The sequence below is a fragment of the Podarcis liolepis genome (genome assembly GCF_965112155.1).
Source record: "Podarcis liolepis genome assembly, chromosome: 3".
NCBI classification, from domain to species: domain Eukaryota; kingdom Metazoa; phylum Chordata; class Lepidosauria; order Squamata; family Lacertidae; genus Podarcis; species Podarcis liolepis.
Genome location: NC_139557.1, coordinates 41,927,720 through 41,992,585, shown reverse-complemented (window position 1 = coordinate 41,992,585; position 64,866 = coordinate 41,927,720). Strand labels below are relative to the sequence as shown.

Below are 64,866 nucleotides of genomic sequence, written 5' to 3'. Positions count from 1 at the left end.
ATCTTGGGAGTCCAGCAGGAAATCAAAATTCTCACATTAAACTCTTAAGCTTCTCTCTTTACTTTATTGTTATTTTTCTTCTAAAAATGAAAAAGATCAGTCTGGACGTTTAAGGCTGCAGGCCTTAAACTTGAACTCAATGGGAATTACTTCTCTCTCTGTGTGAGAGAGAGTACAAAATGATGTGCCGAAAGCCAAGTAGGTTACTGCTGTGGTGGAGTGGGTAGTTTGTGGAACCTGTTGCAACAAGACATTCACCATGTAATATCCAAAAGTGAGGTATTTCGCATGGCAGCTCTAAACAGGTTTGTCTGCAAACAGTTCCCATTTACTTCACTGGGGGCTTCCTTTCAAGCAAGTGTACAAATTGTTGAAGTCAGTAAGATCAACTGCATGTGTACATAGGTTGTGCAGTCTTTAAGTAAAGGTGCAGGGGCATTTGATGATATCAAACAAATAAGAATCATGTCATTAATATAAATACCTAGACAGCATCTTAGTTTGCAAGTGCAAAAGTTCTCTGGTGGCCACACTTGTGCATACCCCAAAACCACCTGATAAACCTCATAGCTTATTATACCCACAAATGTTCTGCTCTGTCTTTGTCCTGCATTTGTTATGCTATAGCAGCTCCTCCCTTGTGAGAAAAGCAATGACAAACCTAGACAGCATCTTAAAAAGCAGAGACATCACCTGGCCGACAAAGGTCTGTATAGTTAAAGCTATGGTTTTCCTGGTAGTGATGTATGGAAGTGAGAGCTGGACCATAAAGAAGGCTGATTGCCGAAGAATTGATGCTTTTGAATTATGGTGCTGGAGGAGACTCTTGAGAGTCCCATGGACTGCAAGAAGATCAAACCTCTCCATTCTGAAGGAAAGCAGCCCTGAGTGCTCACTGGAAGGACAGAACCTGAAGCTGAGGCTCCAATACTTTGGCCACCTCATGAGAAGAGAAGACTCCCTGGAAAAGACCGTGATGTTGGGAAAGGTTGAGCGCACAAGGAGAAAGCGACGACAGCGGGCGAGATGGTTGGACAGTGTTCTCGAAGCTACTAATGTGAGTTTGACCAAATTGCGGGAGGCAGTGGAAGACAGGAGTGCCTGGCGTGCTCTGGTCCATGGGGTCACGAAGAGTCGGACACGACTAAACGTCAACAAAAATCAACTAACTATAAATAAAGGTAAAGGGACCCCTGACCGTAGGTCCAGTCGCGGACGACTCTGGGGTTGCAGCGCTCATCTTGCTTTATTGGCCGAGGGAGCTGGTGTACAGTTTCCAGGTTATGTGGCCAGCATGACTAAGCCGCTTGTGGCGAACCAGAGCAGCACATGGAAACGCCGTTTACCTTCCCACCAGAGTGGTACCTATTTATCTACTTGCACTTTGACATGCTTTCGAACTGCTAGGTTGGCAGGAGCTGAGACTGAGCAATGGGAGCTCACCCCATTGCGGGGATTCGAACCACTGACTTTCGGATCGGCAAGCCCTAGGCTCAGTGGTTTAGTCCACAGTGCCACCCGCGTCCCATAAATAGCAACTCACTAATTTTTATACCATAATATTTATTTATCTCATGTAATTATACAGTGCTTGATTGTAAAAAATACACACCCAAGAACCCTCAAAGTGGTTTACAAAGAGAGAAAATTGTCAGTAAAACCAACTCTTTAAAAAACATTAAAAAATAAAATCAGCAGTAAACTATGAACAAATTGAAACATACATTAGTATTTTACAGGCTGGGTAGGCTTTTCTAAACAAAAAAGTTTTTGGCGGGTGCCAAGAAGATGGCAATAGTTCCAGAGTGCCGGTGCTGCCACACTAAAAGACTAATTTTTTACAAATATGGAATGGTGGTTATAATAGTGCTAGTTCTGCAGATCAAAGTGGTCATGTGGCCATATATGGGGTAAGGCAATCTCAGAGGTAAACAGGTCTCAAGTTGTTAAGGGCTTTACACCCATGAAACTTGGCCCAGTGCAGTTTTCTGAGCACAAGCATTATAGGCTGACAAGGAGATTCCAACTAAACCCGGATAACTTTTGGACAGTAAGAGCTGTTTGACAGTGGAACAGACTCCCATGAGTGGCAACGGACTGTACTTCATTGGAGGTTTTTAAGCAGAAGAAAGATAGCCATCTGTCATGGATGATTTAGTTGAGATTTCTGCATTGCAGGGGCTGGACTAGATGGCTGTCTGTGGTCCTTCCTGCTCTATGATTCTGTGATCTCACTGTTTTCAGCAATTGTGCTACAACTTTCTGGACTAACTACAGCTTCTGAATGAAGCGCAAGGGAAGCCCCACATAGAGCACATTGCAGTAATCCAGTCTTGAAGTAGACAACGCATGAACTGCTGTGGCCCAACTTCCCCAGCTGAGGAATGGTTGTATCAATTGCAGTTGGTAGAAGGCAAGTCTAGCCACAGAGGCTACCTGAGCCTCCAGTAACAGAGCTGGAACCAAAAGTGCCCCCAGACTGTGATCCTACTCTTTCAGGGGGAGTGCAACCTCGTCCAGGGTGGGCATGACCAATTTCTTGGACATAGGAAATATTCACTGACAGTGCCTCTGTCTTGCTAGGATTCTAGTTCAGCTTGGTTTTTCTCATTCATCTCACAACTGCATCCATGCACTGCCCCAGGGACTGTATAGCCTCTCCTAATTCAGATGTTAATACACATACCAGTCCAATACATTTTAATACAGTAAATAAAACACTAACCTATCTTAAAGGGACTTTTGCTAGTTAACTGGGTTTATAACGCACAGCCTAAAACCAGTAATGTAAATACTTCCTTAAGGTTCTTAAGAAGCTCTGGTAAACCATATCTTTAATAGATGTGTCTCCAAAGGAAACAGAAGAATAATTCTGTCAGTATAAAAAGTTCAATTAACTGAATCATCCAGGTTGCTATCCCTATTTCATTGCTGACAGATGACTGTGCTCTTATCACATAATGCTAAAAATTAAATCAAAGCCACTTACTTAGAGGAAGATTAGATGAATATTAATGTGAAAGTCAGGATACAGAATCATTCTTGCAAACAAGTACACACCTTAAGGTAGCTGACACACCTATTACGGTAGGTGTTGTAACAACAGCACACACCTGCAATGTGTGAGACAGTGAAGTGTTCAACTTGTTATGTGGAAAAGTGCTTTAGATTTGACCATACATGTTACTCTAATTTCAACATAACACCTAAGCATCACTTGGGCACATTTTTATGCTCAAGAGTCGACAAATGAATCTTGCAAAAGTATATTCACCACACCTAGTGTGTGTTAGATGTTGTGATAGCAATACTTTAAACAGATATTCAAACAACCTTTTTTAAAAAATGAATGCACTGTGTAAAATTGCATGGCAAACAGAAAGTCTTGTGTGTCTGTCATGAATTTATCAGTAATTTGTCAATACTGTAGTTGGTTTATCTGCAATATTAAATAAGACTGTGAGCATAGCCTGTATGTGATGCAAGGGAGGCAAGTCATACCTACCTTCTTCAACTATATTTTTCCTGTGCTCTTTGCCCCACTTCCCATCTTCAGCTGCCCATGATACAAATATAGATAGCACAACCACATTGAGGCCATCTCAGTGATAGCCTCGAGAATGTAGACCTCTCGAGAGAGGTGCCTCTAGTACCATATTTTTACAGCTTCTGTTGGTTGCTAAATATGTGCTTCTTTACTCTGGCCTTTGCAAATTGATTAATTGGTTTTACAGGGACCATTGTTTTCCTTTGGGAGTCCTCCCCGCTACCTTTTCAGTCTTTCTACTTCTCTCCTGCCTTTCAGTGACTAACTAGAAGAGCAGGGATGCAAAGAACGACCCCTTTCTGAGTGCTACTCATCTAGCATTACTGGGGTGAGGGAATAAGCGGGCAGTCCAAACATATGCAACTCTCTCAACTGTTCCTCATAAGGCTTGGCTTCCAAACCCTTGAGCATCTTGGTCGCCCTGGTCTGCATGCATTCCAGCGTGTTAATATCTTTCTTAAATTGTGGTGCCCAAAACTGGACACAAAATTTGAGGTGTGCTCTGACCAAGGCAGAATAGAGTGGTACTATTGCTTCCTTTGACACAGACACTTCTGTTGATGCAGCCTAGAATAGCATTCACTTTTTTTTGCTGCTGCATCAAATTGTTGATTCATGTTAAGCTTGGGATCTACTAAGATCCCTAGATCCTTTTCACATGTACTGCTGACAAGCCAGGTGTCTTCCATCGTAAACTGGTGCAGCTGGATATTCCTGTCTAAGTGTAGAACCTGACATTTGTCCCTATTAAAATTCATTTTATTAGTTTGGGCCCAGTTCTTCAAACAACAGATTGAAGGGCATCTTGAATCCCCCACTCTGTCTTAGCTATCCCTCCCAGTTTAGTCATCTGCAAATTTAATGAGCACCCCCTCAATTCCTTCGTTCAGGTCATTTATGAAGATGTTAAACAACAACGGTCCCAAGACAGCACCCTGTGGTGCCCCACTTGTCAGCTTTTCCCCAAGATGATAAGGAACCATTATTGAGTACTCTCTGGGTTCAGTCAGTAAACCAGCTACAAATCCACCTAACAGCTACCTCATCTAGCCCACATTTTACCAGCTTCTCTGCAAGAATATTATGGGGGACTTTGTCAAAAGTGTTGCTGAAATCAATATACACTACATCCACAGCATTCCCCTAACCCACCAAGCTTGTAACTTTATCAAAAAAAGAAGTTAGATTTGTCTGGCATGACTTGTTTTTGAGAAACCCATGCTGGGTCTTAGTAATCACAGCATCCTTTCCTAAGTGGTCAAAGGCTGTTTAATTATCTGTTCTAGGACCTTTCCTGGTATCACTGTCAAGCTCGCCGGTTGGTAGTTACCTAGGTCTCCTTTCCCGCCCTTTTTGAAGATAGGGACAATATCTGCCCACCTCCAGTCTGCAGAGACCTCACCTGTTCTCCAGGAATTCTCATAGATAATAGACAGGCTCTGAGATTACATCCACAAGCTCCTTTAGTAGCCTTGGATACAGCTCATCAGACCCTGGAGATCTGAATTCATTTAAAGTAGCTACCGGTAAGTGTTCCCTTACAACCTCTTTTCATGTCTTGGGCTCCAGCTTCCTCCTTCCATCATGTATTCTGTTTATCACCAGGTTGAACACTGCTTTCTTTTTGGGCGAAGTAGGTGTTGAGCGATGGGATGCGGGTGGCGCTGTGGGTAAAAGCCTTAGCGCCCAGGGCTTGCCTATCGAAAGGTCGGCGGTTCAAATCCCCGCGGCGGGGTGCGCTCCCGTTGCTCGGTCCCAGCACCTGCCAACCTAGCAGTTCGAAAGCACCCCCGGGTTCAAGTAGATAAATAGGGACCGCTTACTGGCGGGAACGTAAACAGCGTTTCCATGTGCTGCGCTGGCTCGCCAGATGCAGCTTTGTCACGCTGGCCACGTGACCCGGAAGTGTCTCCGGACAGCGCTGGCCCCCGGCCTCTTAAGTAAGATGGGCGCACAACCCTAGAGTCTGTCAAGACTGGCCCGTACGGGCAGGGGTACCTTTACCTTTACCTTTAGGTGTTGAGCAGTTCTGACTTCTCTCTGTTACCAAGTAGCATTTCTCCATCTTCTCTATGCAGAGAACCTACCACTTGCTTGTATTTCCTCTTGTTTCAAACATAGCTGAAGAAATCTTTTTGAATTATTTTTAACCTCTCTTGCAAGCTTGAGATCATTCTGAGCTTTGGCCCGCCTGCCCGACTTCTCCCTGCAACTGTGGCTACTTTTGTATACTCCTCCTTCATGATTTCCCCCTTCTTCCACTTCTTATATCTTCGCTCATCTCTAAGCTCCTTATACAGCCACACCGGTTTCTTTAGATGCCTCCCACTTTTCATTCTTGTTGATATTGCCTGCATTTGTGCCTTCAAAATTTTACCTTTAAGAAACTCCCATCCACCTTGGACTCCCTTCTGAGTATTTCTGACCATGGGATCTCACCCAGTAGTTCTTTGCCTTCTTAAAGTCCAGAGTGCATGTCCAACTACACTCAACTTTCCCTTGCCACTGTATCATGAAATCAGGAGGTCATGATCACTTCCTCCCAAGTTCCCCAGTACCTTCACTTCATCAATCAGTTACTCCCTGTTGGTGAGGACCAGGTTCAAGTTAGATGATCCTCTTGTTGCTCCTTCCACCTTCTGGGAAATGAAACTGACATCAAGGCAATAGAGGAATTTGTTGAACCTTACATTTTTGGCAGAGTTTGAGTCCCAATAGATATCAAGGGAGTTGAAGTCTCCCATGACTACTGTATCTCTCCTTTTTGAATGCTTGGTAATCTGCTCTAGGAAGGCATCATCCAAGTCTTCAGTCTCGTTTGGCGGTCAATAGCAGACCTGCACAGTAAGGTCACTGCTATCTCTTTCTCCTACAATTTGTACCCATATCTGCCTTCTGTGCTCCAGGTAATGGATCTCTTCACAAGTGTACACATCCTTTACGTATACTCCTCCTCCTCCCTTCCTGTTCAGTCTATTCCTTTTGAACAGGTTATACCCCTCAATTTCTACATTCCAGTCTTGAGTCTTATCTCACCAGATTTCAATAATGCCTATTAGGTGTAAGTGCTCCAATTGGTCCTGTATGTGGGTTTCCCATAAGCATCAGATTACCTTCTTGAGAAAATTGTATGGTTCTGAATGACTCATCTTCCTGCTCCCAGACAGATATGAAGCATGACTTCAGCCATATTAACACCTTTTAGATAAACAAGCCCCATACCTATTCCTTAACCTTGCCAAGAATAATGTATAATTATTAGAAGCACTTTGTCAACAGGACTAGATAAGAATCCTTCAAGGCCTACATTTTGAGGCCCCTCCTTTGAAATTGCTGATCTGCTATTCTCTTCCTGTTTCACTGCTATTAAAGCCAGGATGTCTATGTTCATGCCACACATTCTTATTTATTATTGGATATTATTTTCCCGATTTATCACCCAGGGTGGTGTACAACATTAACAGCAGAGCATAATAATAAAAACATAACACATAGCATAATGATAGACAGCATAATGATAAAAGAATCATAATAACAGTCCCCTCCCCACACACATATTTAACATGCTATAGATTATTTAATAGCCGAATGCAAGAGTGAAGAGGAATGTTTTTGCCTGGCGCCTCAAAACATATAATGGTGGCACCGGGTAAGCCTCTCTGAAGAGAGCATTCTATAAACCTCTCGGAGAGAGGGGACATAGAGCTTGTCTTGGATGACAAGCACAGGGTCCGGGTCAGTCTGTATAAAGTATTGAGGTCCTGAGCCATGTAAGGCCTTATAGGTCAACACTAGCACTTTGAATTGGGCCCAGAAACTAATTGGCAGCCAGTGTAGTCGGGTCAGGATTGGTGTAATATGCTCAATATATGTCTTGTTCTGGTGAGTAATCTGGCCATTGAATTTTGCACCAGTTGAAGATTCTGAGCATCTTCAGAAACAGCCCCATGCATGACGCATTGCAACAAACCAACCTAGAGGTCACCAAAGCTTAGCCCCATGTTCATACATGTGGGTCACAGGGATTCTACCCTCCCCCCATAGCATTACTGCTTCTATTGCAGAGCTACACTGTCTCAAGTGCAGTTTTGAGGGTTTCGTAGATGGCATGCTAGGAATGATATCGCCTTGTTTGTGGTGTTTATGATGAAGCACTTCAACACTGCCAAATTTGTCATTTATATTGGCTCAAGAGAAGGCCCTACCCAGTGACACTGCATCACTACATGTTACAGAAATTACAGGGACAGATTTGAAAATAAATGCTGTTCATAGCAAGCAGGCAGAGAACATGTAGCAGCAGGGTCAACAGAACACAGGAAATGTATCCCCCCATATCATCTGCGGATAAAACCAGGCCTACCTAACCCAGCACAGGCTGTGGAGGTTTGCATCAACACTCTCTTTGCAAATTCAAGGACACTTAGTGCAGATTTTGCAAAAATTATGGCCAACTTGACCAAGTATACCATTTAAAATCCACTAGGAACTGCAATAGATCCTGACTGTATGACGGTGAAGTCCAGAAGTTGTATCAGTTTCAGCATGCCTATGGATTCTGCAATTTTTCCAGATGTACTCATAAATGAAAATGGATTCTGGTTCTGGATTATCAATAATCAATAAAGATGCCTTTCATCACATTTTATCTCGGGATCCATTGCCAGAGTTGAGGCCAACAAGTATACTTTGTGATTACAATGAGAAGGTAGTTGACACTGCTAGAAGCTGTGATGTGAATGTGCTGTATGGCTCTTTCAAAGGGAAGCTTCCACTCAACATTGCAAAGGGACAGTGTGAGAGCCTCTTGGGAAGGAACTGAATCGGACCACTAGGAATCAGTGTCCAAGGAATTCATGGCATTCATGCAAGCCAAGTTGTCAACAGATTTCCCAGTGTTTTCTCTGAGGAACTGGGAGCTTACAACGGGGAGTCAGTGTCATTCCATCTGGATCCAGTTATTGCATAAATTCACATGAAGCCCAGAAACTTGTCTTTTGCCTTGCAAGGAAAAAAATTGAGGGAGATCTTGAGCATCTCATCAAACAATAAGTCTTTGAACCAGTTACATACACCCAGTAGGCTGCACCAATAGTGCCACTATTAAGCCTAATGATAAGGTGAGACTTTAAGAGATTACAAGTGCACAGGGAATAAGCCACTTACACCGTATCAATAAGCCTATGCATTCTGTGCTGGAGTCTTTTGCTCAGTTTTTATGACAATACACTTGTCCATATAATAATTATTATTATTTATTATTCATACCTAAAAACTTCCCTAAACAGGGATGCCTTCAGATGTCTTTTAAAAGTCAGATAGTTGTTTATCTGACTGTTTATCATCAGCTCCTTGCCATCTGATGGGAGGGCATTCCACAGGGTGTTTGCCACTACCGAGAAGGCCCTCTGTCTGGTTCCCTGTAGCCTCACTTCTCATAGTGAGGGAACTGCCAGAAAGCCTTCAGAGCTGGACTTCAGTGTCCAGGCTGAACGATGGGGATGGAGATGCTCCTTCAGGTATACTGGGCCAAATCCGTTTAGGGCTGTTAAAGGTCAGCACCAACACTTTGAATTGTGCTCGGAAACGTACTGGGAGTCAATGTAGGTTTTTCAGGACTGGTGTTATGTGGTCTTGGCAGCCAATCCCAGTCACCAGTCTAGCTGCCGCATTCTGGATTAGTTGTAGTTTCCAGGTCACCTTCAAAGGTAGCCCCACGTAGAGTCCATTGCAGTAGTCCAAGCAGGAGATAACTAGAGTTTTCACCACCCTGGCAAGGCAGTCCATGGGCAGGTAGGGTCTCAGCCTGTGTACCAGATGGAAATGGTAGACAGTTGCTCTGGACACAGAATTGGCTTGTGCCTCCATGGACTGCTGTGAGTCCAAAATTACTCCCAGGCTGTGCACCTGGTCCTTTGGGGGCACAGTTACCCCATTTAGGACCAGGGAGTCCGCCACATCTGCCTGCCCCCTGTCCCCCCAAAACAGTACTTCTGTCTTGTCAGGATTCAACTTCAATCTGTTAGCTGCCCTGCATCCATCAACCGCCTCCAGTCACTCACACAGGACCTTTACCACCTTCACTGGTTCTGATTTAAAGAAAGGTAGACCTGGGTATCCTCCACATACTGATGAACACCCAGGCCAGACCCCTGATGATCTACAAGTCTACAAGTCAAGAAGAACAATTTCTAAGGCTGATGCCCTGAGCCATATGCCATTATGGAAACCAGATTGTGATGTGCTACCTCCAATGGAAGTTTTGATGTTGGAAGCCCTTCCATGTGCACATCTGCAACCAGATCAAGCTGCAGTAGTAACTTCTTCAGATCTTCTAGTACTTCGTGTCTTTCTGGGGGTGGTGTGGGTGGTCAGTTGCAAAACTGTCTGATGAATTCAAGTTATTCACTAGCCACCAACATGAGCTGTCTTCTCATAAAGGATGTATTTTATGGATAAACCATGTTGTTATCCTAGAATGTAATTGTCAAACCATCTTGCCCACACTTTGTGCAGCATATGCATGAATCATATGCATGAAAGCATTGGATAATAGCTATGTCTGGTGACCTGGAATTGACTCTAACTTTGTAAAGATTGTCAATGAGTGCAGCACATGCCAGGCTACTTGGCATAACCTACCAAAGACATCTATGTTCCCATGAGATGGTCAAGACAATATTGATTTTGCAGGACCATTTCAAGGGACTAACTTCTTGACTGTGGTGAATTCCTTCTCAAAAAGGCTTGAAGGGCTCTTAGTCCCATCTCAAACATCTGCTGCAACCATCACAACCTTGCAACAATTATTTGCAACACATGGATTGCCAGATGCTGTAGCCTCTGACAATGGGTCTGTGTTCATATCAATGGAGCTCAGTGAATTTGTGGACCACCTTATCCAAGCTGTTGCCATTGCACCTCATTATCCTCAAGCAAATGGCCAAGTTCAATGGATGATGCAGACAACAAAGGACGCTGTGAAGTGGATTGTCCAGAGTATAGATGGACTGGTGTGGCATCACCATGTTTATCAGTTGAGTAGGCATTCTTCTCCATGGATGGAATGTATATTCCTACTCTTCAAGGATGGGAATTGCACCATTTCCTCCACCCACATTTGCCTCTGGCCCCAATCACTACTGGCATTCACCCCCACCCCACCCCAGAGATTGACTGTAAGAGAATGTGGCCAAACCATGGCCAGCTTCCCCATAAAGCTCCCCAAATCAGCACAGACTGTGGAAACTTCACATTGGACTTCAAGCATCTGGCATTGTGTGCCTCCCCATTCTTCCTCCAGACTCTGGGTCCTTGGTTTCCAAATGAGATGCAAAAGCTGCTCTCATCAGAAAAGAGATTTGGGGAGCCATGTCATCAGCTGGTGTTAGTCTACTGTGCTTAAGTCCAGGGTCAACGCAGCCGTCTACCAGGAGATTTTGGAGCACTTCGTGCTTCCTTCCGCAGACGAGCTTTATGGGGATGCTGATTTTATTTTCATTCTATGGGGCATTGCCAAGAGAAAGATGAGAGACATCAGACCTTGATTGATGCAAAAGGGGCCCAAACCAAGTACTGAGTACATGTGCATGCTTCTACGTCTCAGAGGTCCAATATTGCTCTATTTGCAGTCCTTGTTTTGCTGATTTCATTTAATATTCTAATTTTCTGAGATTGTTAATTTGGGGTTTTCATCAGCTGTACACCATGATCATCACAATTATAACAAATAAAGGCTTGACATATCTCGCTTTGCATGTCATGAGCCTATCTCATATATTAGTTTCACCTTTTAAGCTGAATTACTGAAATAAATGAACTTTTCCACAATATTCTAATTTTACGAGTTTCACCTGTATATACTGCTTGATTGTAAAAAGAAGAAGAAGCTCAGTGGACTACAAAAAGAATTAACAATAAAATTATCAGTAAAAACAATTCTAAATTTCCAGCAAAAAACCTAAAAACATATCAGCATTCTAGGTAGGCTTGTCTAAAGAATTTTTTAAAAAAATTATCAGGTGCCTAAAAAAAAAGTACAGTGATGGCGTCTGCTTGATGTCAATAGGCAGGGAATTCCGAAGTGTAGATGCCGTCACACTAAAAGATCGATTTCTTACAGATTTGGGGATGATATTATGTGGCACTTGTAGCAGTGCTACTTCCACAGAACAAAGTGGTCAAGAGGGAATATATGGGGATAAGGTGATCTCACAGGTAAACTGATCCCAAGTCCTTAAGGGCTTTGTATACCAATAGGAATACCTTGAGCGTGGCCCAGTTGCAGATTAGCAGCCAGTGCAGATCTCTTAGCACACGTGTTATATGCTGACAAGGCCTTGCTCCTGTCAGCAGTCATGCTGCAGTATTCTTCACTAACTGCAGTTTGTGGCTCCAGCGCAAGGGAAGCCCCCCCCCCCCAGTGCATTACAGTAACCCAGTCTTGAAGTAACCAATTCATGAAATCCTGTGGCCAAGTTTTCCCAGTTCAGGAATGGCCATAGCTGTCGTACCAAATGCTTCTGGCCACTGAGGCTACCTGAGACTCCTGTGGCAGAGCTGGATGCAGAAGCACCCCAAGCTGCGGACCTGCTCCTTCAGGGGAGTCCATGGAAGGGAGTTGACCCATTTCTTAGATACGGGAACTGCCTACCCACAATACCTCTGTCTTGGCAGCTCAGCTTGTTTTGCTTCATCTGTTGTCCCATTGCTTTCAGGCACTGACCCAGGGACTGTTTGGCCTCGCCTGATAATTATGTCAAGGAGAAATAGAGCGGGGTGCATTTGCATTCTAGCGGCACCTTGCCCCCAAGCCAACCAGTGACCTTCATGTTCATATTAAATAGCCTTGGAGATAAAATCATGTCCTGCAGCCAGGGCCCAGCTGCCTATGAGGTGGCGGCAGCTTCCAAAGACATCTCACACTCGGTACACTCTGTGAGATCTCGCTGGAACCCACCATTATCGTCACAGCTTTGTGGGCGCTGCCGGGCATCCCAGTGGCGGCAGGGTGGGGTCGCAGCTTCCTATTTTGCCTCAGGTGGCAAAACACAACACATTGCCCCTGCCTGTGACACCAGGGGGCTGAAAAGCACTCTCCAGATGCTACTTTCTGGACACGGTCTCAAAGGTGGGATTGGAACCACTGTAGTACAGTGCCCCCAATTCCCATTTCCTTGGAGCCAGTCCAGGAAGACGCCATGGTCGATGGATGGTATCAAATTCCAATAAGAGATCAAGAAGCAGTAGCAGCAAGGTATCACTCTTCCTGTCCCACTCTCTGCAAAGGCCGTCCATCAGGGTGACCAAGCCCGACACAGTCCTGCGGCCAGGCCTGAACCCAAATTGGAATGGGTCAAACTAATCTGTGTCATGGACTGGAAGTCTAAGGGGTCCAGAGTTAGTTTGTTTGGGAACTGTTGCACCACACCCACAGCTAATGAAGTGTTTAACTACACTGTGGACCCAACCAAGTCAGCCCACCTCTGCTAGATTTAATAAGCCAGGAAAGGTGGCCCTCACCTGATAATTGTGTTAGGGAGAAATAGAGGGCATGTGGCTAAATGTCTAGAGGGCATGTGGCTAAATGCTGCCAGCACCGTGCCCACAGCAGCGGATTGTGCAAGCGGAACCTGATCCCACTACACATTCTCAAGAGTGGCACTCGCTACTTCAGCTGGAGCTGCCACAAGTGGAAAATCAAGATCACTCTGGAGTCAAAAGCCCCCACAAAAGGTCCTTATTTCTTCTTCTACCAGTAGTTTTAAACGTTTGATTCTACATTTAGTCGCTTCGAGTTGCTACTGTGAAAAGGCAACAAATCCCCATTTAGGTCTCTCGGCGCAACCTATCTCACTGGGCTGTTGTGAGGATTCAACATGCGGACCAAGGGCGGAAGGAGGAGGGTGCATGCCACTCGGAGTGGCTTGGTGGAAAGGAATATAAACAAACAGGCAAAGGAGTGGGGCGACACGGTCTCTTTTGGGGTGTGGGGGGGGGTCACACCGCCTGAAGGGTCCCCCAGTGCCAGCGCTCCTCCGTGGCAGCTGGTCAAGACATGGCAACGGGGGAAACCCACCCACGCCAGGCGCTGCAATGGGGGCCTTATGCGTCTGGCCTTATGGACGCCCCACACTGGGATCGAGCGAAGAGACCAAGCAATCCCGCCCCCGCCGTGATCAATAAAGCAGGTGGTTCAGCTCTGAGCGCGCGCGCCCCCGCCCCGGGTCTGTGCGCGTGCGCCTGGACGGGCGCTTTGTGCGCTGCCCCCGGGAAAGGCGACGGCCACGTGACGCAAGCCGAGCTAAGCGCTCCTCTCCATCCCAAGGTGCCTCCAGCCTCGGCTCCTGTTCTTCTGCCTTTTCCCTCCCTCCCTGGCCCCGGGCACGGGAGTCGTCTGAAGCGAGGCGGGGCCTGCAGATAGATACCCAGAGACAGAGATTTAAATTTCATTCTCAGCAAGAACAGCAGCAGCAGCAGCAGCAGCCCCGGCGCACAGCGACAGACGCGCGCGCGCCCCGACCAGTCCCGCCGACCCCTCTGCCGCCGCCGCCGCTGCTCGCTCGCTCGCTCGCTTGCCCTGCCAGCCAGCCAGCCAGCCAGCCAGCCAGCCAGCCAGCAGCCAGCCAAGCAGCCATGGGCCACTCCGCCGCTGGGGAGCCGGGCCTCATCGCCAACGTGGTGAACGACACCTTGGAGTTCTACCGCTGGACCTGGACCATCCGAGGTAACCGAGCCTGTGTGCGCGCCCGCCCGCCGGCCGGCCAAGCGACGCGCTGCCAAGCCTTTGTTAAGCTCCCCGCAGCCTCCTTCTCCGCAGCCGCGCTTCCTGCAGGCCCCTTATCCCAGGCCAAGTTGCATCCTCTTAGCGCGCCTGGCTGGCCACAAGGCACCTGCCGCCGCCTCCTCTGCCATCTCTTGCTGCTCCCGCCGCCGCCGCCTCAGCTCCATCCCCGTCTCCCTCCATCCCCTTCCCTCGTCCAGGCCGCAAAGAGACGGCCAGGCAACAGCAGCAGCCCCCACCCGCGCCCCGTCTCCAATTCCTCGCCTGCTGTCACTGTCACACAGCGGTCAAAATGGCTCCGTGGCTTCTGGGAAAGCGGGTCTGGGAAGGAAGGTTGCGACGCGGATCTGGATCTGGCTTTAGATGGGGCCTGTTTAAGCGCTCTCTCCCCCACCCCACCCCCAGCAGCCAATAGCTCTGAAAGTGGATGTTTTCGGTGTGGTCTTTCTTCTTTTTCTTTTCACTTCACCGTCATTCCCCTTAGGGGGACTGCCAGCTAGAAGTGCAGCAGGAGGAGCAGGCTCCGTTTAAGTTTGCTGCATAAGGTTTTCTTCCAGCAGCTCCCACGCAGCTGCCTGACTATTGGGTGGAAACTGCAAATATGCATACACATACAGATACTGTATATATTAAATGTAAAAAGATTCCCCACCCCATTGTGACTGATTCCAAATCCTTTGTTACTGGAGACTTGGCTGCGATGGTAACCATGTCAATTGCTGGTCACTCTGTTCCATCACTGCATAGCGGAGCTTTCCGAGCAAACTGGGAACGTGCCAGTCACGTTGCTGCTCTTGGGCCCAGGCCCACAATGAGAAATGGAGATGTTTGCAAAGTGCCTCCCCCCACCTCCCATTGTTACAGGGTTAGTTTAGGGAACATGTGGAGGATACACTGGGAAAACAGCCCTGGGGTCATTTGCCATCATGACATCATGACACATTAGATATTAGGCTTAAGGCAGATCCCATTTTGGTAAGATAGACTGGTTTGCATTGTAATCTGAATGTTATAGCAGAGTTTCGTGAGATGGCTATGTGTGGTTTAATTTAAATGAAATGGAGTTCAAGGCCTGGTCTCACATTTCATTTTATAAGGTGTAGTCTCTCTTCCCCCCCCCCTTCCCTTCCCTTCCCCGTTTTCAAGATGAGATGTTATTGCAGAATTGATGCTGGATAGATCAATATCCATCAAGTAGGATCAGTAATAAAATAGCTACAGCTGGAATTTGGAACAAGGCCAAAGAGTCAGAAAGGTACTGTGCAATCCTGTGCATGTTTGCTTAGAAGTCAGTCCCACTTAGGTCAGTGAGATTTACTCCCAGGTAAATGGGCATAGGATTGCAGTCTTTGAGTGGCTTCACATATGCAGTGGCAAGGATGTTGGGCAGGATTTGTCAGTATTTGTACATACAATTCTGGCTTATGAAGGGCATACCTGAACAATAAACAATATTTTTTAATACATACTCATTAAAGGGCAGAGATGCACTTAATGAATGTGTATGACTGCATTTATCTTAAAGAAGGCAGGGCTGTCTTTTATGTACACGTTTTACTCTTAAGTATCACTTCTGCACAGCTGTAAAGATTGTCAGGTACTTATTGAATGCCAAGATGGCTCTACAATGAACCTATGATGGATTTCACTGCTATGGAATCCAAGTGGCCTTGGTTATAGATCCCAGTAACTCATTATTGCATGAGCTGCCTTCATTCCTATTCCCATCCCTTTCTGCCATCTGTTGGATTGTAAATTAATCTTACGTTTTCAGTTGCCACATTCTTGCTTGATCTGCATTATTGCACTTCATCTCCTGATCTCACTTTCAGACATACTTCAGATATATTAACCAACATCTGCATTTCCCCAAAATGTAAAAGATTGAGTAAAATGCTGTAGTTGTATGTTTTCAATGAGCCATTTTCATTCCTACAGTGCTTTTATATGATTCTCATTTAACATAAAAGCAAACTGCTGCGCTACTCATCTCTAAGAAACTTTTAAAGACAAGGTTTTAATAGCAAAGTAGTTTTATGGTCCTAATTAATAACTACTTTGCCTCAGAATTGCTAGAGTTTACATTGCACAAATCAGCAACAGCCAAAATATCAGCTCTTATAGAAGAAAGTAGACTATTAGTGTGGAAGAATTTGGCAGCAAACCAGAATGCTATGATATGGACTCTTCCTCTCTTTGAGGGAATACTAATTATCATTTAGACTGCTGAGAAAATAGTGCCTAACTTATCTTGCTTAGTCAACTGTTTGAGATTGCCATACATAGGTGTCAATTGTATGGCATAATCTGAGATGCCTCTGTGACAAAAGAACACACACCCCAGTTAAAAATGTTAAAGTAGGACATTTTAGTTTATTCATTTTTGGGCTCTTTGGAGAGCCATGAGATTGTGGGGACATAGTGTAGCTGTGGGTGAGGAACTATATGAGATTTCAGCTGCTTTCCTAAACATACTGGCCTCCAAATCCGTCAAAATTACTTGTAAGCAGGCTCTGAGAGTGTGCTCTTGCAGCCCTTATCGGCGCATGCAGTTTTTTAGAATCAAAATAATATTTGTATCCTGATGTCACAGTACTGTAGGAGGAGTCCTCCAAGCACTGCGGCTGCATCTCTCCATTCATTTAATTGGTTCTTGAAGAAGCCACACACCAACGCTGTTTGAAATAAATGTAGCGGTACTGCTAGGGCAGATTGATTTCTCTTTCACCAAGTAACATTATTACAGTGCAATGTGCTGGATCATTTGGTTATACAGCGCCAACGTTTTTAAATTTATAACAGTACAGCTATTTATTTACTACAGGGGTGGGTAGCTTGTGCTCCTCCAGATGTTTTTGGACATCAGTTCCCATCATCCCTGACTACTGGCCATGCTGCTAGGACTGACGGGAGTTGGAGTCCCAACATCTGGGTGGCTAATGCCCCCTCCCCATCCTTAATGGCTGAAGACAACATTGATCTGTGGGCTTCCAGCATGCATTGAACTACCACCCAGTGTTAACTGTTGCCTTCCTTTTCCGAAGCTTTATTTTAGAACAAGGATGGAGCAAATTTTGGCTCAGTTGGTAGAGCATGAGACTCTTAATCTCAGGGTCACGCGTTGAAGCCCCCCAATGGGCGAAGGATTCCTGCATTGCAGGGGGTTGGACTAGATAACCCTTGTAGTCCCTTCCAACTCTACAATTCTGTGATATGATCATATGCTATAACTCTGTGTCACTGTCTATGCTACTGAGAGAGTCAGGAAAGCTTGAGGTGTTGGATGATGCTTTCAATGGGATGGGCACTCCTTTACTCTTTACTCCATATTTTCCTGGCCACATTCTCATGCTTGTTGTAATATTTCCTGAATACTAATCCCTGATGCATGCAAATACTGGTGTTTGTTGTTTCAAAAATGTGGGTTTGGCTATCAGATTGTAGAGCTCCTTGATAATAGCAGTGATGCTACTCAACAGATGAATCAGATCATCTGTTGCTCTGCAGCATCATTTCTCAATCCACATCATCTTGAAATTATACCATGCTGTGGCCTTGCCCAACAGTCATACTGTAAAGGCTTTTGCCATGTGTTAATATTGCTCAATGAATAAGACATTTCACCATGTTGGAAACATCACTATACAGCAACATTGCACAAGGAATGAATAATTATTTTTTTCCTCAGACACCTACACAGTTTCCCTTCATTGTTCTCAGCATTCTCATATTTCTAAAATCAGATTCCTAAATATTTTTTATTGTTCTTTCGCAACTCTAATTAGGTCCCTCAAGGCCAACTCATGCAACTGTATCACTCATACAATGTGATAATTTTCTGGAAGTTGCTTTCTGGAAGAGATTTCATCAATCACAGAGTATAGCATGAATTTCTGTCACAAGTTGACTGCTCAGAAATTGCATCATGGTAAAGCGGAAGGTGAATTAGCTGCTTTAATGTTCAAAAATTGTTCGCTGTGTTTCTAATTTCTTGCTTTCTATAAGTTGAGAACCTGCAGGATGTAAGAGATAAGAAAGAACGTTGGGTGAAATTGTGTGTGTGTGTTTATAAATTAGAAATTGAGCAGCTATTGCTTGACTAGGAGGTTAATATAAATCTGAAGTCTTCTGAAAGATTATTAGTAATACTGATATATACCAAGTTATTATTATCAATGTTATACAGCATCTTTATGGCTTTAGTTCCATGTGATCACTTTATTTTAAAAAAGGCATTAGTCCTGAAAAGGCAGATTTCTGACTAGCAGTTCTGAATAAGTGGTAAAATGACCCAATATATTCAATGAACATAGCTTTATAGTAAATATATATGCACCCAGTTATTAAGCAATATGAAAAGTAGTGGTGGAAGAAAATCTAAGAATTCTCGGCCATTATTCCAGCTAAGGAGAGCCCTTGTCCAAGAATATTTTTTGCCTCTTGTTTTTTGTTTTTGTTTTTAACCTGTAGACTCTTCACTTCAAAGCACTTGAGCATGATCATAAGTTAATAATATTACTGGGAGAAGTGAACTTCTAAAACCATAAACTCAGACTACAAGTTAATGGGCACACAGAACTCTCCCCAGAACATTTTCCATTCATTTCATTGGAAGGACCAAATCCACACATGCCTACCTTCTGTGTATGGATCAGGTGCCTTCATTGAAATCTGTGGGGTGGTCCATATGGGTAAGAGATCAATGTGCAAATCTGAGCGCAGTGATCAAACGGGAGAGCACTTCCAGGTGTGTACAGTATGAATAGCTTTGCGCAACATCAGATGCTCAGCGTCTTGATGCTGAGCGTCCCTTGATGCTCAGAAGCAGATTTGGGCTTGTGTGTGAAGGGTTGCCAAGTAAAGAGAAAACCTCATGTTTACAGATTACAAATAAATCCCTTTTATAGTTTCAGTTCACCAAGGGGATTGTTCTGGTCTCAGGGATAATCTGACCTATTCCAGATAGAAAGATAAACTGGGATGCTTGAAAAAGCAGTCCAACTGGCAGGTTCCCCAGAATTGCTATGCAAACTTAGGTTTTATGTACCTCTTGTACCTCTTCCTACATAGAATAGAATCATAGAATCATAGAGTTGGAAGAGACCACAAGGGCCATCGAGTCCAACCCCCTGCCAAGCAGGAAACACCATCAGAGCACTCCTGACATATGGTTGTCAAGCCTCTGCTTAAAGACCTCCAAAGAAGTAGACTCCACCACACTCCTTGGCAGCAAATTCCACCGTCTAACAGCTCTTACTGTCAGGAAGTTCTTCCTAATGTTTAGGTGGAATCTTCTTTCTTGTAGTTTGGATCCATTGCTCCGTGTCCGCTTCTCTGGAGCAGCAGAAAACAACCTTTCTCCCTCCTCTATGTGACATCCTTTTATATATTTGAACATGGCTATCATATCACCCCTTAACCTCCTCTTCTCCAGGCTAAACATGCCCAGCTCCCTTAGCCGTTCCTCATAAGGCATCATTTCCAGACCTTTGACCATTTTGGTTGCCCTCCTCTGGACACGTTCCAGTTTGTCAGTGTCCCTCTTGAACTGTGGTGCCCAGAACTGGACACAGTACTCTAGGTGAAGTCTGACCAGAGCAGAATACAGTAGCACTATTACTTCCCTTGATCTAGATGCTATACTCCTATTGATGCAGCCCAGAATTGCATTTCAGCATTTCAAACATTTCAAGTTTAACACCTGAATTGCACCATCAGTAGGGTGGGGAGATCCTGTTTTATGATAGAACAATGAACTGAACTCAACAGCAAAATCCTATACATCAGGCTTCCCCAACCGGTACCCTCCAGATGTTTTAGATACAACCCCTATTAGCCCCAGCCTTGATAGCCATCAATTACGGATGATAGAAGTTGTAGTCCACAATATTTGGAGGTCACCAGGTTTAGGAAGGCATCTATACTGAATACCTGTATGTGTTCACTCAGAATAAGTCTGCTGAGTTTATTGGGTCTTATGCCCAAGCAAGGTGATATAGAACTGTACCTGCTTCTTTGTTCTCTGCCACTGCTATATTGTTTTTGACTGAGCATTCATTGGGTATGATGGGTAAATCAGAGTTCTTATTTCCACAACACATTGTCTCATAGTCTCATTTATTGTGGTAATTTGCAGGGATAAAATATAGGTTTGGATCCCAACTCAGTTGTGCTTCGCATAGAGCCATTGAAATCACTGAGGCTGAAGTTTCATCACAAATATCAAGTCACATTGATTTTGATGGGCTTACTCTAAGCGTGACTTAACCAAGATAGGTCCAACACATAATATTTAATATTACAGCCAGTAGAGTAATTGAATAGCTATGCATTTTGACTCCAATGTAACTTTGCTCCATGTTCCTTCTAGTTTTGCAGGGACATTCTCTCAGGAGGCTAATGGCTGTATGAGCAGAACAAATGGAACTGTTTTGCTCCTCAGCATTTTACTAAAATCAAGGAGGAGAAACCTGTGGCCTTGCAGGTATTATTGGACTCCAACTCTTATCAGTCCTGGCCAGCATTGCCAGTGATCAGGAATAATGGGAGCTAGAGCCCAACAGCATTTTGAGGGCCACAGGTTCCCCACCCATGATCATGAGCAATTGCTGCAGAGGCAGTATTCATACATCCCTTCAGTTTGATCTCTGTGCATTTCAATATCCTTCCTAGCTTATAGTGCTGGGATAGGAATGGGGTGGAGAGATGTTTCTCATCGGAAACTCAGTGCACACTTCAAAGGACTACAGGTCTGCAGGTGATTAAAGAAGTATTATTCAGTTATATATTTTTCCAGGAAATCTAATCCTGAGATACAGTTCATTGTGCTTTGCAATTTTCTTGCCCTGTGGCAATACATTTTCACACGTGACCTAGCCTAGGGAGTGTGCTGACAGAAGAAATAGTGACCGCCCTTTCCTCTTTTCATAGAAGTTATTAGTGAAGGTGCTACACAGAACGTTAAAAAACAAATTCTGGTGGTGTTACACTACACAAAATGATCCATTAGATTTCAAGTTTATTGGGCCTTTTTACGTAGAAGTCCCTTACTGATCACTGGAGTTTACTTTTAAGTAAGTGTGCATAGGATCATGTTCTTTTACTTGCCAGAGGCATTTTGAGGTGCTTCAGACTTCACTATAGACTCCCTCCCCACCCTGTGCTTACCAAAGTTATATCTAAGACCAAGTGGACAGACAGCTTGCATTGATCCTAAGCAAATTTTTACCATTCAGATAACAAGAAACAACAAATAACATTCTCCCCATAGCAGTTTCAGGTAAGATTGGGAAGTGTGATCCAGACCCCTGATTTGGATGAGGCAAATGTGTCCCTCTGCCCAACTTTGCCTGATTTCATTGGCCTGAACCACCAGAGGAGTCCAGCTGCTGAGCAGCCCAGTGCACCAGCCCCAATGGACAAACACTATATTGCCACCACACAAAGGGGTGGAGAGGAGACAGAGCTGTTGCAATCACATGATGTTAGCAGGCTGTCTCAGGTTGCAGTGGATTCTGTGCTGTACCAGCTCTGCCTTCTCCTCACCTCCCAAACATGCTATTTCAGGGGTATCCACTTGTTACTGCCACAGAGAATGCCCTCTTCTGGGCCGCCACCACCACCATGAACTTCTGAGTGCAGTGAAACTACCAAGTCACCACCCTCTGCTGATCTGATCCTAGAGAGTCTGTAGGGAAGGATATTTGAGGACTAGCTTGGTTAGGGGTTTAAATGCCAGTATAAGCACCTTGAATTGGGACCCAGAAACAAATTGGCAGTCATGGTGGATATGTTCTTATGTATATGACGAGTTAAAGCCTCATTCTTATAACATCAACCCCATTTTAATACAGAAGGCTTATATATTTTGTATTATCATAGAATCGTAGAGTTTGAAGGGACCCTGAGTGATATGTTGTCCAACCCCCTGCAATGCAGGAATCCTAACTAAAGCATCCATATTCTATGTATTTTGTGGGCTGTTTGGCTACAGCATTACCAGTGGATAAAGAAATAGCTCAATCTGTGGAAATTACCTTTGCCTAGCAATCAAATGGTCACAATTAGATTTTTAAGCACACTTGGCAGGAGGTATGTGGGTGTTTCTAATGCCACCCTTGGCTGGATATTATGATTGTAGTTTACCTGGGAGTTTCTTCTGTGTAATATTTCTATTGAAATGCATGGAAGCTTCAGAAAGGCAGAAACTTTTAATGTAACAATGCCTAGGACACCAGTAGGTTTTGTGCAATTGCTCTTTTGTACAACTCACATTCATTTCAAGTTGCTGGTATCCTTACTTTGTTGCCGTAGTCTAGCAAGGATAGTGTTTTAATAATAGGCTCCTCCATATGTGGATCATCTTTGCAAGAGTAACACTAAAGAGTGGAAATTCCAAATCAACACCCCATTGTGTGTGTGTGTGTGTGTGTGTGTGTGTGTGTGTAGTGGAACACAGGGGAAGGAATGTAGCTCAGTGCTTAAGCATCAGCTTTGTATATGGAACATCCCAAGGAAGAGATTCCTCTATGAAGTCCTGGAGAGCCGCTGTCCATCAGTTTCAGCAGTTCTGAGCTAGACGAACCAAGGGTAGAGCTAGATGGACCAAGTATAAGGCAGCTTCCTATTGTCCTACTAAGGGACAAATGGCAGTCAGCCAGCACCAGTCAAGAAGTTCGCAGAGTGGTCATTAGACAAGTCACAATCTCTTAGCCTTGCTTTTGTCACATGGGTTATTGTGAACTTAAAATACAATTTCTCTTTTGGGTTATCTGAGCTTTATGGAAGAGAAATGCAATACAAACATGGTGAATAAACAAATCAGAGGTCAGCACTAGTCATCTTTGGTAAAGGTGATGCTCGTATGCATCAGCATGCAGCGGATTGCTACTGTAAACAAGGAAAGGTAACTGAGTGGTTTCATAGAATCTTAGAGTTGGAAGGGACCCAAGGGTCATCTAGGCCAAACCCCTGCAATGCAGGAATCTCCGCTAAAGCATCCATGACAGATGGCCATCCAACCTCTGCTTAGAAACTTCCAAGGAAGGAGAGTCCACCACCTCTCGTGGGAGTCTGTTCCACTGCCGAAGAGCTCTTATTGTCAGAAAGTTTTCTGAATGTTGGTTGGAAACTCCTTTCTTGTAACTTGAAGCCATTGCCTCGAGCCCTACCCTCAAGAGCAGCATGCTACCTTTTCCATGTGACAGCCCTTAAGATATCTGAAGATTTGATTGATGTAGTTTAAACCATAAGACTGTAACATGCATGTTTGTGATATAGCGTGTGATTTTTGTGTGTTTGACAATTCATTACTGCCTTTCATCTCAGTGACAGACATATGCTGTGTTGTGTTTTTCATACGTTTTGAGAAGCATAGCTTGGCAAAATTTCTAGGATTTAATCTACAGCATGTATTGTTGAATTAACCAGTTCCACAGGGATGTTGTTCCACAGAACAGGGTCAGCCACACTGCATTGCATTTTTCCAGATGTTTGCCTTAGTTGTTTATAATGATTTAACTTGTTTTAATTGATGGTGATTCTTTAGTTCTATTGTTTGTTTTATTATTATTTTCATTCTCTTGTAATGCCACATGTGAATTGGATTCTTGCCTTTTGCTAATTTGTTTTCCTAATTTGTTGCTGTCTTTTGGATTGATAGGATGGCAGCATGATTTTTGCTGTTGCACATTTTGCCATTTCTGCGGTCTCTAAACTGCCTTAAATACAGTGATGTAGAAAGGTGGTGGTATACAAATTGAAAATGAAATGCAGGGAGAACTCCCCTTCAAGTTACTGTGCCTGCAAAAATCCTACTCTGACCATTGCAACAGTTGTGTGGTCAAGTTGACAGCATGTATATGATTACTGAAGGAACTGAAGGAAAATAAAAAACAGAAGGTCCTCCCTCCTAGCCTACATAAGGAAATCAGAATTTTTGCAGTTCAGAGGTGCTATTGCTGCAGGAGTCAAAGTTAATGACACAGGCATCTCTTAATGACACTAGTATCTATTAAATGCCACAAAATGTATTTGCAGCTTAAATTATTTTACGGAAACTAAATCTAGATTCCTTAATATAATAAAGAGCAGTAGTCAACTAAGTCCTACTCAGAGTAGACCTATTGACATCAATTAACCTAAGTTAATCATCCCCATTAACTTCAGCAGGTTTACTTAGAGGAGGACTAGTGTTGAATACTGCCCAGTAATTTCTCCTGCATATAAGTCATTGCTTTTATTCCCTCTTCAAGCCCCTTCTGGTTTTAGGAGATATTGGGGAAAGGGATGGTGACAATTCGACTAGCCCACCCCTCACCTCTTCCTCTGCTTGTGACCCATCCTGCAGCCCCACCTCCACCTTTGACTGCATGGATCCTTCCCCCCACCCTGTATCCTGTTTCACAGCTGGCACCAAGCCCCATAAATCACTAGCCCCTCTCCTGGGTCCACCTCCAGCTCCCCCACCTCTGTCATGCACTTGTCAGAGTCCTGCCAGTCCTTGACAATTTTTATTTAATTGCTTTTGCAATAAATATTCATTATATTTTCAGCTAGAACTAATATGCTTTCCCTATATTATCCTTTGCATTTCCATTATTGCCATTACTACCAGGTATTTCTGAAATGATGCATTTTGAGTTTTAGTGCCCCCGCCCCCTAATTCTACAGTGGCAGAAGTATGGAGGGGGAAGTATCCACAGCAATAGTATTAATTTTTCTATTGTTTTTCACATTCTGCAAGCAAATGTTTGGAGAGAGTGCCTTAAATTGTAGCAGCAGTTTTCATTCTCCCGGTGTGTCAAACTTAAGTAGGGTCTTGCTGAAACTGCATTTGTAGGAATTCTGCATTCAGTAGTTACCATATCCAGGTTTGTGGTGGCATCAGAAGCCGTGTGGCTGGAATTTTCCTCCAATTGGCCTCAAGTTCATTAAGGCGGAGTTATTCCGGGAATGTCACTATAATTAAAGGGCAGATATCTGCATTCAACTTTATGACCATATTTGTGGTAGTGTGTGTCAGCGGGTTTCATTTTGACTGTGTTTGCTCAGGATTTAGTTGGAACTACATTTTGGCTGTTGTTCCAATACGATTGTCAACTTGGTACATTAAAGCTAGGAAGCTGTTGATTTTGCCAGTGAGTGTTGTTTTGTATGTTTGTTGTGCTTCACTTGGAGCTGGCTTGTTTTCACTAGTCATAGCTAAGATTAACCACAGTTTATGGTTTGAATGACACACTACAACAGAAGCAGAAGCTTCCAGTCTCCTTGCTGTTGTGCCAGAGAAGGAATGGGGAGGAGCATAGTGTGAGGTGGAAGGAAGGCTGGGCTCACCCTCTAATGCCAAACCAAAAGTGTGTGTACATACATGTGCAGAGACATATACATGCTTATGCCAGATGAAGATAATGTTGAATGCACCTGCAGAAGGGGGTGGATGGAAGCTAGAAATGGATTGATCACCATTTCCTATCCATGCCAGTTTTGAATGTGTTCATTTATAGGTCTGTTTTGTTCCACTTCCACATTAATCTGCAACTTTATTTTTAAAGCTTGGCACAGAAATTGGTAGTTTAAATACATAAATTGGAACACATTTTCTAACAAACTATGCCATTCTAAATGTATTTTCTCTTACTGTACACCAGGGTTTTCCAAACTTGGGTCTACAGCTGTTGTTGGACTACAACTCCCATCACCCCTAGCTAGCAGGACCAGTGGTGAGGGATGATGGGAACTGTAGTCCAAAAAGAGTTGGAAACCAAAGTTTGGGAAACCCTGGTGTATACATTATGAAACATATTGAAAATTAAAATACACATTTTGGGATTTCTTTGAGTTAAGAAGTACAAAATCTGAAGGATAATGTCAGGGTGGGTGTCAGAAGCAAGTCAGCAATAACTCACAAGGTGTCAGTGAAGTTAATTTTTTATTCAAAGAAACAAAACAGCTCAGGCCTAGTGAGCACAGCAACTCTTTCCAGAAGATCTTACCCCAATGAAGCAGTTGTGAGCACAGAAGGTTTCCACCTTCCCACAGCAATCTAAGGCTCCTGTTGCCCTGGGTCCTTCCCAAGCAATCTGAGACTCTGACTCCTTGTCAGTCTCTGCTTTGCTCTCTTCATACCTTTGTGGGTTCTGGGAAACCAGGGGGAGGGAAACTGGCCACAGCAGGAGACGGAGACCCCCTGGATTCTTCAGCAGCCTGCCTAATCTCTGCCTCTTGGGCCCCCCTCCACTTCTCCAGCCTCCACTTCTGCCTCTGATTCTGGACTGCTCTGTGCCACAACCTCTTCCTGCTCACTAAACCTTGCTCTCTCTTCAGCTTCCGACACCTCCTCCTCCCAGTCTGTTCCCTCATCTCCCTCTGACCACTCATTGTTGTCCTACCACCACTCCCTGGGCTCTGAGCCTTCTCCCCCTGGGCGTTCCTCCTATCGCTCCTCTACATCCAGCCAGTCCATGACAGACAACTGTATTCCAATCTGCACATTAATCCAAGAGGTGCAGATCAAATAATTACTTTGAAATGCAGACCAAACAAAATTCCTGAGCATTCCTAGCAGAAGATGACTTTCCTGCTCTCCTCAGCAGCTTCATGTGTCCTCTTTCTTAGAGAAGGCCCTTTTGTCCATTTTTTTCACAAACTTCCCTTTTCCCTCTGCCCACCACCACAGCCCACACCATTTAGCATGGTCCCCAGTCCTTATGGTGACCCTTCAGATTAAACTCCCTTCAGATTAAACTTCCTTTAGATACCAGCACACTGGTATCTAAAGGAAAAGAAACTGAATAAGTTCAAAAGTCATTTTCAGTAAATATGTATGCTGGAATTGTAGTACTAAAATTGATTCTGGTAGGGGAATGTCCCAATAGAATATTGTTAAATTAGGTGCAGTGATGAGCATCTGTGTTGCTTTTGATTGACAGGCAGTTCTACAATTTTTTATGACAGGCATGCTTTCTACAATAAGTTATTTGATTTAAGATGAGTTGAAAATTTGTAGTGAAGCTTCACCCATGTTCTTCAATATAGCGCCATGCCCATTTATTTGGAAGTTTAAGAACATATTCTTATAAACATTGTATGCCCAGTTACTTACAGGATGCTAGCTGGAGCCTTGTGAAATGTTTTGTTGCTGTCAAATACAAATGCTTGTGTGAGTCTTTAAATATATATGAACAAACAAACAAACAAACAAACAAACACAAAGCCTCTGGATTTCTTTGTCATTTTTAAAATTAGTGATAGACTCTCAGTGAGATAACAGAACCAATGGAGAGTGACAGAAGAATATCCGCAAAACACTCTTTATTCACTATCATAACAAGAAGATCAGATGTTTCAGTAATATCAGTCAGAATGTACTTTGGACTGATAAGTTATTTAAAATTGTTCTAATGGATACTCAAAGATTTTTTGAAAAGCCATTACAGAGAAAAGTGCATCCTGGAAGGGCTATAAAGATTTATTCACAGTGAATGTTTCCCTCTTAGTAATGCAATTGCAGACATCATAAGGAGCCATGCTGATTGGATGGAGGCATGTGCTAGATTGGCCCTGTAAGTGCCTTTGCTCTGAAAATAGCAGCCATCGCTATTAATACTTAGTAAGGCTTCCCAGATGAATTAACATGTAGCGGTTTATAGCTAAGGAATTAATTTGCTTTTTGTATGAATATTTAACTTTTAAAAATGCTGATGTAATATATGAGGGGCATTTACCAAGATCTATTACAGCTTTCTTTAAAAAAAACAACCACCATAAAATGCTTTTCAAATTAAGTATGGCAGTAGAGATGAAAAAGACTCAGGATGCAATTCACGATCCAGTACTTCCATATCCTGTTGATTTTAACTTGGATAGTTATATGCATACTTAAACCTCGCCCACTGAGTGGGATTTTGCCTTGATTGTGCTAATTTTTCTTAATTTTTTACTTTTACTATATTGAGCACTGGCAGGTGAAATACAGCTTTCTCACAGGCCCAACTTGCAATGCTTTGAAAATACGATTATGGGTTCCTAAAGCATTTTAATTAAATTTTAATATATTAAATACAAAATATATAGAACATTTATCAATGTGTTATTATTACACTGACTGTAAGAGTTAGTTTCCATTCATCCTTCGACACATTGTGAAAATTAATGCTGGAAGATACTTATTGTAGCTGGTATATTAGCCATACAACTTACACATAGTCTACTGATGTAAAGAGAGCTGATATATCTCTAGGCTTACATGTGTGATTTGTTTTGAACCGTTTCCTAACAACGCAGCCATTTTGCTTGTGATCAAATTAGTATCTGGGTCTTAGGCTTTGAAAGACAAATGCATTAATCCACTGAACCACTTGGTCACTCCGTCAGTGCTAATCAGGAAAAGGCATAGGCAATTGTCAAATGAAGCAAATATATGCATTTGACATCGGAAGCTGCTAATTTATTAGTATATTGTAGCTGTGTGATCTTTTACAAATGCTCATATGTCATCCAGCCAGTCTTGTAAAATTTATAGTCATGTATTCTGTCCATTCAGCAGAGCAGAAAATAAAGATGTAAGAGTAATTCTGATTTTATCTCCTATAATTTAGGTTAAGAACAAATTTACTGGGCTGGCGAGGCATGAAACAAAGAGACAGATGCACATAACACAATAGCTTTTTGTAAACTTTGCTCATGTGTTTCAACCCACAAATGAAAATGCAGTGTTTTTCCCAAATCTGTTTTGTTATAGAACATATGATTAGGAAAAACAATTATCAGCTAATTTACAATTGTACTTGTATGACTTGTAAGAGTTGTAAGAAAAGCTGGAAACAATTTGTGCCTTAAATAAAGCTTCCATATTGCAGTCCACCAAATGTGGGCACCCTCATTTGCAACCCCCTCCTCTCCTGATTTCTCACTTGAATTCACCCCTTTCAAAGGTGCTTTATAAGAAAGAAACATTGTTGGCATTTCTTAGGTACTTTGCATGTAAGTATATATTTGAACCCTCAAAGGCTACATAAAAATTAAGACAATTATATGTCAGAAGTCTACAATCCTGTACACATTTTCCTGAGAGTAAGACTTATTGTACAGAGTAGGCTTTACTTCTTAGTAAATATGTACAGGACTATTTTTTGTTAATAAAGGAACTCTCAACTCATTTTCAGTGGCTGCAGCAGCATTCATAACCACTCCCTTCTTTTCTCATGCATAGAAATTGCTTAATATATATCTCACTGTATGTAGTTCGGTGCTTCCCTTTTTGTAGTGTTAACACTTTTAGGTAGCATTTTTTTTAAAAAAAATCTTTCATTCTCATACCACTGTAAAAATAAGTAGAGCTGCAATCCAACCCCATTTACCTGGGAGTGAGTCCATTGAATTCAGGACACTGTATAGACATTGTTAGGATTGTACTCTAAGTTACTAAATTTTATGCAAACTATCCTAAGGCCCTTTCAGAACATATTATTCTTACATTGGACACTTTTAAGATCGAAATATGAACTAAAATAGAGACCCATAAATGGGGGTCTTTCCTTGCCCTTTTGGGAGGGAAGACAACTAGGTTCTTTTAACACCAATTGAAGACTTGGAAAAAATGTGAAATTTTACATTAATAGGACTTTTTCCTATGATGCAGTGACATGATCTGCTAGAGGATACTAGGCAGGGGTGAAGCAAAGGTCGACATTAATAAGCATCATTTATTTTTGTGCCTAGGAAGGTGCAATAGCAGTCCTGTGTGATACAAGGGCTCAGACCCAGACATTTAGACTATTGGCAGTTTCTGCAATTTAACCTGTTGCATCCCTAATGTGTGTGATGGAAATAAAACAGATTATCACAATAGATAGGCGAAAGGGAGGCATTGTTTAGTTTCAGTGTTGACTTGATACGCTCACATGACATCTTGGGGAAGCAAAACTGAAATCTGTATGTGGCTGTAAGGCATTGTCATGTATCTGAACACGGGATTTGTTCATTCTTGTTTTATGGGGCATCCATAAGATGTTGTCCTATGTTTTTCACTGCGCTTCTTCTGACTTTTGTGAGATTGTGGAAAATCTGTCTTGAAAAGGAAAAGAAAGGAACAATAACACCTGTATAGATAGATAGATAATTCATAACACCATCCCTAAGTCCTTTCTCAGGGTGCTTTCAAATAGGGGCTTTATATTGCAGGTCATTGAGATATTTAAAAAAAATGTGTTGTTGCAGCATGTCAGATTTTCCTGGGAAAGGGGTAATCCTGATTAAATGGGGTAGGATTGAATATGGGCTGGCATTTTAATGCTGATGATGTCATGTGGCTGTTGCAATGAATTTGCATACATAAGGAACACCTGTCCTACAATAAATACCTGCCTTGAAGCACCTTTAGAGTCTCGTTTCAGTGATACATCAGGCAGATTAACCCATCACCACTCCTTTCCAACCCAGGGACATTTTGTCACCCATTTTGGATGGCATTTATGGTTAATCTTTTACAAAGTGCTAAACAAAAAATAGGCATTGGTATCAAAGGTGAAACTGACCTTTAAGACTTTAGTCTTAAAATGCTTATATGGGGTTATGTCCCACTTGGGAAATAAAATGGAACCTGCTTCTGAGTAAACATATATTGGGTTGCACTTCCATAGGGACTGCCATTCTTCACCATCCTTCTCCCCAATTATTCTCTGCTATTTCTTATGGCTTTTTGCTGCCGTATGCAGCCTAAAGGACTTCTACTACTAAGACTGCACATCGAGCTCTCATTTCTTCTCGAAACTTATTTTTTCTATTTGTTTGTTTGTTTGTTTGTTTTTATTTAACAAAATTTATATACAGCTTGATTGTAAAGAACCTCTGAGTGGTTTCCAGAAAAAAGTAAAACCTTAAAATTATCAGTAAAAACAGCTAACAACAGATATTTGAAAACATTCAAAAGATAGTTAAAATCAACAGTAAAACTAAGAAGAGATTAAAGCACATGTCAGCATTCCATGTGTCTGGATAGGCTTGCCTAAACAAAAATATTTGTTTATATTTTTGATATATTTTGTTGATATAGTAAGGGCGCCTACCTGATGTGAATAAGCAAAGGAGATCTTACCTTTCTTCCATCATGGGATCAAAAAAAGGGGGGAATTTTTATGTATGAAGAGAGAATGAGGCAAGGCCACAAGGCTGTGCTCCAACAGGCAGTGAAGCCTATACAGTGGTACCTCGGGTTAAGTACTTAATTCGTTCCAGAGGTCCATTCTTAACCTGAAACTGTGCTTAACTTGAAGCACCACTTTAGCTAATGGGGCCTCCTGCTACCGCCGCACCTGAAGCACTATTTCTGGGTTAGTGGAGTGTGTAACCTGAAGCATATGTAACCCAAGGTACCACTGTATTTATCTGCCTCTGGAGAGAAAAGGAATAAAGCAGAAAGACTTTGAGCCACAGAAAAGGAGGTGGTTGGTTGAACCTCACTTCAGGATCCTTAGGACTGATTTAAATAATGAAAACAGTTGGTGATGTTCCTGTGGAGAGGTTGCAGCCATGTCGAGAACAGGACTCAGAAGAATGGTAGAGGAATGTTCTTAGCCTAGCAGCAATGGTCTCAGTAGAAAGTATCTGCAATGTATCCCACAGGGAAGGTTGCTTATTTTATGAGGAAACCTTGCAACAGATCTGCCTTAATAACATAATGCAGCAATCGCAACTAGGACTTGCTACATAGTTTCCAGTTCTTACAGAGTTTTATGGGGAACCACACCCAAGGAGGGGATTTTCTGTTACTGATCAAGCTTATCTTTTTCTTAGAGACTGGCCATGCACAATACATACAGTACCTCTTGATAAGATTTTTGTGATACATTTCTTACAAGCGCAGAGTTAACAGCACTATGATTGCAACAACAAAAATTTGCATATTAATATAAAACAGGGCAGGAATCTACTCAATTTGCTCTCTAAAACTAAAAGTGATGCAAGATAACAGCCAATAAATTTAGAAAAAAAGTTCTATTGCAAGAAACAAAGCAAAAAAAAAAAAGGGAAGGGTGTTATACACTTGGAAAAGTATTGGCAGGTTCCTCAAAGTTCTCACTATAGCCTTTTGCCTCTGTTGTTTCAATGTTTCTCTACAGTTTATCCTGTACTGCCATAAATTTGTCAGTCTTTGTCAAGGATGGCTAACCCTTTAATGGACTGAGGGGCACATTTAGTCTTGGACAATCCTCTGGGGGCACATCACAATAGCAAAGGTAGGGCCAAAAGCAGATGGAGCTGCTATACACGTAGGGTGGGATTTGATGAGTCCCATCAAGGGAAGCCTGTACAAGGACTTCTGCTTGCACAGTGAGGCTTCCCCGGCTCTCCTCTCTCCATGTGTCCCCCAAACTCCTGCAATTGGCTCTTTTGTGAAATAAAGTGGTCTACTAAGTGCATCCCCAATGGAATTAAATACCAGCATCTAAGGACCTAGACTTTTAACTTAATTCCTAATACAGTGGTACCTCGGGTTAAGACCTTAATTCGTTCTGGAGGTCCGTTCTTAACCTGAAACTGTTCTTAACCTGAAGCACCACTTTAGCTAATAGGGCCTCCTGCTGCCGCCACGCGATTTCTGTTCTCATCCTGAAGCAAAGTTCTTAACCCGAGGTACTATTTCTGGGTTAGCGGAGTCTGTAACCTGAAGCTTCTGTAACCTGAAGTGTCTGTAACCTGAGGTACCACTGTAGAGTATATCTGGGATCTGCTTCTCCCCCCCCCCTCCAGAATGTAAATAGGAGTTTTCAGTTCATTTCCTCATGGGAGGGATGTTCTAAACTTGTACTGAAAGAGGGAAATGGGTGATAACATTTGTTCTATGATTTCTAAGAGTGGATTCTATGAGATAACTTGCTACTGGGGATGCAAGAAAGCAGCAGTTTCCCATTCTGCCCTGTATTTGTCAAAGTCAGCATTTTTTCTATTCCACTACAGTTTGTTTCTTCCAACTACTAGGTTGTTCATTTCATTGTTTGCTATTTAACGTAAGTTTCATAATTTACGTAAACTTTTGTGTAATTTACATTCATTTCAATAAAAAGGAAATGCCAAAACAAAATTTAAATAGTTATTCATCACATACCATTTCAAAAATCCACAAGAATGTGTGTGACCACAGATGAACATGCAAACTGCAGTCATTTTTCAACCCCCCCCCATTTTTTGTCAGAATACTCTGACATCCCTACGTGATACCAATCCTATATTTTTCAGTCTTTTGGGGTGGTATTCACTTACCAATGGTTCTTCATAGTTATTTTGTTCCATTTGCACCAGAGAATGTTTAGGGTTTTGTATTAAGTGATCCAATTCATAGGCATAAGGTAGAATCCCCAAAATCTTCAAATTCTCTTTTTTTATATATATGAAGTGTTTTATTGCTTTTTCACATATACAGTGGTACCTCGGGTTAAGTACTTAATTCGTTCCGGAGGTCTGTTCTTAACCTGAAACTGTTCTTAACCTGAAGCACCACTTTAGCTAATGGGGCCTCCTGCTGCCGCGCCGCCAGAGCATGATTTCTGTTCTCATCCTGAAGCGAAGTTCTTAACCTGAAGCACTATTTCTGCGTTAACAGAGTCTGTAACCTGAAGCGTATGTAATCTGAGGTACCGCTGTAATAAACATAATTTAAAATAGCTTTTTAAAAAGTCTTGATATGTTTCTATGCTAGATATAATCATTGCAATCAAACTTTTAGAAGGTGTTGGATATAGTAGCTGATATGATACGGAACAGAAGTATGAAATTATGCAGTGCTATCATTTTTACAGCTGTGGTTCCACTGGGCCAGAACAATTTGTAAGTTTCTGGTTCTTCTTAAGTCATTTTGGCTCATTGTCTGGGATAATGATGGAGCACTTCATTGTAATGTGGGTTTTGCAAAGCTTTATATCCACTGAATATTAATTTATCTTTGTTTTGTTTCTTGGTCCGCCCCCCCGCCCCGACAGTCGTATTTAAAACTTGGAATTAACTTGGAATTTGTACACTTTGCTGGGTGTTGCCTCTTGGTCTTGCATGCCTAAATATCCCCACACTTAAGCTTAACTGGTCTGACAAGGGCTTGAAAATCAGAAATTTGTTAAGGAATCTCCCAAGTCTGTTTGTGTGAGGAGAAGGGTGAGCCATCTGTTGCTCTTTGCACTTCACGTTATGATTTTTGTGTGCAAAGAGCTTCAACCTTGTCTAATGGGACAAGAGAGATAGGCATTCAAAAAGAGGAGCACAGTACAGCACTGTGAACTGTGAATGCACATTGTCCTCTCTTAAAAAAAAAAAGGAATATGTTTGTGTGTCAGTAGCATAGCTTTGAATCAAACACTGCTATGCTTCAGACACTGTGGGACCCCTTGGCCACAGCCACATTTTCCTCTCTTTACTCATGTAGGGGACTGAAGAGCCCTGCAGACACTTGTCTGAGGCAGGAGGAGGTTGTCCTGCTCAGCAGTAGGAAGTGGAAGGAGGTAGAAGAGGCAGCACATGGAGCAGTCTAGCAAGGCACCTCCTCTCCTGTGGTCTGGCAAAAAGTATTGTTGAATATACCCCAATCCCTGGCAGTGGCAGATTCATGGGAGGCAGCACACACCTCAGGTTTGGTTTCCTTGGAATGATGGTCTCTGAAGATGGTGGTGTCTTTGTACAATATGTTTTTATTTATTTCTACATATTTGTATCAAGGGGACACGGGTGGTGCTGTGGTCTAAACCACAGAGCCTAGGGCTTGCTGATCAGAAGGTCGGCGGTTCGAATCCCCATGACGGGGTGCGCGCCCGTTGTTTGGTCCCAGCTCCTGCCCATCTAGCAGTTCGAAAGCGCGTCAAGTGCAAGTAGATAAATAGGTACCAATCCGGTGGGAAGGTAGACGGTATTTCCATGCGCTGCTCTGGTTCGCCAGAATCGGCTTAGTCATGCTGGCCACGTGATCCGGAAGCTGTCTGCAGACAAACACCAGCTCCCTCGGCCTTTAGAGCAAGATGAGCACGCAACCCCAGAGTCGTCCACAACTGGACCTAACGGTCAGGGGGACCTTTACCTTTTTTACATCTTTGTATCATGCTGTAATGACAGTCTTTACTGCTAGGGGGCACATGAGGCACATGAACTGACTTGCAGGAATTCACCTCAGAGCCCAAATGGGTCTCCTTAGGAGAAGAATGGGAAAGGGGAGGTGCTGTCATTTCCCTGCTGAGGGGACTCTTCTCCCTCCCTCCCTTACTCCCTGGCACCAAGGGAGGTTTTCTTGGCAGGGGAGAGAGAGAGAGAGAGAGAGAGAGAGAGAGAGAGAGAGAGAATGAAGGAGAAAAAGGGAGAGGAGAAATTTTGCTGTCCTTTTGCAGGGGGAGAGGGTGGTCTTGGGGTTGATGGGGAGATGCATCATTGTCCTTTTGGCGGGAAGCTGAGGATGGGGGAGGCGGTATGTGGAAGTTGGGGGGAGATGTGGTGACTCTTTTATAGGTTCAGAAGCTGAGGAATGAAGGAACATTCTGTGGTCTTGGAGAGGGAAACAGAAATGGAGAAGGGAGATGGACCTGAGGGGAAACTAAGGCAGACGAATGGGGGATATTGTGGTTGTGGATAGGGAAACTGAGGCAAGAAGAAAGGGTTGGTGAGTAGAATGTGCAGGGGGGCACCCTGTATTACACATATATATTCAAGCCGAGCATCAGTTGGAAGAGCCCACTACATTAACGCTCCCACAGATCTTGCTCCACCATTGGGGACCCTCCAAAGCCATGGCTTTGAATTCAGTGCAGAGATCAAGCCAAGCCTCTGTGTCTCTTCCCAGCCCATTTCAAGATAAGTCTGGTCTGTTGTTCTCTTGGTGAGACACTTGCTGATGATGCCACCCACTGCTGGTGTAGGGGGCAAGGCATGCCCTCCTTAGTCCAACTTCTGGAAGCTTCTTCAACTGGTAGTTTCTGGGTGGCAACCAATCACAAACCTACTTAACAGACTTGGCTGGATACCTTCACTTGACAAAGAGACTGGTTTCGCTACTTCAGCAGCCTCTTTTACTATTATTACCATTATTAAACATAATCCCGTTTTACAAGCTGTAAACAACCAAAGTTAACATCTAGACCAGCCTTCCAGCCATAACACTATTCACCTGCCCCCTCAACTGCCGCCTCTTGTCTGTTAATGCTGGGGCGTGTGGAATGTCTCCTCTCATCTCAGGCAGGTAACACTGGGGCAATTTATTCTGCAACAGGAGGAAGGAGTGGAGGAGTTAGCAGTGCTCTGTCTTACTGCTTTTCAGTTTGATTGCTGTACTACAAACATATGCCTGTTCAAAAGCACATTCAGTGTGCATTAGCAGTCCTTATTTCAGTATGGATCTATCCAAGCTTTTGCAAGACAGATCTGGATGAAATCTTGAATTGTCCTGTTCCTGACCATTTTACCATTCTAACTCACAACCTATCAGAGCCCTTTTATATGTATCTCTCTCTCTTTCGTGTTCACTATAAATTTACATCGCTGAATTTGTGTACACAAAATTAAAATATGTTAATATTATAAATTTTAGGCCACCTTAGAACCCTTAACAGAAAAAAGTACAGTGGTACCTCAGGTTAAGTACTTAATTCGTTCCAGAGGTCTGTTCTTAACCTGAAACTGTTCTTAAGCTGAAGCACCACTTTAGCTAATGGGGCCTCCCGCTGCTGCTGCGTTGCTGGAGCACAATTTCTTTTCTCATCCTGAAGCAAAGTTCTTAACCCGAGGTAATGTCTCTGGGTTAGCGGAGTCAGGTTAGCAGAGTAACCTGAAGCGTATGTAACCCGAGGTACCACTGTATATAAATTAGGGAGGTAAGAAGGCACCGCTTTCCATTCTGCCCCAGATCCCCACATTCAGCACTGCCTCTGTTCCACTGCAGTTTGTCTTCCACACAAACTGCACTATTTGTTTCATTGTTCACCATAGCAATATTATGTCATCTGTGTCATAACGTTATTCCACCCCATTCATTTTAGTGTGAAGGAAACACAATGCAAATGGAGAGAAAACATGATCAATTATCTATTGCTTGCAGGCTAAAAGCAACCATGCCAGTTGTTCACTGGACTGAGTTCCATTTTGGACACAGGCTAAATAAACAATCACTAGCAATTTCTGCTCCCGTTTTTGTTTTTGTCAGAAATGTCCATGATCCCTAATATAAATAAAATAAAGGAAGGAAAGGCACTCATTTATTTGCTTGCAGAAGCCAATAAAATAAAATAAAACCCAAGCTTCGCTGCAAGGTCTCCATGGCATTCTGAATGCCTGTCCTTTTTTTAAAAAAAAAATTTGCATAGTGCATCAATTTTATTGCACTTGACACAGGTGCAATTACAGAACTTTAACTATTTAACTCAAGCATCACTCTGAGAAGGCGGAAGCAGATGCATATCAGAAATAGGTGAATACTAATTCATTCGGGCCCCAAGGGACTGCTGGAGCAGACATACTCTTGTTGCTTCCATTGCTTTGCATTTCTGTGGCCCGGGGGGTGGGGTGGGGTGTATTCATATCCTTTTGTTTTTCCTTTCATTTTATTATGTATTTTGTTTTCTCATTTTGTATTTTCCTGTTGTGAACTTTGGGATCTTTGGGTGAAGGGCGGTATGCAAATTTAATAAATAATAATAGTATTTTATGTCATTTTGTGCTGCTTGGGTTCCCACCCATGCACACCCCACCTCTCAGCGCTGCCTCATTAAAGCAGCTGTTTCTTTATCCCTGCTGGATGCAGTCAGCATGAATGTCCCTTTCTTTACTTTTAGTTTCAGAGTCATTAACAAATTTTGTCATTTTTATAGCAAGTCCAATGCCCAAGCGTTGTTCCACATCAGTTTTCTGTTTGTTCTTTTCAGCTGTTTTTCATGTTTCCCCATAGATTCCTCTCTTCTATGAAAAGCCCAATGGACCATAGGTTGGGGATGGGGATGGGGAAAGCAATGCACATTGTTTGTGCTTCGAATTAGTCAATTACTTGTACTCAGTGTTGTTTTTTCAGGGGTTACACTTTCTAGGAAAAAAGCGCTGCTTGTACTGCAGACAGCTAGGGTATTTGGTGTTTATGTTTGCTTGTTTTTCATAAAATAAACACACACACACACACACACACACACATGGCAATCAGATAAGAAACAGCTATTAGTTCACAACTGAGATATCTCTAGAGTTACTATACAGTGGTACGTTGGTTCTTGAACTTAATCCATTCCAGGAGTCCATTCGACTCCCGAAACCGTTAGCAAACCAAGACGTGGCTTCCCCTTGAGCGCAGGAAGCTCCTGCAGCCAATCGGAAGCTGCGTTTTGGTTTGCTAACGATTTCGGAAGTCGAACGGACTCCCGGAATGGATTATGTTCAAGAATGTTCAGCTTCCAAAAAACGTTCACAAACCAGAACACTCACTTGCGGGTTTGCGGCGTTCAGGAGCCAATTTGTTCGGCATTTGAGAACCTAGGTACGACTGTACATACTTTTAGAAGGCACTGCCTGCCTTCAGCTATCTGGGGCTGATTCAGTTTGAATGATGCCTGCCCCTTCATCTGTCCTAGGGGCATGGTGGGGAGCAAGTATGCGCCTCCCCCCTCCCCCAGCCCCAGTGAGACTGTCCCAGTTCCCATGAGGGGATTGCATACTTGACAGGATCAACATGCATAAATTCTAATGTGCAAGGGCCTCAATCATGTGGTGGATTGACATATTGGATTTTATACACCTACATCTCATTTAAACGTTCTTACAGATACCGATAAAACATTTTTAAAAGGCTACAGATACCACAGCTATATTAAAAAACAACTATCAGCAGAATCAAAGTTAAGAAATAAGATGTGAAAGGTAACTGCCCACCACCACCCTGTGAGTAGCCAAGGATTTCAGAGGAGGGATCTGTGGGTGAAGAAGGAAGGCACACTCTTGCTTCCTACCATGTGTGTGACCCATGTTGTGAAAATATACTTTACGCTGACTAGCACTGATTCTAAATATCAAGTATTCTTACTGTTTATTTTGACTGTGGGAAGCACAAGGCTGATGTTATCCAGCTGGAACTTTAAACAATGTAATTTACTTTACAACTGGTAATAGAAACAGAAAGTGTTTTAACGACTTGTTTGGCCTAATTGTATATAGGCACATTTTTATCATAATGTTATATAAGGTGTAACACTGCAGTTATACCAATGAATCTTATTTAACTGAAAGCTTTTTGCAAATTTAAATGAGAAAGCATGCTCTCAATAATTTCTTGTCTGTTTTTTCCTAGACAAACGTGTTGATGACTGGCCCTTGATGCAGTCTCCATTTCCCACATTGGCTATAAGTACTCTTTACCTCCTCACTGTTTGGCTTGGTCCCAAATGGATGAAGACAAGGGAGCCTTTCCAGTTCCGCTCATTATTGATTTTTTACAACTTTGGAATGGTTCTACTTAACTTCTATATTTTCAAAGAGGTACCACTCTTTTTACATATATGATTTGCTATTTACAGTTCAGAATTTTGTAGTGGTTTTTATTTGTTGTGAAAAGCAAATGTGTCTTCAGGTATATTTGAATCAAACTGTTGATTAATGTGTTTTACTCTTCATAAATTCTTTAATTTGCCACAAAATACCTTTGGGATCATTACATTGGCTTTTGTTTTTGTCTCTGTGTGTGATTTAACACTGGAATGATTTGACTTTGTATACATTAGGTTCTGCTGAAGGTTGCATTCATAAAAGCTAAGAAACTGAGCGGCAAACTATGCCACAATGTCAAATCAGGAGAATAAATAGCTCTACAAATTCTTTAAAGATGGCTCTCTAGGGTGTGGACAGAGCACTTATCTCTTGACCTCAGCACTAAGCACAACAGTGCTAGGATTGGGAGACGGAGCCTTGGCAGATTGCTAGGCCGGATTTGGGCCACTTTGAGTTTGCCTGGTAAGAAACCATCAACCAGTGCGTATCTCTTGAGTAGAGATGTTATATGCTGATAGGGTCTCAATTATGTCCGCAATTGTTCTGTAGCATTCTGCACTGACTGTAGTTTCCAGGTCAATCACAAGGAAAGCCCTACATAGAGTGCATTGTGGCAATCCAAATTTGAAGTCACCAGTGCCTGAACTACTATGATCAAGCTCTCCTGGTCCAGGAATGGACATAGCTGTTGTACAGAGCCTCTGTTTTGCCATGATTCAACTTCAGCTTATTTTCCCTCATCCATCCCACCAATGTGTCTTGGCACTGGTGCAGGGCCTCTCCTGATTCAAATAGAGTTGAGTGTTGTCAGCCTACTTGCTAACACCTTGTCCCCAAACTCCTAATTACTGTTCCCTGTGACTAAAAAAGGTAAAGGACCCCTGACAATTAAGTCCAGTCACAAACGACTCTGGGGTTGGGGCACTCATCTCGCTTTACAGGCCGAGGGAGCCGGCGTTTGTCCGCAGACACTTTCCCCGGGTCATCTGGCCAGCATAACTAAGCCGCTTCTGGCTCAATGGAACACCGAAACCAGAGCAGCACACCGAAACGCCTGTGGCTACACTACATATAAATTTGTAATAGCATTGGAGATAAAACAGTTCCAATGCCAATGCCAAAGCAATCTCTCGATGCTATTCTCTGGACTCAGTCCCATAGGTAAGACCAAAACCACTGTAGCACAGTGACCCCAATTCCCATTTCATAGAGGTGATCTAGGAGAATATCGTGGTGAATGGTACTGAAAGCTGCATGGTCTCTGTAAAGGGTATCCTTCAGGGCAACCAAGGCAGACTCAGTCCTAGGTCTGAAACCAGACTTGCCTGAATCTAAATAATTGTTTTAGAAAATATAAAGAATGCATTAATAATGATCTAAGATGCAGAGAGAGATTCGCTTTGATTTGGAGAATGTTGAGCATCGTAAAAGGTTGCACTTGCAGAATAACCTTTATAGTAGGATAGGAGAGCTGAAAAAAATTCTTATCAGGCAATCAATGTGGCCCTTTGTTTTCAAAATGGGAAGATGAGTCTAAAAAGCCCTGGACACAAACTTTCACAGCCCTTTAGTGGCTATGGTGGCTCATTTACCAGAAGTAATGTATTTAGTGTTAACTCTGGAAGTACTTAATTCTGACCAAACTAAGCCTCCTAGAACAAGTGCCTCCTGTGTCCCAGGCTTTTTAGACTTGTCCACCCATGTACTATCTAAAACCAAAGGGGCGCATTGGTTGCCAGGTGTGAAATATATTGCCATTGTTTGCAGCTCTCCTACCCCACCATTTAACTCTGGGGGGACTCTCCCTCTTTCTTAGACTTTCCATCTTGCTACTCTGCTGAGTTGAGTGCTCTGTATGCTTGTCCTAACACCTGGTACATGATGGGCTGAATTGGTGATATACATACTTACTTTAAAGCAATTTGTAACAGTTGAAATTAACAAGACAACTGTTTGATAGGACTGTGAATCCCAATTTCATTTCTTCTCCTCAAGATCATTATTGTAATACTGTACCTTCGGAAAATTAAATTGAAATATTTCAATAGCTATTATCTTTATTTTGGAGATTATCTCGATTGGGAGAAATTCTTCTTTAGGCTAGTTTTCAAAAGTCAGTTCTACAAATCCTCCCCAAAACTGTATTCAACGCTGTTGCAGTTCAACGATGAAGCAGATAAATTTTGTAAATATAATCCCATCTGTTAATATTGGGTACAGAACCATAATCAAACACTTCATCCTTCCAACAGAAAAGCCAAATGGTTTTATGGTCCAACAAAGTTAAGATTATACCCGGCCCTGTATGGGAGCACTCTAAATTATGCGGTCTATAAGCCACTTGTGAAAGTTTTATTGAAGCAAACTTGAATTAGAGATATTAAATAGCTAGCCAATAATGGAAGACAGGTGTCTTCAGAATTTCTATTTATTTTGGAGTTTGTTTTGTTGTTTTGCAGGCTTAGAGTTAGTTGACTGTGGTTTGATGCCTGAATGAGGGACGCTATGAAATGAGAAGTTAATTTTTTTAATTTGCCTTTTCGATTTGCACATAAAGGCCACAGGCCAGAACCCTGCCCTTCTGAAGAAGGGGTGGAGTAGCTTCTTATGAGACTCCAGTATGAATGATCCTTAACATCTGCAATGCCACCCTCATGCCTAGTGCATCAGCTTGACAAACCAGTCACTTAAAGGCAAGTCTGCACCTCACCTTGGGACACTAAGCTGCCTAGGCTTGCCTAGGCCCTGTGAGCAGCTCTCTCGTCCTGCTTGTGTTGAGTAATATGGATGCTAGGGACATGGAGAAGAAACAGGCTGCTGGAGGCTGTAAGGCGAGGTGTGTGAGGGCCTCAGTTGGAAGTGAATTGCCACATCACACTGGAGATGAGGCTTTGGGCAGATCCATATCACACATTTAAAGCTCATGGCTTTCTCCAAAGAACCCTGGGAACTCTCGTTTGTTAAGGGGGCTGGGAGCTGTAGCTCTGTGAGGGGGAACTAATAATTCCCAGGATTCCTTGGAAGAATCAGGGGGTTTAAATGTGCATTGAAGGGGATTTAAATGTGCATCTGTCCTTCGCAATAAGAAGGAACATATGGTTAAACTGCAGGCCTTTTACAAGGCACTGTGACCCCTCTTTGTGCCAATTTGCAAAGAAATATTTAAATTAAAGAAGTGATTGCTTTTATGAATAATCGTTAACAAGCCTATGAAACATTAATTTGTGAATTTAACATTTTCAGCTACTTTTGGCATCAAAAGCTCGAGGATACAGCTATATCTGTCAGAGTGTGGATTATTCAGATAATGAATATGAAGTCAGGGTGAGTAGTAACTTACGTCCATTGTGAAGTCTGCCATTTATAACTCAGCTTTTGAATGATTAGCATACTGTGCCAGTTTTCTGCTACTAGTTCTTTTTCTGTTGAGAACAAACTATTACTGATACAAAGCTGTCACAAAACACTTACTTTTTAAAGGACCATGTTACGTTTTACATAAAAAGTGCAGTAAATCTAGACTGGGGCCCTGTGCCAGTTTCCCACCAAAAATAATATCCCACATCTGTCAACAGCGACTTTGAAGAGGAGAGAAACAGCAACTCAGGGGACAATTTTCAGTGGAGCCCTGGATGTGGGCCTTGATGACTGGGCCTCTCACGGCTACTCTTCCATGGGAATAACAGTGTCTGGCTTAAGCATGCTAACATGTCGTTTCACCCAAAAATCCATGGTTTGTTGGTTTGTTTTGCTTAAAATCGTGATACAATGTCTTAAGCATATCTATCATTCTCTATATTTCCAATTCAAGTCATCCCATGCTTGTAGAGACAAAGCCAAAAAGACACAATTTACATACAAGAAGAAAGATTCAGCAAACTCAAGTTAGGTCTGAGGTTAGCTGATCCTCCAAAAAATCCTTAGGAGGGGGAAATCCCAAATGGGTAAACTCAAATACAGCTAGGCACCTTTCACAGATGAACTAAAAGGGATTTGCTTTCTCCACTGTGTTTTTGTTTTGGGGCACCAATTCAGTGGTTTTGATAGGTGCCTCTTGGTCGGACACTGAGCAGTATGTTTGAGTTTCTCAGTGCTGGCATTGAAAAACTTCAATCTTGTAGACCTATACCTCCGCCACCCCGAAATCCTTTGTAGTTGCTTCTGCTTCTTGAGAGGGAGATTTCTCGCTTGCTCTCTCTGCACACTTGTTCCCCTTCCTGCCTGGCTTCTCTGCCTCTTCTCTGAGCAAGAGGCTCTGATGCTGGTGCATGATGAGGCTGGTAGTGGCTTAGTGCCCAGGAACCTTCCCCCTGCTCAGCTGCTGCAGTGCAGGTCGATATCATAGCTGGATCCCTGCTAACTCAAACTCGCCTCAGACTATGGCTCTGCTGCTGCTCCCACTATGGAAGGGCTGTAGCTCAGTGGCCAAGCATCTGCTTTGCATGAAAAAGGTCGCAGGTTCAGGCCCCAACATCTCCAGGAAACCTGTAGCTGCTATAGTCAAAATAAAAAAATTCCTTCCAGTAGCACCTTAAAGACCAACTAAGTTAGTTCTTGGTATGAGCTTTCGTGTGCATGCACACTTATTTTGACTATGGCAGACCAACACGGCTACCTATCTGTAACTGTAGCTGCTATGTAACTCTGCTGTTGCCTGCAGCAATAAAGGTGTGTTTGAGTTTGGCAAGAGGAAAACTGAAAACACCCAGTGCTGCTGCCAACACCTCTGCCCATTTCCCCACCCCTCCTTCTGAGTTACTGTTGGCACCACATATGATCAAACACAATAATGGATTTTTATTACCTGTAGGGGTGTGGTTGTGTATGATGTTAACGATGGTGACAAATTACAGTGGTACCTCGGGATGCGAACGGGATCCATTCCGGAGCCCCGTTCACATCCCGAACAGAAAGTAAGACGCATCTGCGCGTGCACAGGTTGTGTTTCACTGCTTCTGCGCATGCGCGTGACAGCATTTTGACCGTCTGCGCATGCGCAAGCGATGAAACCCAGAAGTAATGCACTCCGTTACTTCCGGGTCACCGCGGAGCACAACTCGAAAGCGCTCAACCTGAAGCATATTTATCCCAAGGTATGACTGTACAGGTGTAGTATGTGGCTCTTAGTTGCTTATAACAGTAAGTGTAAATATGCTAAGCTTAGCTATCGTTCTTGCATTTTGAAGACACTTGCTTTTTGGATGCACAAATTGCCAAGGCTCTATGTAGCACTTTGTAGGGTCCCTGCTTCAGTTCAGGGCACCTTGTACAAATCCAGCTTCACCTTGGACAAGGCCAGAATCCTTCCCTTTTGGCTAAGGCATCATCACAGTTTTCTGCACACCCATAACACCTACTATAGATAAAAATCATATGACTACTTCATAGTAAGCTGTCTTCATTGACAGTTGTACACTCCTAGCTGAAACACATTTCCTTGCTAGTAAGTGCCAGCTCATGCTCGTCAGTGACCCCATGGTGACTGTTTCTGGGTTACCAGTTAATGGGCCCCAATTACCATTTATTTCTATACAATTTTTATGTCCTGGTTGCGATATGAAGATGCTGCCTCAGGTTACTCCATAGAAAATGAAAGACGCTTTAGGTTGCTCCATAAGAAGCTCTCCCAGGGATGCAGATTCAGATAAAGCTTCAAATGCAAATATTGTTTCACACCTAAGATCAGATGCTGATAATTCAGGCATTTTTAATCTCATGTTTTCAACTCCTTTTTGGGTTTGTGTTGCTATGGCGAAAATCTGCTGAACCATTGTAGGCAGCCAGTTGGCTTTAATACTAAGTCACAGAACACGTGTGAATCTGATCTTTAAAAATAATAACCAAAATTCTGCAGTAACAGCAAGCTGGACTGTGTTTTTGATGTAGATGTACAAATAATTTCTGTACATAACCTCTTGTAAACTGATTTCCAGTTATTTGTGTGAATCCATGAGAGACTGAAAGCTGGAAAACAGATTCAAAATGAGGAGTTCCAGTACTTAGTTATTTATAAATTAACTGTATCAGCTTCTACCAACTGCATTGTATTACATTTAGGGAGGCAACATTTGAGTTTTGTTTCAGCATGTTTTGACGGACCTTAATTCTAGTTGCTATTACGTGAATCTACTGATAAAATCATGGGATTTAGCAACAATAATTTAGTTCCCTCCCTGAAACAAACGAATGACTAGAAGTTTCCTCTCTCCTTTTAATTCTAGTATGTCATACACAGAAGCAGAATTTCCACTTGGCCTCAGTTCAGAAAAACACCTACACTCAAGCACAGATAGCTATCTTTGAGAAATACTATAGCCGCAATCAAGTAGCCTCTGCTGCTATGCAACATTCATTAAGAATTAAAATGAAGAATCTCTCTGCGGCATTGAATAGTCTCCCATGGACCTTGCTCACACTTTAGAAAGGGTTTTAGGGAGTAGTAGACCAAAAATGGAACTGTGTTCACAGCAAAGACTTCTGTGAACACTGTAGGCTGAGGAACTTATGATGCTTTGATGTGTGTGTCATCTTTTCAGGCAGAATGTTCACAATATTGGTGATGGTGCGACATGTTCTATGGTGCTAAATATTTGGATCAAGGAAGATGTATGCTTGGATCAAGGATTATATTACTTGTATATTACAGATCTCTGTGTTGTGCTTGTTTTTTTAATATTGACTAAGTGTGATTAATTTTTCTAACTAAATTTTTGCAAATATTGAAATAACTAGGAAGCAAAGACTAGGAAATAATCATCCTTCTTTAACGTTTGTGTCGTGTGGCATTCTGACTCTAAAAGTTCAGCATCCTGCCTTATAATTAAGGGTGCTTTGTAATGCCCTGCCACAACCCAGCAGTGTTTCATTGCCTGGTTTGCACATAATGCTAAAGCTAAGCTTGAATAAGCAAGTGTGCTGGTGCACAGTTAGAAAAACATACCCACATCGCTCCTCCTTTACTCCCGCCAGTGCCTCCCTGTCAGTGGGAACCAACCCATAGACGCAAACCTAGGCTTGTGATTTATCTTCCCTAAACTACATTCAGTTAGCTAAGAACATGCCTTGGTTGCTACTGATGGTTTGTTTGGAGCAAGACAAACCGCAAGCCCGTGATTTCATGTAATGCTAAGCCAAACCATGGCTTAGCTCATGGTACCGCAGCAACAGCAGAAGCAAGGGAGGGTTGATGGCTACAATTTGCTAAGGGTGCCAACACACTTGCTTATTCACACTAAGCTATAGTTTGGCTTAGCATTAAGTGCAAACCAGGCCTATGTGCACACAAGCTCCCCTTTCGGAGAACACTTTCCCAACCATTTAAATGGAGGAAGCCAGTTTACACAGGTGAGTTACTAAAACTGTGCTTCTCTGTGCACAAAAGTGCTCTGTGTTCATTTAGATCAAAGTGTAGCTCTTTTCCTTAAAATGAAACAATGCAAAAGAAGTTGTGCTCTGCAAATTCTGCTTACTGGTAGATTGTACTTTATTATTTCCCCCCTTCTTGTCATTAGTCCCCCACCTCCCGGCAAACCCCACCACAAGCTATGTAGTACCCATTCAAAAAAGGCTAGTGCTGGCACTACTCAGGCATAGAACAAAGGAAGCAAAAACCTACTGTTAAAAGAACTCCCAGTGAAATCAGTTATCACAAACGTGAAGTTGACTCTGAAGTGCAAGGTATGAAGATCAGGGACCTCTCACTGACCCTTTAATCGTAGTTGTTAATGTAATCTTTCTATGCCATCTGGTGTCTTAACAGACTTAGATTTTACATGTATCAATGCTTGCTGGGACAGGGGAATAGTTAAACACATTTCTGAAATAATTCTGATATTTAGAACATTTTAGGCATTTTAGAATGTGTTATTATGTCATTACTGTCTGTCAAACTAGCTTTTATTATAAGTTTATAGCACAATTCAACAATTGTGTTCCTACTTTTTTTGCTGCTGTTTCCAACAATGCAACTTGCCTGTTCTTAACCTATTACCACAGTGCAGAAAGCATAATACATGTAAAACTGTATGTTCTCATCTGTGTCAGTGATTGCGTCTCTGGCCTTGGGCAATCTTGCTAAATACTTTATCTCCCCTGCCCGCTCTTCTCTTGCTCATATGAAAACTGAGATAATAATAGTTACATATATCCTCAGGTGTAATGCTGGCTAAATTACAGTTTTTATTTCACTTTGGATCTCAGCAAAAAAAAAAAAGCCCCACAAAAAAGTAAAGCAGACGACTTACAACGGGGTAGTAAAATAAAATCTGCATTTATTTAATGTTCTTAAAGGTCTGAAAGGTCACAAGGTGTATTTGTAGATCTGTGGGAAATCTAGGCATAAGCAGTCATGGGGAATTTAAATTATTTGGAGCTGGAAAATTAAAAGGAGTTTGGAAGTATGTGGTCAGTTGCGTTCCCATGTCAGGAGAATAATTGTGCATCTGAATGGCGGAGTTCTAGGCTTCGTACAGTCCTGAGCTTATTGACTATCAAACAAAGGAACCAAACGCTACACATCATGAAGACCCTTTTAGAGAACAGTGCCTGTTTGTTTTCACTCACCATTTCTGTCTCCTAGCTGCAAAGTCCTTATGGAATGCAACAGAGGCAGATAGAATGTTGTGCATCTCATTTCTTTTTAATCACTCTTCCACAGTTAGGAATACCTGCTCTTCAGTTTTGGTTTGGCATTTCATTCTGGTCAGAGCAAAACAACAGTGAGTTTGCTAATACAGAGAATGATTGATAGGTTTATGACTGAAGCAGTTAACCATGTTCTTTTGATCCCCATCAGGCATGCGGCCTGATCAGTTGATTTGGAAATAAGCTCAGTGTGCTCAATGGGGATTAATCCCATGGTGCATGAATGGCAGCCTTAGGCACACTTAACTTTCTCTGGATAATTCCTCTAGGATATTAAGACTGCAGTCCTACCTGAACCAATCAGGACATCCTTCTGATTGAATTGTTGTTCTCTGTTCCTAAATGCACTTAAATTTTAGTCATTTCTGCTAAAACACAGTGCGATTTCTCATATGGCCATGGTTTACATGTCACATTAAACCATAGTTAAAATAAACCATGGTTAAAATAAACCATGGTTTAATGTGAACCATTAGTGTGTTGGCGCATGCTGCTGAAATGGCTCCTCCTCTCCTTCTGCTGTTACTTTGCAGGTGGGAAGAAAGCCATGGTGTGCCTTGCCATGTTCTCTGAACCCAGGCTCACAGTTTGTTTTTCTTTAAACAAATCATACGCAGAAGCCAAGGTTTGGTCTTCATTTACTGCTCATAGTTTGCTTTGGGGAAATGAAATTAAATTGTTTATTTAAATTATAGTTTAGATGACATGTGAACCCAGACCATAGCAATTAAAGTTTTCTCCCCAAGCGGTATTTGTTTATAATTTTATTTAAGATATTTACATACCCTTGAAGAGAGTCTAGTCTATACCTTGTCACACATTTTTACTCCAGATCCAGAAGGGCAAACAAAGGGCAAATGTTTCCAGATTTAATAGTATATTTTCAACTTATATACATATTAAAAATAATGTGGGTTCTACTTGTCCCCTTGACATTTCCAGAGTTAGGTTTCTGAAGCATATTACAGTGGTGATAATTGCACCTTCAGTCCACAGCAGAAGTGACTGCGGGAACAAAATTAATGCAAAGATGCCAGCATATTGACCTTAGCAAAGTCACCTAATTAAAAATACAGCTATATTGTATATTGAAGGGGCAGAGATTGCTATGTAAAAAAACAACAGGGGCAGCTATTTGGCCATCCACGTGGTGCACACCATCAAATACATCTTGATATATAGATTAGGCTTGCCATATTTCAAAAAGTAAAATTCCTGACACCACCGAAAGGCACAGGGTCCCTTTTTCAACACGCTAGGGGCGGCTAGGCCTCTGCATTGCCTTCCTCTGTCCCACAACTCCTCACTCTGCCCCCCTCCCTGGCTAAGGGAAGTGACCTCTCATCACTTCCACTGCTGCTGGGTCACAACCTCCCCTGGAATTTTTTTAAAAAACCAGAAAACCGAAAACACCCGAGTTGCCATACGTTCAGGAAATTCCGGAGATCTCTAACATTTAAAAAAGTTTCCCCAGCGTCCAATTTCTGTACATTTCCGGTATTTTTTGGACATATGGCAAACTTAATATAGATGTACTTTGAATGCAAGCACTCCGCATAACAGAGAAGGGAAAGGCATGCATTTCTGGAAAATGACTGCACAATCACCCACAATAGTATTTTTCGTAGGTAAGAGAAGCATTGATCATTCCTTTTAGGTTAGTTAGGATCATATAGTAATAGTAAACGTTTGTAATATAAAAGTTACAAACTTTTATCCAGAAGTTGCAAGTCTCCTAAACATCCATCTTTCAAGCACAGGTTGTGTCACTCAAGTTCCTGTAAGAGAAGCAGCATGTTAAAGTTCCTAGGGTTGTATGCAACTAAGTCATACTCCAGGTAGACCCATTGAAATAAATGGACCTATGTTAGTAGTCATGCCTATCAATTTAAATGGGTATACTCTGAATAAGACTAACATTGGAAACAACCCTTAGTACTTGCTGTATATACGTTAAGTAAGAATCTTGAATATTCTTTGTAAGTGTCACAACTTTATTTGATCAGTTAATGAAAATGAATGTAGCATTCTGTTTTTTATCTTCTCCCAAAAGGTGGTGTCTTAATCAGTGCAGCGCTCTTCAGAGCTACTATAGCTATCATTAGTGGGTGTTAGCACAAGCTTTGATGTGGGAGTTAAATACATGACTATCTGGCTCAGGGCAAACAATGCTACTTCTTGAGCAATGTGCATTTTAAAACCACTTTTGAATAACCTTTATATCTGGGAACTCCTAGCTCTGTAGGAGTCTCCCTTCATCTTCCCTCTCCTTTCCCATTACACCCGCATGCATCCCAAATAGTTTGCCTTCTAAGACTCAGAGCAAGTCTGGCAACAAGCAGGGAAGGAAACAAACTGGTTTTATTTATATCCCACTCAATTTTGAGGACCATTGATATCAAAAGTGTCTGGGGAAAGAGGCAAGAATTCAGAATGTGAGAAATATAGTCAACCAAAAGCAAAAAGTGCTTTCATCTGATTTGCCAGATCACCAGTGCAGAATTAGCTAAACTCTTTAATGCTTCTTTGACATGTTCTTTCTTCCTAAACCTTATCCAAAGTAGTTGGTCTTTTTGGTTCTTCAGTGTTAATTAGAAATGCCCAAGGAAGAAATGTTCAAAATATGGAGAAAAGAAAAAACTGTTTCACTCTTTCGAGTTGAATGGCAGAGTGGTAATACACTATTATTTGTAAAATGCTGTTTTAAATGTAAAGATGAATGGAGCTCTAAAAAACAAATAAAGGTATGGATCCATCAGGTTTCCATGGTAGATTATAGAATCTTGACTAGAGCCTGCAGCCTTCTTCATGTGTAAGACAGATCAAATAAGGGACCGTTACAAAAAACTTTTCCTGTAATCAAAGAACTAACGGTCACTAAGTAGAATAACTACCTATTATTAGTATTGCAGTGTTGAAAGACTGAACAGCCAGGAAGGAGTTACCTACTATAATTACTATCCTGTTGCTTGTCCTATTAATAATCTATTAATCCAATATACTCAAAGGATGTAACTTCATGCATAGTGTATAGGGTCACCCCAGCCCAGTTTAAGTGCTTTAAGCTCAATTCCTATGGACACTTATTTGGGAAGAAACCTTACTGAGCTCAGTAGCAGTTACTTCTGAATAAACATACATAAGGTTGTGCCATTAACAGTTTACAGACTTAGAACACCTGTAAGTGTGCATTTATTTTGTTATGAGTACTTTAAATCCAAGGTGTTTTACCTTAAAGGGGTTAAATTAAAAGTGTGCCACAGGTTATTTGGACAGTCAAAGTGAACTGTAACAATATTTTCTTTTGTAGAGGGAGGTTGCCTTGTTCCAAGACGACATGCTTGCTGCTTTTTGAAAAATAAAACTGGGGAGGAGTGTGCAACAGTGCTGGAATCATGGGCCCTTTGTTTACCTATTTATTTATAGCCATAAAAGAATTTTTAAAAGATTAAAAAAGCAAAAGAGTCACAAAATGGCCTTTTTAAAAGATCTGCATTAGTGTCTTGTGGTTTCAGTGCTGCAGCTGTGGTACACTCAGCTTCTAAAGAATCAAAATAAAATAAATAACAAAATGTAAAGGGTGAAATCCATTGTCAAATGAAGCATCCATTCTCACAATCAATTTCCCCCTCCCTCTCCTTCCTTTTTGCCTCCATCTGCTGAAGAGCCCCACCCTCTGCAGCCATTTTGGTGGGCATATGGAGAAGGTTGTCTTTTCAAAGTCCATTTTCCTAATACATTAATATCAGTTAAGGCTTCAGCTGTTTGTTATAGGAACACCATTTAACAGCATGATTTTATACATGTCTACTCAGAAATAAGCCCCATTGAATTAAATAGGGCTTGCTTCCAGCAGTAGCTAAAGACTGCAGTATGAATAAAATTCACTTTATTTGTAGACTAAGAACATTGGCTGTTTATTTTCTAGAGAAACTGGGGAGAAACTGACTGGAGTCTTGTTCCAGCTCATAATAATAAACTGTGTTCTACATTTAGTTCTTTCATAGTCAGATTACTACAATACGTTTTGAGAGGGTTTTTCTGTTTTGTTTTGTTTTGTTTTGTTTTGTTTAAGTTGAAGTCCTATTCATGTCTCTGAAGCTACAGTTTTATCTTTGTTGTTGTGAGATGAGGGGGCTGGATGGGGTGTGCATATATTAATGTCTATTAATTTCAAGGAGTGAACAGCACACAATGAATGGCTTCACAGAACACAATCTTGTTTATAAAAGCCCTTTTCCCCCCTAAGAGAAAGAGAATGCACAAAAACGATTTCTTTTTTATTTACCTCTTTGAAATGAAGCCACAAATAAACTTGTAGAAACTCTAAACAAAGAATCAGGTAGTAGTGAACAAGACTGTAGAGAAACGTGGGGAATCTTTGGCCCTCCAGATGTTGCTGAATTTCAGCATCCCTTTGGGACCAATTGTCTGTGCTGGTGAGGGCTGATGAGAATTGTAGTACAATATTTGGAGAACCTCAGTTAAGTGACTTCAGCTCTAGAGGTCTATGTAATGGCAGACACTGGGCTACATGGTCCGTGTATCTGAACTCCAAATTGGTATATGAATTCTTACGCTCTTCTTTCTGTATTACAGATAGCTGGGGCTTTATGGTGGTACTTCGTATCAAAAGGAATTGAGTATCTGGATACAGTATTCTTCATCCTAAGAAAAAAATTTAACCAAATCAGTTTTCTTCATGTCTATCACCATTACACTATGTTTACTTTGTGGTGGATTGGCATAAAATGGGTTGCAGGAGGGCAAGGTGAGTAGTCTTGTTTATCTTCCCAAATAAGGAGTACAAAGTGGGGACTCTACCTGGAAGCGAATATTCATTTTGACAGTAGCTTGTAAATATTGTTTCCTTCTGGAGTAATGGAATGCCCTTTCAATTCTGGAATGCTAAAGTTAAAGGGTAGATTCCTTCCTTCTCTGGGAAATGAGGGGGAGGAAAGAAGTACCGTATTTTTCGTCCCATAGGACGCACCTAGTTTTTTGGGGGGGAAATAAAGGGAATTCCCCCCCCTTTATTTCCCCCCCAAAACCAGGTCGGGGAAACCGAACCAGGTTGAGGAACAGCAGGATGGCAGTGCTGCGCCTCCCTGCTGTCCCCCGAGCTTGTGGGGCTGGCCGATGTCTGCCCGGCACACGGGGTGCACTGTTTCAGGGTGCCCTGCGCGCCGGGCGGCAGGCTGCTATCCGCAGCGTGGGGAGCCCTGCGGGGAACTCCTGCAGGACTCCCCACGCTGCAGAAGTCTGTCCGGCGCGAGGGGCGCTCTGCTTCAGGGCGCCCCTCGCGCCGGGTGGCAGGCTGCTATCCGCAGCCTAGACAGCCCTGCGGGAACTCCCGCAGGGTTGCCTAGGCTGCGGATGAGTTCCCTAAGCGCCGGGCGCTCTGCTTTCAGCACGCCCGGCGCTCCGGGAAACAGGCTACTATCCGCAGCCTAGACAGCCCTGCAGGAACTCCAAGCTTCTCCAAGCTTCAGCGAAAGCCTGCATTCGCCCCATAGTACGCACCCAGATTTTCCCTTCATTTTTGGAGGGGGAAAAGTGCGTCCTATAGGGCGAAAAATACGGTATATGACTGCACTACTAGGAATTAGGAAACTGTTCACATGGGCACGAATGCATGATTCGGATTTCACATGCAAATTCTTCTTTTTTTCATTTAAGTAAACTTGCTGTGTGAAGCAACACATACATCTGGCTTGCTCAATCTAAAATTCAGCAACCATGAGAAAGAAGAGATTATTTTATTCTGCCTTGCTTATTCCAGAATATTTCCATGGTGATTAAAGGATGTAACGCCCAAGCTTATTCATGTTTATTCAGAATTAAGTCCTGTTCATTTCAATGGGATTTACTTCCAGAAAAGTATGATCAGCAGATTCACTACATTTTATATATGCATAAGTATATATATGTATGTGTGCCTGTTAGCAAGCCTAGTATATAAAGCAGGCAACAGCTATAAATTATACTCTAAACACAGAAATTGTTTGCAAACACACAATGCAGAACCCTGTAATTATTTCCCAGACATTTTGCTCATCTTATATTCACATCAACTCGTTTGGAACATCTTCATTTCCTGTAATACCGTAGTTCCGACCTTGGTTTGCTTTGCCTTTCTTAAATTATAAGTTCTTCAAAGACTATTCATGCTAATCATGTCATACAGCTTGATAACCATCATTAATTAGGAGAGCACAGGAATGACTTCTTCCTTCTGGATCCAGATAGAAAAATGCCCTTTGCAAAATAGTTTTGGTTTGGGGCTTTTTCTGGTTTTTTTTTTGTTGTTTTTTTCCAGAGTATGCAATTTGATTTTGCAACTATATTGGAATTTTGAGAACAGTTTGTAATCCTGTGCAGACTTCCCTGGGCATCATTCCTTACTGAGTTCACTGTAAACTAATAAGAGTGATTTCTGTTTATGCCCCCTGTATTTTTAAAACAGTTGATATTATTTAACAGTCAGCACATCGCAAATACACTGTGGTTAAAATATTTCAGGTGATAACTGAATAAGTCATCCTCAGAGTGGACTCACTGACATTAATTAAGTCCAGTGGTTACATTGGGTCTACTTTGAGACTGGTATGAGAACCCAAAAGGGAGGGGACAACTTACAGCAGTGGAGCTGCATCCATCATTGGTGCTTTGCTGACACATTGTGACCTGGCAAGCATGACTGAATGAACTTGGCAACCTTTTGCAGCTTACACACCAGCCCTTACCTCCCCCCCCCCATCCCAGAACACTCATTTTATTACCTACAGGTGATGTGTGGCTCAAGACAAGCCACAGGGTGTCATGCAAGGGAGTAAAAGGTCAGAGCAGGGTTGTAATGCAACAGAGGCTAATTTAGATGGTAAGGTCCTCAAGACAGGAACCTCCGCCTTTTCCTGTTTATATTATACTCTATAAAGCCCCATGTATATTTATGATGTCATACAACTAAGAATAAGAATTTGGACATTCTGCTAGACTGGGTACAGTGCCTGCAAATGGAGGAGAAGGGTAAAAGGCGAGGACTGAGTGGCAATATGGGGTGTTGTCCATGATGGTTCAGCTTATTGCCTATGTGCAGGTGCACTCACACGGAAGGAGGGAGAACAGATCTCTGTCAGCCACTGAGGTTGCCCCCCATGAGCTGATATATGATGTACATTGCAAATGTTTCCCATATTTTATATTTAGAACAGAAAATACCTTTCCACTTTGAATACTAGGCTGTAATTATCATAATGTACTATGAAACCAAATTATCTCAGCTTTTACTTTAATGTGTAACGGGAATAATAGAAATAAGGAGAATATGAGGTTACACCTCTTGCAACTTTCAGATAACATTGTTCTTTGTTTCTTCCTCTCGACAGCTTTTTTTGGAGCACAAATCAATGCTTTTATCCATGTTATTATGTACATGTACTATGGACTAGCTGCCTGTGGCCCAAAATTTCACAAGTACCTTTGGTGGAAACGATACTTGACCATAATGCAGCTGGTAAGTAATTTTTTTTAAAAAAAACCTATTACCTAGGATACTTAGAACCTTGAATGCTAGAACTTTAAAGCTAGGTGGATGTCATGCATCCACACATGTACCTCTTGAAACAAGATGCTCTGTACTCAGATCACACCATAGACATGAAAGAGCAACCAAGAATGAGATCGGTATTCTAGCCAGATGAAAGAATAGAATTGAATACAATGAAATAAAATGTGTAGAAATAGCTCCAGGTAATGAGTATGAACCAAAACAGTATCTTACATACCTATTTGCATGCAGAATTTCTTAGAAATAACTGTAGAATGGAAAGTATACGGTAATTCATCTAAATCTGTTCACACTGAATCCAGTGATAACACTGTGCACAAAGGGTTTGGCTGCATGAAATAGTTGTCTTACACATGAAAAGTTGGCCACTGGGGGAGCAGGATGCCAGACTAGCTGGGCCATTGGCCTGATCCAGCAGGCTATTCTTATGCAAGTCTTTTCTGGATTTTAAAGACCAGATTAATCCCTCCATATTGCTGGCAGAGGAACAACCCAGATTAGGGGAGATGATTTATGGACCACCACCCCCTTCTCCGAAATACATGGCTGTAGACCAGGCATGGGGAACCTGTGGCCCTCCAGCTTCAGGTTCCATCTCCCATCAGCCATAGGCAGCAGGGGCAATGACCAGGGATTGTGGTGGTTGTCACTCAGCAGAGTTTGAAGAGCCACTGCAGAACAGCTCCGAAAAGTACAGTAAAGCCTAGTTGTTGGTCATGAATATTATGAATAGCAGAATAGGAGAAACATGTCTTCTTTTTCCGTTTCCACCTAATAGCTATTATCATTTCTCTGTGACGTGTTGGTGAATCATTTTTTAAAAGTATACCTTCAGTTTTGCAATTTGCCTGTTAATTCTTTTCAATATCTGTCTAGTATTCAGATTTTCCCCAAAAAACATTATAAAATGCAATTGAGCAGAAGCTTATTGATCAGGATCTTTGACATTCTGTTTTTCTACCTTTTCAGATTCAGTTCCACGTGACAATTGGCCACACGGCCATGTCTATTTATATTGATTGTCCCTTTCCTAAATGGATGCACTGGGGCGTCATTTTCTATGCCAGCACTTTCATTATCTTGTTTGGTAACTTCTACTATCGGACATACAAGATGCCCAAGCAGCCTGTAAAGAATGGCAAGATTACCAATGGTGTTGTGGCAAATGGTATAAGCAAACCAGAAAATGGTCTAGTTGTGGAAAATGGAAAAAAGCAGAAAAAAGCAAAAGGAGAGTAACTCGATCCAGGCCTTAACCATTGTTGGCAGTGAGGAGTCTCCAAATTGGTTGTAAAAGAGAAAGAAACGTTATCCTATCTATACCAATTGACCTTTAGGTTATTGAAGAGATAGAAAACATTATTTATGAAGATCGTTTTAACAACAACCCTTCAACTTAAAAAATTCTATTGTAATTATGTAATTATTAAGACTCTCATGATCTCTATGTAAACTTTTAGACTGCTGGTGTTGGTAATGTAAGAAAGAATTGCTGAAGCATATCCTGTCAATCCAACGGTTAATACTACAATTGACCAAGGGTACAGTTGACTTGTTGGAGCAGACATTTCTTTGAAAATACGAATATTGTATAAATCTTTCTGAACCTATCATTTGTTTTAAGACCAAATCATTCCCTAATTAGGACATGGATTTATTCTTGCCCTCTTTTATCATAGTTTTGTTTTATAGTCTCTTAAACTACATGTTACCCTAATTTGTCCACTATATCTGTTACAACTTCTCTTGTGTGGAAATGCACCTACCTCTTCATTTTTTGAAAGTAACACCTAACATTAAATACTAATTTTTGAACTACAGTCTGCCAATATAAATTTTGTTCTATTCTAATTAGAAAAAAAGTATTTAATTATTATTTTTTTAAATGTATTTTCTCATTAATGAAGAGGACATATTTGAAAGGTCTGTATCTGAAACAAATGACAAACCATGGTCTAAGTCTAAGACAATCCTTGTTTCTAAGATGTCATGAAACTATTGTTTGTTGTCTCCAGTTGCATGAAACCCATGGTGCTAATGCTTAAAATGGTTGGATGTTATATTGTGGTAGAGGGGAGGACAGAACTCAAGTTTTTATTTTGCTAATGGCCTACTTATTTAGTACTGGGCATGTTAAATATAAAGAGGAGAAATTCATCAGCATAGAGTCTTGCAGCTGAAAGCCTCCACCCAACAATAGAACTCAAGTTAGCCACGACCAGCTTGTTCCATTGGGTTCAGCGGGACTTAAGTCATGATTAAATTTAGTTAAATTGGGGCCCAAGTGCTTAAATGTCATGAGCAAATGCACTGTAGATAATATTGTTGTGAACTGTTTACTCACAAGGTGGTCTTGCCTCTAGTACTGTAATAACTTGCGGGCTCATGGTCTTTTTACAGGTACTGTACAAATAGACTCGTAATTGATTCTTCTTGCAGTCATGTCACTGCAAGAGCAATATTGGCTGGTTAAGATTCCATCCCTTCCATATCAGCTTCTCTAAGTCTAATTTCCATGGCTGTTCTGCTCATCATTCCTTCTGCTGCACCATTATGGCTTGCCTCTAACGCTTATTGTCAGAGTACCTCAAGTTCGACTCCACTATGGACTGGATACATTTTATTGCACAACTGTGAAGAAAGTACAGTAAGGATCCTCCATTTGCACAGCCCTGGAAATGGATGTGGAGAGAAGTCATGATTTGCTCCAGCTTGGATTGAGTTTGAGGCACAGCTGGAACTAGAACTGAGGAGGTCGTTAGATTTCTCTGCTCTGAATACCAGAGCCATCCTCATATATTTATGAGAAAGAGATTTCTCTCTAGTAATGTATTTTATATCATGAAAATAAAGCTATTTAGTTGAGACAGAAGCTCGCAGGACATTCTGTTTTTACTTTTACCCATCTTGTATTGTCTGTAAAAACGATAGGAGAACAACCCCCCCCCCGTATGTCCTAATATTTACTATGTCTCTGGCTTATTGGTTTTGCCCAAAACACTCCCAAAGCAATCCAAAAGTATAATTGGAAAGGTTATAAATGTCTGGACACAGATCATCTTTACAGGTTAATTTGGCAGGCTGGTCTCCCAAAGTAACCCAAACTGGGTATGAAAATACTGACGTGGGCTGCAGCCCTAACTAGGGAGTAGGCCCATGGAACACAGTGAGACTTACTTCTGAATAAACCTGTTAAGGATGACACTGTGGAAATACACAGCAGATCTCTTAAATCTTAACTGGTCTGGGACCATCAAGTAGCTTCTCTGATTAGGCTTGTTTCTTTTGTGCTTTTCAAAATGGAGCCGAAAGGTGGGTGTTGTTGTAGGCAGCTGGCAGAGCAGAGTGGGGTGACCTTGCTCACCTGGCTTCTGAATGTGGGGGTCACTGCTGTTAATAGGGAGGGGGTGACTGCAGGTAGCTTGGTTTTCAGCAGGCACAGTAGCACAAGCAGTGGGTTGGCTCCAGTACCAACAACCTGCTGAACTCCCCACAACCTCAACTGTTACTCAACTGCCTCTGTTACTGGCAGTGAACTCCATGTTGGGAAGCCAAGTACGCAATGCAGCTCAACCCCGCCAGCTGCTCCTGCAGGCAACAAACATCTTGGGACATGATACGCTAAAGGGCTGTTGATTTTATTGGGGGAGAATTAAGCATGGGCTTAACTTTTTCATTGAAATCAATGGGACTTGCATGTGCTCAACCTTGTCTGGATTATTCCCTTAATGTATAGAAATAAAAAGTAAAAGATGTTTGCAGATCTTTTGTCCTTTTTATAATCTAATGGGATTTCAGCATGGGGTGGTGTTCTGTCATCATCCAGGTGGAGGGGGAAAACACCTGTTTCAGACAACATAATTGACTTTGCCAGTCGTACTGAGAATATTCTCTTCCAGGGTGGCGTGGCTTTTGACTTTGATTTCATTTGGTTTGATTTTTTTGCATACCACAGTCTCCTAGGTCTTTGTGTATTGTAGATTCATATCCATGAGAACATACACTAACCCTATGGTGCAATTCCACCAGAATATTGCTGCTGGGAACCCAAATCCTGCGTAGCTTGTAAACAAAGCACTTGTTGGCACTGATGGCAATGCAAATTGCACCACAATAAGATACAGATCCTGGCATGCTTGACTATGTGGCAGATCTGGTTTAATTAAAATCATGTTTATCTGTTCGTTAGTCTCTTTTATCACAAAAGTGACTTGAAATAACTTACAAAAATAATATAAACCCAACAAATAAAAGTTTTAAAACACATCTATACAAGTAAAAAAGACAGGCCACATTAACAGAGATCAGATAGACCTGAAACCCCTCAAAAGAGGGGCCAAAATCCAGGGCTAAAAAAGGTTTCTGCCTGGTACCTAAACATAGATAAAGATGGCAAGCCTCCCTGGGTAGAGCATTCCACAAGTGGAGAGGCGCCACTGAAAAGGCTTGTTCTCGTATTGCCACCCTCTGCACCTCCCATGGAGGAGCTACGTGGAGAAAGGCTCACATGATGACCACAGGGTCAAGGTCAGTTGAGGCAGTCCTTGAGGTCATTGGGGTCCTGAGGCTTTATAGGTCAAAACCAGAAATTGAGCCCAGAAACTAATTGGTAGCCAGTGCAGTTGCGCCAGAATGAGTGTTTATATATTTGGGCTGTCAGCAATCAGGCTGCTGAATTTTGGACCAGCTGCAGTTTCCAAACAGTATGCAGCCTCCTGTGTGACACATTTCAGTAATCAGTAATCCAAATAGTCCCTGTCCAAATAGGGGCCACAAGTTGAAAGCACTGGGGGAAAACACTCAGCAGAACCAAGGCCACTTGAGCCTGAAGCTGCAATAATTGATCCAGGAGTACCCGCAAGCTATGTTCCTGCTCCTTCTGAGAAAGTATAATCCCATCCAGAGTAGGCCACACCCCACCCATCTGGTTGAGGGAACCACCCTCTTAATAGTCATCTGCCTCTGTCTTATCTGGATTAAGTTTCAGTTCATTGGCTCATATCCAGTCCATCACCAAGGCAAGACAATGGTCCAGTGCATCCACTGCCTCACCTGCAAATGTAAAGGGAAAGTAGAGCTGTGTCATCATGGTGCATTTTGGCGGTGATTACAGTATCCTTTTCTAGACATCTTTAATAGGTACCAGCAACATTTTGAAAGACATCCACACCCAGTACATACATAATGCAAAGTAAAATGTTCAGGTTCCCAGAGTAGAAACTGCAGCTGCAGTGCTCTTCTCCCTTGGTCCTGCTGCTGCTGCTGCTGCTGCTGCTGCACTATCCAACACTAAGTCATGGTTTGGCTTAGCATTATGGCCAAACCCGGACACATGCTTTGTTGTGGTTTGTTGGGTGAGGCAAGCCCAGGTTTGGACGTGACGCAAAACCAAATCATGGCTTGACCCTAGAAAGTACAGTAGCAGCAGGACTGAAGAGGAACACTCCATGTACCTGCATGTTTCCCCTGTTCATGCTAAACCATGGTTTGTCTTAACCCTGTACGCAAAACAGGTAATTGTCATGGGGCCCACAGAAATCTCCGTAAGCATTGCAACATTTAGTCATAACTATTTCAAAGACTTTATTTTTAAAACTTAAAAAAAAAAATCTAGCACTGCGTCCATAGATGTCATTTCTACTGAAACTCATCTCATCACTTTCTCCTTTCCAGTGGTGGGGGAAGGGAAAGATGGAGCCGAGATATGCCAATAGCACTTTCCAACTGGCCTTTAATCTTGTACTTTTCTTAAATCAAACGTCCTGCGTAGACAGCTAAGTTAATGCATGTTGGGCTTGAATCCCCCGCTTGGATTTTGGCATGTTACAATTTGGCGGGGTAGGGGGAGATTTGATACTGGCTGATTGCACAAAACAATATTTTGAATATATGGTATGTCAAATACAAACATCAGGAAATAGATTTTCCAGAGTTGTTTTGAGATATAAATCATCTTTGTAAATTTGCTTTTCAGAAATCATAAGCAAAAAATGTTTCTGATTTTCAGGTAGCTAAACCTTATTTCAGAGCAATGGAGTGTTGCTGAGTCTATACTTGCTTTCTTGTCTCCACAAAACGCAGAAATGCAGCTGGCTTGTGTGTGTGGCAGGTTTCTAGTAACTGAGCAGTTACATGTGATGGGGAGATAGTCCTTGATTTGCCACACTGTATGGCGCAGCAGTTAATTCAAAGGATAAATGAATGTCATTTTTGCAAAGGATACTAAAGGGGTGGTGAATAATGTGAGACTCCATTGCTTATCTCAAGCATTTTAGTTTATTTATTCTAGCAAGGCTTCATTCCTCCAAATGAACCGGTGCCTTTGCATGCTGTGACTCATTTTTATGAAGTGGTCTACTGGCTACACATGCATGAACAGTATCACACATCAACAGCAACCATTTGCAGGATTGCAAACACACTTGGTGGCATGAATAAGAGCAGATGTTATAATGCTGAATGTAGCCCCATTATCCATAGACCATGCATATTGAATGAATAAACTGCTTCAGGTAGCTGCAATTGATGACAAAGCATCCCTGGGACTGGTTTACTGGTAGTTGCAATAATAATAATAATAATAATAATAATAATAATAATAATAATAATAATTTATTATTTGTACCCCGCCCATCTGGCTGGGTTTCCCCAGCCACTCTAGGCGGCTTCCATAGAAACCAAAAATACACTAAAATATCACAGATTAAAAACTTCCCTGAACAGGGCTGCCTTAAGATGTCTTCTGAATGTTAGGTAGTTATTTATCACTTTGACATCTGATGGGAGGGCGTTCCACAGGGCGAGCGCCACTACCGAGAAGGCCCTCTGCCTGGTTCCCTGTAACTTGGCCTCTTGCAGTGAGGGAACTGCCAGAAGGCCCTCAGAGCTGGACCTCAGTGTCTGGGCAGAATGATGGGGGAGGAGACGCTCCTTCAGATATACCGGACTGAGGCCATTTAGGGCTTTAAAGGTCAGCACCAACACTTTGACTTGTGCTCGGAAACGTACTGGGAGCCAATGTAGGTCTTTCAAGACCGGTGTTATATGGTCTCGGCGGCCGCTCCCAGTCACCAGTCTAGCTGCCGCGTTCTGGATTAGTTGTAGTTTCCGGGTCACCTTCAAAGGTAGCCCCACGTAGAGCGCATTGCAGTAGTCCAAGCGGGAGATAACCAGAGCATGCACCACTCTGACAAGACAGTCTGCAGGCAGATAGGGTCTCAGCCTACGTACCAGATGGAGCTGGTAAACAGCTGCCCTGGATACAGATTTGACCTGTGCCTCCATGGACAGCTGTGAGTCCAAAATGACTCCTAGGCTGCGCACCTGGTCCTTCAGGGGCACAGTTACCCCATTCAGGACCAGAGAATCCTCCACACATGCCCGCCTCCTGTCCCCCAAAAACAGTACTTCTGTCTTGTCAGGATTCAACCTCAATCTGTTAGCCGCCATCCATCTTCTAACCGCCTCCAGACACTCACACAGGACCTTCACCGCCTTCACTGGTTCTGATTTAAAAGAGAGGTAGAGCTGGGTATCATCCGCATACTGACGAACACCCAGCCCAAACCTCCTGATGATCTCTCCCAGTGGCTGCATGTAAATATTGAAATTCAATAAGAAACACATTACCATGCCATGCTCAGAGTCATTACAGTAGTCATCTGTAAGTAGGATTAGCTATGATGATCTAGTTTATTCCATTTTTAACCTCTGTCTTTCTTACGGAAATGATGTGCAATAGTTTGCTTTCGCAAAATCAAATAGAAAAAAAACCAGATGAACTACAAACTGGTCTTGTCAAAAACTAGAATGTCAGTTCTTCCTTAATTCTGGTTCTTGGAGCATGTCTGAGATCAACACAAACTACGGATTGGAGCCAACTACATTTTGCTCAGAGTAGACCCATTGACAGAGTAGACCAATTGACCCAAAATAAGTTGGTCAAGTCCATTAATTTCACTGTGTCTACTCAAAGTAGGACTAATGTTGGATACAATCTTCTTATGATCTATTTATCAATAAATGTATACGCTATTGAAATCCACAGGAGATGTTAGTAAAAGCTGCAACAAAATAAACTGTTTATTTGAGTGTGATTTTAACATTTATTATGAGCAGCTTGCATTGTGGCTAGCATGTTTTGTAAATAGATTTCATGCAAATCATAGTGTAATGTATTCATTCGGGTTTTAGATAGCTGCATCTTTCCGCAAAAGCAAGAATTTTTTGGGTGGGGAGGGAAGAGTTTGATGTTAGGAAAAAATAACAAGTTAACACTAAAACCTGCCTTTAGAAACACAAAAATATAATCCAAGTATAAATAATGAAGCCATATCTCCCTAAAATTCAGCACGTCTATGCAAATGGGCTCTTGGGCAAATGCTGACACATAGGTTAGCCATGCACCCGGGTGATGCACAATCATCATCGGACTATGTGTGGATGGGTGGGTGGTTCCCACAGGGACTCAATTCCTGCTCAGCAGAGATTCTTCTTCTGGGGAGGGAGTCCTCTATGTGGACATCCACACATGTGTAGGGACCAGTGGCGTAGCGTGGGTTGTCAGCACCCGGGGCAAGGCAAGTAATTTGCGCCCCCTAACCCGGGGCAAGGCAAGTAATTTGTGCCCCCTAACCCCTAACCTGCCGCCGCTGCCAGCTTCTTCTTGCTGCTGCCTGGTCTGGTCTGGTGTGGTTCTCTCCAGCGCTGCGCTGGGCGGCCGCTGCACTGCCCCTCCCCCAGATAGTTCCTCGCTCTCTCTCCGCACCACACGCCTGGCACCCCCCCCCTCCACAGTGGACGGCGACCCAGCGGCTCGGATCGGATTCGCACAGC

The 64,866-nt window shown here is 42.4% G+C and overlaps 1 protein-coding gene across 1 annotated transcript; it reads left to right on the top strand.

Moving 5' to 3' along the window:
- Positions 1 to 13,822: 13,822 nt before the first annotated feature.
- Positions 13,823 to 59,792, top strand: ELOVL4 (ELOVL fatty acid elongase 4). Its single transcript, XM_083497492.1, has 6 exons — positions 13,823 to 14,273; positions 39,622 to 39,809; positions 43,062 to 43,142; positions 53,061 to 53,232; positions 55,850 to 55,977; positions 57,001 to 59,792. Exons 1-6 carry the CDS (start codon positions 14,183 to 14,185, stop codon positions 57,268 to 57,270), a joined length of 930 nt encoding a protein of 309 aa, XP_083353618.1. The 5' UTR covers positions 13,823 to 14,182; the 3' UTR covers positions 57,271 to 59,792.
- Positions 59,793 to 64,866: the final 5,074 nt, after the last annotated feature.

What these genes read in the sequence shown, in the direction of transcription:
- ELOVL4 (XM_083497492.1), top strand. Translation starts at nt 14,183, where the DNA reads ATGGGCCACTCCGCCGCTGGGGAGCCGGGCCTCATCGCCAACGTGGTG. An exon ending in CTGGACCTGGACCATCCGAG is followed by an intron (nt 14,274 to 39,621) that starts GTAACCGAGCCT and finishes GTTTTTTCCTAG; the next exon opens with ACAAACGTGTTGATGACTGG. An exon ending in ATAATGAATATGAAGTCAGG is followed by an intron (nt 43,143 to 53,060) that starts GTGAGTAGTAAC and finishes TCTGTATTACAG; the next exon opens with ATAGCTGGGGCTTTATGGTG.